The sequence below is a fragment of the Ursus arctos genome, unplaced genomic scaffold (assembly GCF_023065955.2).
Source record: "Ursus arctos isolate Adak ecotype North America unplaced genomic scaffold, UrsArc2.0 scaffold_5, whole genome shotgun sequence".
Classification (NCBI taxonomy): Eukaryota; Metazoa; Chordata; class Mammalia; order Carnivora; family Ursidae; genus Ursus; species Ursus arctos.
The window spans coordinates 63481496-63552931 of NW_026623067.1; the positions used below are offsets into that span (position 1 = coordinate 63481496).

The 71436-nt window shown below is 46.2% G+C and overlaps 1 protein-coding gene and 1 long non-coding RNA gene across 2 annotated transcripts; one reads left to right on the forward strand and one right to left on the reverse strand.

Annotated features, from left to right (window-relative positions):
• Positions 1-18812: 18812 nt before the first annotated feature.
• Positions 18813-59663, forward strand: THBS4 (thrombospondin 4). The gene is made up of 22 exons (XM_026498720.4): positions 18813-19106; positions 23751-23954; positions 35061-35308; positions 37700-37808; positions 38189-38271; positions 38617-38668; positions 38880-39091; positions 40568-40705; positions 42994-43062; positions 44764-44916; positions 47697-47801; positions 48333-48440; positions 48695-48854; positions 50668-50786; positions 51659-51711; positions 54163-54356; positions 55275-55453; positions 56062-56110; positions 56208-56404; positions 57035-57207; positions 58772-58911; positions 59438-59663. Exons 1-22 carry the CDS (start codon positions 19019-19021, stop codon positions 59497-59499), a joined length of 2895 nt encoding a protein of 964 aa, XP_026354505.2. The 5' UTR covers positions 18813-19018; the 3' UTR covers positions 59500-59663.
• LOC130542781 (uncharacterized) lies at positions 54790-58903 on the reverse strand. Its single transcript, XR_008957582.1, has 2 exons — positions 58719-58903; positions 54790-57919 (listed from the first exon to the last, which is right to left on the reverse strand). It is a non-coding gene; the product is annotated as an uncharacterized LOC130542781 (long non-coding RNA).
• Positions 59664-71436: the final 11773 nt, after the last annotated feature.

Here is a 71436-nt window from a genome sequence, read left to right on the forward strand (position 1 = left end):
CTGATTCTAAAAGAATATAATAATTGTTCTGACTCAAATCAGGCACAAATCAGATAGCACTAATATTAATTTACCACTTTCTGCTAAAGGTACTTGGATTTTCAACATAATGGTGTGGAAAGGAAGGAGACCAAGAAAAGCTTAAGTGTTGACACCCCCTCTTTCTGAACAAAGCAGCCAGACCAGTCCCTGTCACCAACTGGACCAGAGATTGGAATCTAAAATTAAAGCCACCACTATCCACTGAACATAAGGAGATGAGCAACCTCTAAAGACGTCTGGTAATAAACTCTTACCAATAACAGAATTGTATTAGATAGCATGGGACTAACCAACCAGCTGATCCTCTTGTGCAGTTGGGCTAAGACAGAGGAGGGGCCAGTGTGCAGTAACAGGAAAATCATAGTGAAACTATAGAGACCAAACAGGGAGTATGGGGGACCGTAAGTCTGACTTCAAAATGGCTGACGGACTCCTAGAAATATTCCTCTCACCTCTCCCTCTCCCCTCTTTCCTGATTCCCATCCTCTCCCACACACCCAGGGCTGGAATTCAGGACACTTCTTAGCTGCATAAAGGCAGGTCCATAGGGATCCTCAAAATGGGCCAAGTTTCTGCCCTCCCCCACCGAAAATATGTTTCATTTCTTGACTCCAGAGGAGTCTTGCCAGGATTCTGCACACTGATATTTTAAGAATAAGTGATATTGCCATGAAGGCCACTACTTTGAGCCCCATCTATGTCCACCTCTGGGATTTAGCCATAGTGAAGTCCATGTGGTAGGAGGTAGTGATGGCTTGCCCTACATGTATTTGTACCAGGCAGTATAGGATAAAGATTAAGAAAGCAGTCTCCAGAATTCCGCAGATCTGGGTTTAAACTTCAGCTTTGCCACGTATTAGCTACATGGCCTTGGAAAAGTCATGTGTCGTCTTTAAGCCTCCATCTCCTCATTTGTAAAATAAGGACATAGGGATAGTATCTGCTTCCCAGGGCCATTGTAAGAATTATGTGGGGTAAAATTAGCTCTTGGCACAGGACCTAGAATGTAGTAAGCACTCAAAAAAATGACAGCTGTAATAGTAGCTACCCCATAAATAAGACTCCTTAGCAGAAATTCACTTTAAGGTAAGAAGAAAGTCAGCTCGACCCAGTTAAAATTAAAAAAAAAAAAAAAACTCAAAAGGAGAGAATCTGAATACAGTTTCATGGTGCCCAGCTCTTAGCTCTGTTTCCTGGCCCACCTTCCCAGCAATTCATCATCAAATTCCGTGAGGAGGTGGGATTATAAGTAAGTTACGAAAAGAGCTGTTTCATTAAAAACTCCTTACGGCGCTGGGTACAAGGCAGTGTTGCTTTGGCACCACCACCAATGCCTACAATATATATATGATCCACCTGACCGGGGGAGAGGTAATCCCTCAAACTTCCCTTCAACATGCTGCACAGCTTTGGAATCTCACAGGATCCAAAGCATCAGAGGTGATACCCAGCAAATGTGACAGATTTTTCCAGCAGACATGATTGTGGTCCCCGAGCTGTTATGATGACAGTTCCTAGTAAGCATCAATATGGCTCCCAGCAGAGGTAATCATGATCTCCAGCAGACATGGCAATGGTCCCTAGCAGACATGGTGGTATCTCTAAAAGAAGCATAATGGGGTTCTGTGGCTGCAGCAGGACCCTGGGAACAGCAACAGTGTGAGGCTGGTTGGGACCAAGTGGTGCTGGGGCCCAAGGCTGTGGCATTGGCCAGTGACTAGGGGAAGACAGGAAGAAAATGGCTGACACCAGGGAGTAGTTGCTAGTATTCAGTCAGGAACATGTGCTGGTATAGCCCAAGGTACAGAAATGTGGGTATGAGGGAAGTGGAGAAGAGACTCTGAGGTGAGCTGGAGTGAAGAAGATAGGCAAGGAGGTATGGCGTATGCTTCTATTATCTGGGAATCCCTGTAAGAGTCAAATGAAGAGCTTCGTTTACAGTCCCCTATTTCAGTGAGGAAGTGGAGTGTGTGCTGCACCAGGAGCCCGGAGCACTAGGTTTTCATCCTAGCCTGCCACTGACTCTCTCTGGAGAAGCACCTTCACCTCTTTGAACCTCAGCTTATCCATGTACAGAAAGAGGGAAGAGAGTCATTCTTAGTAACTGAGACCCTTTCTGTAATGGTTTTATTTCATCACTAGCAGATTCAGATAAAGCCAAGGTCCCTCTAACACTCTTTTCCAGTTGAAATGTGTAACTTCCAAGAACTTGGATATGTCACCATTCTGGTAAGTGATCTTTTCATGGAAATATTACATCCTTTAAAATAATTAACATTCAGTACTCAACCTTAGAACGTTATCCAAATTTAGGTGAGGAGAGATGAAGCAAGGAAATAGGTGTTACCCTATCACACTTTTTCTTTTGGGCATTCAAATACTCAGTTAGGGGATGGGGAAAGTTTTAGTTTCTTTAGCCCGAAGTTGGTGGCAGCAAAGCTAAGTAGGAGTTGACTACGTCAGGTTTGGACTTCCCCGAGGTGATGCAGGTATCCAGGCTGCTTCCTTGCCGCCAAGTCAAATGATGCCCTTCTGGGGTTGGCATGCTTGGCCATAAGTAGGAGAACTTCTATAAAAGGCTACAAGTCCTTGGGGAGATAGGAGGGCACATTCTAAAGGGCTAAAGCTGGCCTCACCTGGGGTCTGGTGGGTAGGCAACCAGCACCTCTATGAGATGTGCTGGGCGAGGTGAGTTCATGTTCTGGAGCTTATCCCTATGCCTTCTGGCACATATCCCCCTCTGAGAAGGAACGTCTGATAATCATGTGTTTCATTGGAACACGACCATCCTCATCATTAGTAAAATGATGGCTGATTGTGGACATTCATGGAGAAGGTCCCTGGGGAGGCCAGGTGTCACAGGGCAGACTGGAAGACAGGCTCCCAAGGGGAGTGTTCCTTTCCATGGTGAAAGGGCCAGAGCCCAGGGTCTGGGATTCAGTCTTAGACATACAGAAACTCTTCTCTTGTCCGCGTGTGAGGGACGCTGGAGAATAATCAGCAGACTGCTAGTGTTGGCATTAAAAGTCAAGGTGTCTTTTAGGAGGTTGACATTCACATCAGTTTGGCAAGTACATTCTTAGACGAACTGCCAAGGAAGCCAATTGAACAGAAAGTTGTCTGGCAAGCAGCAAAGGTGATGTTGAATGGGGTCAGCCTGTAATTAATTACCTGATGTGTCCATTTCCACCATGTGGCCTGCCTGCTTCTTGGACCAGAAGGGTTGTGTTCAGGGCCAGGACAACACTTCTGGTCAGTACTCGTATGTCCACTGCCAACTTTTGCCTCATTGACTCTTCCCTGCCACCCATTCCCAAACTTCAATGTCTGACCGATTCCCTTTCTGACTGACACAGTCTTTCCTCAAATGTGTTAAAATCTTTCGTCAGGACAGGTCGCACTCCAAGATACGGCTGCACACTGGGTTGACCCAATATACGTGCTACGCTGGCAAAAGGCTATTTCCTTTCATCGCCTAATTCTTGGGGTCACCCCATTGTTGCCCTCCTCCCATATAACACCTACACTGTAGTCTTAAATGTCATTTTGTTTTATTTCATTTCACTTTTATTTTCTGTTCTTTTGAATGTCTCCACTGATTTTTTGAGTGGGATTATTCTGAGAACGGACGTTATTTTTAGCATAAATTGAATCAAGTGAGATGAAATCTTATAACAAATTTCACTGCCATAATCAACTTCATCATATCAAGGAGGGCAGCTTCTTTCCCTGTTACAATTTCTCTTTGAGAGATAAAACTATGTTCATAAATAGTGAAATGAAGATACGTATATTATCCCATTTAGAATTACTACTAGCTCTAAAATTGGTCAGTAAAATACTGACAATGTGAGGTCATAAGTTTTTATTGCTCTTTTTCATATGATGTTCCTTGTCTTGTTAGTGTTTTGTAACCACTAGCAGCTACTAAACACCCCAAGCCTAGATACACTGCTTATGATCCCAAACTTAGATGAACAGACTCACAACAGGGTAGATTAATCCATACCTCACTCCCAGTAACAAAGAACACTAAAGAGCAGGTGACATAGTTGCTGCTTTCCAGATTTCAATCCTGTATTTGCTTTAATCTCGTTATTTTTATTTATTGATCCACTCAATTGTATATCTATTTATTCCTACCCGATTTGTTCCCCAAAGCACCTAAGACAGATGACAAGAACACAAGACGAAAGTTAGGATCGGGAAAAATAAAAATCCATGTTAGATCAGGTGAGAGGGAGGAGTTAGCAGGTATATAGGACAGTAGCAGTTCCTGCATAATTACTAAAGTGGAGGTCAGTGTTTGGGCCGGGCTTCCTGGTGGCAAAAGGAAAAATGATAATATAATAGATATGAAATTACCTATTGCCCACATAAAGAAAACCTCCCAAAATAAACGAAGTGCTTTTTTTGGTGTTTGAAGCTGAAAGACATTTCTTACTTACATCTTGATGTAAGAAAGACTCAGTGATACGGATGACACCATCCCACACTATAGTTTGATAACAAACAAACCAAAAGAATTCTGTATTTTTTGAGGGTTTTTTTTCCTTGTTCATTTTCTTCCTTTTATTAGAGCAATACATCTTCTATTCTTCCAGATGTTAGCATAAATATTATAATATTTGATAACATTTAAGCTTAACATTTTTACATGTTCCTGAGAAGTACAAGGACATTATAAGACTGTATCAAATTACTTCCTTCCCAACTTTATAGTTTATAGTACTTTGGTTCTATCTTGCTTTGTAATTCTACAAATTAAACATCGTTGTTGTTTTATACGACCAATGTTGGGATTTAATTTATTTATGTCTTCGCTCACCATTTCTTCTTGCATTTCAGACTTTCAATTTGAGTTCGTTTTCACTGAGTCTGAAGTATATCCGTTAGAATTTCATTTTGTGTGGATTTATACTCAATTTTATTTGTCTTAAAATGTCTTTATTTTGCCCTCATTCTTAGAAGATCTTTTCACTGATTATAGAGTTTGAGATTGATAATTATCCCTTCTCAGCACATTAAAGATAATATTCCTTCTCTTCTGGCTTCCAAAAAGGCTGTTGAAAACAGTGCTGTAATTTTAATTTTTATTCGCTTGAGGTGATTTGTCTTTTATCTTTGGCTGCTCTTAAGAGCCTCTCTTCGACCTCAGTGTTCTGAACTTTTGCTACCATGTGCCTAGGAGTGATTTTTTGTTTATTTATCCTGTTTGGGATTTGCTGGGATTCTGTGGTTTAGTGTCTTTCAACAATTCTGAAAATTCTCAGCCATTATCTCTTTAAATACTGTCACTTTTTCATTCTTTCTAATGTCTCCATCTATAACTTCAATTAGACATATGGACGTTTTCACTCTACCCTCCTTTACTTCTAATTTCTCATATTTCTTTTTAATCTTGTTTCTCTGTGCTATATTCTGTGTAATTTCTTTAGCTTTATCTTCTGCTTCACTAATTATCTCTTAATTTTGTCCAATCTGTTGTTTAATTCATACATTGGTTTTAACTTCAATTTTATTTTTCATTTCTAGATCTATTTCAAATACACCTGGTTTTTTTAATTTAATACTTTTTGTTTGTGTGTTTCTTGCTCTTACTTTCAGGATTCTCTTTTATTTCTTGAAGCATATTAAATGTACTATTTGTATAGTTTGAAAATCTGTCAAAGTGTAATTCTGTTCTCTGTTGTTTCTGTTCGTTCTCACTTATGGTCCTTGTTTCTTTGAGTGTTTTGTAATTTTCTTTTCATTGTGGGCTTATATTCTTTGGAACATTAGCTGTAGGAATTGTTTGAGAACTAGGTTAAAGGTCCTGTCCCCCAGACAGGATTTCCTGTGACTTCAGTTGCCTGGAGGCACTACCAGTTCTCCATTTGAGTTTTTCACACTGTATATTAGTATGAATTTGGGAGTACAGAACAACAAGGAGCAACATCAGCTATGAAGAATTCTTGATGAAAATATTTTACCTGAATCTAGACATGAGAAAAAATTGGTCAAACCCAGAAAAAATTGGTCAAACAGAATATGACTGTTGGCACAAATTTTTTTTTAAAAAGTCATTGTCACACACGCAAAAAAGAAAAGTCGGGATACTCTTCTTAATTAAAACAAAACAAAAAAACCCGTAAAGAAACAGAAGAATCAAATGCAACACATTCACATTAATCAGCTGGTTTTTCTTTCTTAAGTCATAAAACATACTTGGGAGACAAGAATATTAGAATACAAAGTATATATTAAATTATATTATGGGGGCGCCTGGGTGGCACAGCGGTTAAGCGTCTGCCTTCGGCTCAGGGCGTGATCCCGGCGATCTGGGATCAAGCTCCACATCAGGCTCTTCCGCTATGAGCCTGCTTCTTCCTCTCCCACTCCCCCTGCTTGTGTTCCCTCTCTTGCTGGCTGTCTCTATCTCTGTCGAATAAATAAATAAAATCTTAAAAAAAATTATCTTATGGAATTATCATTACTTTTCTGAGGTGAGAGAATGATGCGGTGATTATGTAAGAGGATATCCTTATTCTAGGAGATGCCTCTTCAAGTATTTAAGGGTAGAGTGTCCTGTGCTTGTAACTTCATTTCAGCTGGTTCAAACAAAAACTCCCAGATGGTTATCTACACACACACACACACACACACACACACACACACACACACAGAGGTATAGGAAGACAAATTGGTGATTCTAGGAGAACTATTCATTGCGCCTTTCTCTTGACTTTTTTGTAAGTTTGGAAGCATTCGCACTTTTAAATTTTGTGGGAAAAGGCAAAAACAAACAAAAAACCACATGAGGGACAGCTACAGCTACAAATTTTCTGGAGGAAGACTTTCCCCTCCCCAAGAGCCAAGATGAAGACAGGCAAGTCTCCTTATTCTCCCCTTCGGAACAGAGGGTTTATTTCTAATCTTCTCTTACACTGAGAGTGTAACCCCTTGAGGTCTCAGCTTTATATGGAAGAGGGGGTCCTGTATTAGACTCTTCACCCTAGGAAAGCCTTAGGCTTTTTAAAAATCCCTTCAACCTAGGAAGCTGATAAAACAGAAGTTCAATATCCCAGGGTTTATCAGGTAATCTCAGGGTAAAAGCTGACTTTCCTGCTCATCTACCTCCCAGGATTCACGCTTTACCTTTATATTTGGCTGTTGTGGATTTCTTGCTTTCTTGCAGCTCAGCAATTCATCTAATTTGTAAAATATTTTCCACCCCAGGTGATGAAGTTTTGAGTATAGGTGAGGTTCGGTGGTGTGAGGTCCAGAGCCAATGACCAAGAAAGAATTCTTTTTTTTTTTTAATGATTTTTTATTATATTATGTTAGTCACCATACAGTACATCCCCGGTTTCCGATGTAAGGCTCAATGATTCATTAGTTGCGTATAACACCCAGTGCACCATGCAATACGTGCCCTCCTTACTACCCATCGCCAGCCTATCCCATTCCCCCACCCCCCTCCCCTCTGAAGTCCTCAGTTTGTTTCTCAGAGTCCATAGTCTCTCAGGCTTCATTCCCCCTTCTGATTACCCCCCCTTTCTTTATCCCTTTCTTCCCCTACTGATCATTCTAGTTCTTATGTTCCATAGATGAGAGAAATCATATGATAGTTGTCTTTCTCTGCTTGACTTATTTCACTTAGCATTATCTCCTCCAGTGCCGTCCATGTTGTAGCAAATGTTGAGAACTCGTTTTTTCTGATTGCTGAGTAATATTCCATTGTATATATGGACCACAACTTCTTAATCCAGTCATCTGTTGAAGGGCATCTCGGCTCCTTCCACGATTTAGCTATTGTGGACATTGCTGCTATGAACATTGGGGTGCATATGGCCCTCCAAGAAAGAATTCTTAAGACGTCTCTGATGCAAAAAGGTGATTTTACTAAAGCAAGGGGGACAGGACCCGTGGGCAAAAGGAGCTGGGTTTGTGAGGTGTGGTTGATTATATACTTGGGAGCTGGGGAGGTGAGGGCAAAGGGGGGGTCCAGAAGGACTGTCATATGCTAAAGAAGGCTCTCAGGATAATGGAGACCTGGTCATTGTCAAGCCAAGGGTGTTTTTCCCTCTAATGAGGCACCAAAATGAAGACAGTTGGGAGTTTCCTGGAGGAATGTTACATCCCTCCTATCACACGTCCTTGTCAACGGGCTTTAGGTTTAGAAGAAATTCAGTTTTATTTACATTTTCTTCCACCTCAGCCTCCCTCAATTTTATTAGGGGAGGGTGATGTTAGGGCTTCAGGAAACTGAGCTATGGGTCTCTGGAAGTTAGGCTTTTGATAAGAAAGCTTCTTTCTTGTAATTCACTAGGATATTTGTAAACTGAGGGAGACTCCTGTCCTGCAGGACTGTGATGTCTATTAGTTAACCACTTGCTTTTCCTTTAGGGCAGCCGGGATTGCCTGAGGAATGTCACATACATTGTATGGGGGGAGGAGGTATAGGGTGCCAGCTTCTGCTCTGTCCTCAGCGAGCCTTCTGCTCCCTCAACATAGGGACACCTGGATGGCTCAGTTGGTTAAGCATCTGCCTTCAGCTCAGGTCATGATCCCAGGGGCCTGGGATTGAGTCCTGCATCAGGCTCCCTGCTCAGCAGAGAGCCTGCTTCTCCCTCTGCCTGGTGCTCCCCCTACTTGTGCTCTCTTTCTCTCTCCCTCTCTTTATCTCTCTGACAAATAAAATCTCAAAAAAAAAATATTATCCACCCCAAAATTTTAATTATTTTTACTAGGAAAATCATTAAGGGCCTCTTGTCGTACTGTATTAGTAGAAACAGAAGTCCTCATGCAACAACATTTTAAATGAAAGGTATTGTTTTTCTTTCAATTCCTGTAGAGATTTAAAAAGCAGTTAAAACCATAAGCACATTTTGAAAAAATATGCCTTATGATATCATTATTATAAAGCCCCTGGCCTTAATACATAAATCCAGTATATTTACCTTTCAACTACCCAGTTGAAAATATGGTTGTCTCAACACAAAAAAAGTACTCCATCAAGCCAGTCTTTTCCCCTAAGTTATAAAGCTTTTTTATTCAATTCATTGTAAAGTCATAATTCTACATTCTGTGCCAAAAAAAAAAAAAAATATATATATATATAAAGAGAGGCTGGATCATGAAAGAACACCTTCTCAGTAAGTCATAAACACCTTTCATAACAACAGTGGAAACAGCCTGTTGACAAGAGCAATACATCCCTTTTTTCATGCTTTATGTATTTGCTTATATGAGGAGCAGGCTACTAAAGCCAACATCTCTCACATTTTCTTTTTATCGTAGTGGACTTGGGATGCTCTGGACCCAGCTACTCTGGGATGTCACACTTCCCTTAACACAAGCCTCCAGTTAAGAACCAGGGTGAACCTTTCCCCTAAATGGCTGCGTACACTATCATCAATTTCCTCAGTGGTGTGAACAGCAGCCTCGAGTGATGAAGAGAAACATTTATTAAAGAAAATAGAGAAAGAAAAGAAAAGGAACGTTATTCATTCTGCAACAAGCCAATCTCAGAATCATAGCATTCTGTGATGTTCCACAGTCCCTGATTAGAGTAGAATAATTGTTCTCCAGTGTCAGTAACAGGTTGTGGATGGAGGCTATTTTTATTCTAGGACCTTCCTTGGCCTGAACCAGCCTCCAGACTCTGTTCTCCTGATCTGTATGCTGGCCAACATATCTAGGTGACCCTGCACACGCATAGGGACCCAGGAGCAAGGTGATTCTGTTTCTCTATGTAGTAGCATCACCTGCCCCTTGATGTTGGAGCTCAGTTTTTGTCCAAGGTTACCAGAGCGGCCAAAAGCATTAATTTCGCTTGTAGTCAGGGTAATTAGAGTTTCCTCTTGATCCTGCTGTCCTTTTCTTCTTTTTACAAGAGGGTTGGGTGCCCTTTCCCTAGGAGAATGTGCTCTGCTTGCTTAAAGATTGTCAAGGCAACCTACCGCTTCTCCACTTCCTCTCCTTTAGGCTCAGGATAATAATAGATTAACTAACTCAGTGACAAATGAAAATACCTGAACCTCATCCAAAAAAAAAAAAAAGAAAAGAAAAGAAAAGAAAAAAGAAAAGGAAAGCAAGCAAGAAAGAAAAGATAATAATAAACCAACTGTGTGCCAGGCACTAGGGCAAGTATTTATTCTTTCACCTAAAAAGTGCTACTGGCATCTCCATTCACCTGACAGCAAGTACCGTTAGCATCTCTATCTAGGGTGACACTCCAGCCTCACAGCCAGAGCCAGTGAATGGCTGCCCAAGGGCACACGGCGACGGTGATGGAGTCAGGGGCAAAACCAGGCAGCGTGGCCATGGAGCCTGCTGCAGTCCCAACCAGGACACTACCCCCGCTCGTTTGCACCAACTCTGCTCAGAAATGTTTCAAATTCCCCTGTTTGGGATGTTGGCTGCAGACCTCCAGAGCCAGAGCCGCAGCCTGGGAATAAACCACCACTACTGACCGAAGCCGCAATACGTGGGGCACCGTCCTGTGGCTGCCTCTCATGCAACCCTCAGGGTTGGTGTCATTCGCCTTTCCTGCTGAAGAAACAGAAACACCATTCCTCCCACAACCAGAGCGTCAGAGAATTCCCGAAGCCCTACCCCTACTAAGTGCCTGAGCCCTGTGTGGCTCCTCCAGGCCACGTCCCCGGATTAGACGTGGCATTCCTCCCCAGGTCAGGGTGAGGTCATCATTCGCTGTGCTGCTGGCCACGCCATCTTGGCAATGGTCTTTAAAAAGTGTAAAGAAAGAAAAAGGAACTACCAAAAAACTCAGTTTTTTGGTTTCAGATAATAGAGAATTTTCATATAAAATTAAATGAACAACGAGAAATTCACTCTTAGGGCCTCCCTTCACTTGATCTGCCTAGGCTGCAGGATTTTATGCATTGGTCAGATATTCATTCTCCCTAAGAGTGGAAGGGTGCTGGGCCTGGGGTCAGAGACCTGAGTGTGAGTCCAAGCTCTGGCATTTCCTTGAGGAGGTTGTTCAACCTCCCAGACCTTTAATTTTTAGTCTGTACAGTGGGAATTATAACCATCCTATCTATCACACCTTGTTGCGAAGATCGAGATCAAATATATGAGAGCGACTTAATGAGATATTTAAAATTGATTACTATTATTTTGTGGGGTGCTAAGTCTCTTCCACAGAAAAAAGAGAAAGGTGAGGTGTACGTGTGTGCTGGTGCATATGCACACCCATATGCGTGCACGAACTCGCACGCAAGTACCATGTGTAAGTTATGTTCTGCAGATGAAGGTAAAAAAAAAAATAGTCATAATGTCACAGGAAAAGCCCTGATAGAGTGTGTAAGGCAAGCCCGCTTAACTAGGGGATAGCAGACAGTGTTGAAAGATTGCTGCTGTGACCACGATAAGAGGAACGATAGTTCTCAAAGGGCTGGCACGAAGCGGCGCCTCCACTGGGGACTTCAGGGAGCTGCCTTGGAATCCTCAGCTCCCCCCTCCCAGAGGGCACCGGAAATGAGCTGTCAAGTCAGGGGTTTGGGGGAGGGGGGCAGATGTGGAATGATGAAGAGGAAGGTATTACAAGGGGCATGGACTCTCTGACAGGTATTTTAAAAAGAATCCGTATTTAACACCCCCAGACACAATCATCTTGTCCTTGAGGGGAGCTTTGCTGCCTTCTTCCCTTTCCTTCCCAGGCTGGCTGGCTTTCTTTCTTTCTTTCTTTCTTTCTTTCTTTCTTTCTTTCTTTCTTTCTTCTCTACTTTTGCTCCTTCTGGTTTTTTCTGGCACAGCTTTTACTTTACTGAATTGGTCAGGTCTATTTTCCTTTCCTGCTGGTCAATTTTTAAGTGCAGCAGCCAGAATAATCATCACTAGCAGTTAGATCCATACTCAGAATTACTTCTGTGAAGGGACATGCTGGAACCCCATAAAGGAATCTCTTTCTGAGAATTACTTAAGTCAGAATTTCATTTTTAAAGGACATGTATGATGGAACACATGCAATATACCAATGAAAGTCAATGTCCAAATGGAGTAATAAATATGTTTGCAGTTCACATCTCCCATAAAAGGAATCACATTTTCATTACACATTTTTCAAGTCAGTGACCAACTCCCTCCCATTTCTCCTGAAAGTGATATAAAGCTGGTCCATTTTAACGCCACTGGGAAAATACTATACCTAGAGAGAGGAAGGAGAGGAACAGTAGATTTAATATTGATTAGTTTGTGGTACTAGGCAGCAAGATGTAACTCATGCCCTGTGCCTCTCAACTCCTAGGTCTGAGCAGAAGATTATAGAGTAAGGAATGGGGTATCAGCAACAGGAGTCAATATTTGCTGCTTCTTCCTTCCCACCCCCCCCACCCCCCCTTTTTTTTTTTGGTCTCTGCTTAATAATTAAGCCTAACTTAATGGATAGGATTTTCAGAAAATGTATGCTCTAAAACAGAGCTTGGTAACTTTTTCTGTAGGGGGCCAGGGAGTACAGACTTAAGGCCTTTGCAGACCACAGGCACTCTGTTTCAACTGCTCAACCTTTCAGTCATACAACAAAAGCAGCTGCAGATGAGTGAACATGACTGTGTTCCAATAAAACTTTATTTATAGCTGTAATTTTACATAATTATCACATGTCAGAAATAATACTCTTATTTTTTTCCTATCGTTTGAAAAATATAAAAACTTTTCTTAGCTTGCTGAGCCTACAGAAACACAATGGACCACTGTGGGAAAGTTTGCCAATTCCTGGTCTAGAACTTCTTATATATTAAGAGTATTCTTCCCATTAGACCCATCGTAATTGAAGTTATTTTGTCTTTTTTTTTCCTTCCACTTTTCCCTACATTGGTTACTTTTTTCCCACAGCTTCCTTCCTGCTTTGACTTACCAGCACATCACTTCTCCTCTAGATTTACTTGTTTTTTTGCACGATGAAACTCACAAGAGAATAAAGGCCATTTGCCAAAGACCCCTCCTATAAGCACCCAGCACCATGGTGAGCAGTAACAAAATGGAAGACACAGAGTCTGTGGCTGAACATGTTGACATGGTCAGCTATCCATTGTCTTCTTTCTCTTCCTTCCTGGTACAGTCTACTCCCACAGTAGAAGCTGGACACTGGTCATCTCTTCCCACCCTTCCTGGTAGAAAAGACATGGGTATGTCTGTGATCCACTCCTAGACAATTAAGGCTGAGAAGTCTGTTTGGGTGCTCCTGAGAAAGGTTTTTTTTTCCCACTGGCAAAAGAGAGAAAGAGAGAGGGACAGCAAAAGTGAGAGAGACAAGAGCAGAAGCCTCATCTCCTTGCTTCCTACTTTTGGATGATGTCATGTAAAGAGATGATGTTTGGAGCTGCAGCAGCCATCTTGCAACCATGAGGAAAGTCCAAAAGCTTTTTGTCACATGCAGAATTCCTTCTTATCCTTCATGACCCAAATAAAAAGCCAGCTGTTCTAGGAAGACTTTTCTTCTTTTTTTTTTTTTAAGATTTTATTTATTTATTTGACAGAGATACAGCCAGCGAGAGAGGGAACACAAGCAGGGGGAGTGGGAGAGGAAGAAGCAGGCTCCTAGCAGAGGAGCCTGATGTGGGGCTCAATCCCAGAACGCCAGGATCACGCCCTGAGCCGAAGGCAGATGCTTAATGACTGCGCCACCCAGGCACCCCTAGGAAGACTTTTCTAATTCTAATTACAAGTTACTTTCTCTCAAGTATTTCTTTATTTCTTAAGACACCTGTATATTATAACCCTTATCATACTTTTTATATCATCTGCTTTCCTGAGTAGAACAAGAACCGTGTTTTATTCTTCTTTGTATTCTCTTTGTCTAACACAGTGCTGGGCACATTCTAGAAGACTCTAAGTAAATATTTTCTGAGTGAATTAAGCGATGGACACATAGTAATTATTTGTTGCTTAACTGATCACATTAATGAGAAGAAACTCCCTTTAATTAAGATTTCATACCCAATAGACAAATGTTCTTTCTAACTTAACACTTTTGTCACTGATTGGATAGCAACACCCACATAATTTTAGAATTTGGAGTTGGAAGGGCACCTGGGTAGCTCAGTTGGTTAAGCATCTGCCTTCAGCTGAAGTCATGATCCCAGGGTCCTGGGATCGAGCCCTGTATCTGGCTCCCTGCTCAGAGGAGAGCTTGCTTCTCCCTGCCCCTCACCCCACTGGTTCTCTTTCTCTCTCTTTCTCTCTCTCGCAAATAAGTAAATAAAGTCTTTAAAAAAAGAATTTGGAGTTGGAAAAATTGTATATATCTAGTCCAACTCCTTTATGAACTCATTAAGGCTCATTTGTAATTAGCAGTACCAGTTTTTCTGTTGATAGTTAGTTAACTAAGATCCTTCATATGTTTGTTCCTTTGGTTAGGTTAAACATGTACTGTTTAATTGTTTAAGTCAAGTGATGCTATTTGTTTGCTTACAAACCTTTTTTTCCATAGATAAACTTCAATTCAAAGCAAATTATCCCTAATTCTAAACTCCTTACATTCAAATGAATAGAATTTTAGCACTTAGACATCTGGCACTAAATTTAGTATTGTCTTGGCACAATAATCATTGTTATCACTTGACATTGAAGGAACTACCATGTGGATGGATTAAGGTATTGTTTAATGAAGGAGGGAAGTTACTTTAAGAAGTGCTAGTTGCAGGGTGCTTGGGTGGTACAGTTGGTTAGGCATCCGACTCTTGGTTTTGGCTCAGGTTGTAATCTCAGGGTTGTGGGGTCCAGCCCCCCTGAGTGTGGAGTCTGCTTAAGACTCTCTCTCCCTCTCCCTCTGCCTCTTCTCCACCAACCATCTCCATGTGCACTCTCTCTCTCAAATAAATAAGTAAATCTAAAAAAAAAAAGAAAAGAAAGAAATGCTAGTTGTCAAAACTCTGGACTTCAAGATGGGTAGACATAGTTATTTGTAGTAATGGTCCACACAACTGCATTTTTCTAAGGAATTTTTACACAGTACTTAGTAAAGTATATCAAAGAAGCTTAATGAGAGTTTTTTTTAATAGTCTACTTAGACCCTTAGTGAGAATGAAAATGAGTGATTTTACACATTTGTTTCTTGCTTCACTAATCTTCAGTGCCTAAATTGCTGTCTTTTAAGTTCTGAAAATAAAAACCTTTTTACTTTTAACTGCACGCTAATCAAAAGCCCCCTACTTAATTTACCAGGCCCTTATTTGTGCTAACTAGTTTCTAGAGAAGCTATTATCCTGTCAGTTAATCAAATACCTCCTTTGTTATTAACATGAAACTGCATAGTAGCCCAAAGTCTACATTTTCCAGTGCTGTGGCATAAATGTTATCACACACTAGGGTATAAACCATATTCCCTTTATTTTTTTATTTTTTAAAGATTTTATTTATTTATTTGACAGAGACAGCTAGTGAGAGGGGGAACACAAGCGGGGGGAGTGGGAGAGGAAGAAGCAGGCTCATAGTGGAGGAGCCTGATGTGGGACTCGATCCCAGAACGCCGGGATCACGCCCTGAGCCGAAGGCAGACGCTTAACGACTGAGCCACCCAGGCGCCTCAAACCATATTCCCTTTAAACCATCTTTAAATGTTAATAATTATTTTCCATTTCTACTCCCTTCAAGAATTCAAGCGGAAAACGTAACTAATGACAATCTTATTCAAATATCAATTAACAAATATGTGTTAAACTTCTACTTAGTTGTGTCAAATAGCAGTATGTGATATGAGTCACTTCTCACACTTCTTAGGAACACAAGGAGCAGGAGCAGGATGGGTATCTCCACACCCAGAATGAAATGTGGATGTTGAGATTGATGACAATGCCACACATGCAGCAAAAGGCTTTGAAAAAGTATATCACCTACACAGTGTGGCTTTCTGGCAAGAGTAGGATAGGCTCCCAAGCTGGTGTGAAGATGGCTTGAGAGAGCAGGGAAAGGAGATGGCTTGGAGGGATTTCATGGTGGTTGGGGGTGGGGCTGGGGTGAGGATTCCTGAGCATGGTCTAGGGCTTGCACGGTTCCTCCAGCACCAAAGGAAGGAGCACCTGCGCTTTCTTATCAGCTTGCTCAGATGTGGGCCCACTGGGAAGGAGAATGGTAGAGCTTGAGAGCTGTAAGCAAACATAAAAAATGGAGTTATACTCTGCATAAAACAGTATACCCGGAAGGACACCTGGTCTATCAGTTACCTATTGCTACAATAATATTACATAACAATACTAAAATCTTAATGACATACAAAATAAACTCTTATTGTTCGCATGTCTGGAATCGGCTAGACAGCTCCGCTGATCTGCCTGAATTCATTCACCTGCCTGAAACAGCTGTCAGCTGATCTTACGGGGCCTTGCCCAAGATGACTGGGATGATTGCGGGGTCACAGCTCGGCCCCATGTCTCTCACCCTCCAGCAAGCTAGCACAGCCATACTATCAGGCAAAGGCAGAAGTGAAAGAGTAAGCAAGCCCAACTACACAAATACCTTCTTTTTTTTAAAGATTTTATTTATTTATTTGACAGAGAGAGACAGCCAGTGAGAGAGGGAACACAAGCAGGGGGAGTGGGAGAGGAAGAAGCAGGCTCCTAGCAGAGGAACCTGATGTGGGGCTCGATCCCAGAACGCCGGGATCACGCCCTGAGCCGAAGGCAGACCCTTAACGACTGCGCCACCCAGACGCCCCCACACAAATACTTTTTAAGCTTCTGAATGTGGCATTGTTTCTAAAATCTGTTAGCCAAGGAAATTACATGGCCAAGCCTAGAAGCATAGTGGGAAAGCAAAAGATGAGTAGATGGAGAGCAAAGAACTGGGACAACTTTTGCAACCTGCACAAATGGGTTACTTTCACCATCTCTTAGCCTACTTGACGGTGCTGAGAGAAGGAAAGTCAATTCAATGAGCTACGCGCTAGTATGCGCTACGTACTAGGAACTGCGGCAGCAAAAATAAATGAGGTAGTGCTAAGGAGGTCACAGTCTGATATTGGGGAAAAATTAAATAATACATTATTACAGTACAGTAAAATCCAGTGTAATAAGTGCGACAACAGCTATTTTACTGGGGTGGTACAGAAAAGACACTGGTTAACCCTTTCATCTCCTTTATCATAGATTTCATAGCCAATTTAACAGATCGAATTGTAATCACTGTCATCAAATTTCCTCTTGGTTTTGAAGACATAAAGAAAAAGCTGACTGAGATTCTCTAGTGAATGGCTTCATAAAAATTCAGGCTCTTTAAAAGCAAAATTAGATGATAAGTATGCGAGGCTAGCAGAAAGTCCCTGGGTTCTCTTGTTGATCCATTACACTTAGTAGTCATTCAGTTTCCACCAAAATTTATTGTGTGCATCCCTGGGCAAGCTGTTTTGCTGGGAATTTTCTAAGAATTGAGGTTACCTAGCAAAGATGACTAAAAAATAAGATCTTCCTCCAGATAACTTACAGTTTAGTCTCGCTGACTCTGAAGTTCTGCTTCAACCAGAAGTTGGGAGCCTGCAGCTCCCTCTAACTCAGGCCATTGTTGGGGACACAGTTTGAAGATTTGCAGATCCTTCAATCATCTCATTAGTTTACAGTCACACTGCCAGAAACACATACACTTTGTCTCTACCGTGCACTCTCCTACATAGGTAAACGGTGACCCATTCCACGGAGCAGTGTTAGTGTAATGGGACATTATATGACGCCTAGAACTAAGGCAGACCTCCAATAGAAGGGATATCTTAAGATATCTCCCGAATCTCCAGGTCACTAACTGACCCGCATCATGATTGGTGAGCAGTTATTCTAGTACAGTCTGAAAACAAGATGATGAGTTGATCTTCCAGCTTGTGGCAGATTAAACTTCAAAGTGAAATTCTTTGAGACATGAAGATAAGGATAGAAATGCTTTGCTGGATCTTCTCCAATACTAAACATTTTTCAACAGGGAAACGTTTTGCCATTGTTCTGAAATATTTTTTCTTCTAGTTAATCCACATTATTTCTAGGGGGCTTCACCTAGGAGAAAGACTAATTCCTTATGTTTCTTCCCTCTCTTTCAGTATGTTCCCTACTCCCATACCTTTAAACTGTCACGTGGAATCTTTGGGGAAGACGGAACAGAAGTGGGCAGAGTGTTTGGAAACTAGACTGAAAAGAAATTCTCCATAAAGCACCACCGTCCTATCTGGATCGATTCCTTGGGATGTGTTTTATTTCCATTAGAAACTCAAAACTTTCAAACGTTCACTGTTCATGTCTGAAAACTTGATGGGAAAAAATATCCAACATTTGAGGTACTCAAGAAAAGCTTGAAGAAATAAATCAATTGCTCTCTGGACCATTTTAGGAAGCAGGTGTTCCTGGAGAGCCTTCAGGGTTCCCTCGCAGGGGAACCTACGACAGGTGTTAAAAAGCCTCTCTAAATGCTGTTCTTTGTAGAAAACAAAAGGAATACAGGAGGTGGGGGGACTGATGGTGCCTAACGCTAGCGGGACAGTGTCCCTTTCCTCCTCCTTTCGCTCCCTTCGATTCCTCCTTCTCTTCCCCGTCCTGTGTGCCCATCGCAGCCCCGGCCTCCCGACCCTCCCAAAGCCGGTCCTCGCCCAGCGCAGGTCCCGCTCGGCCGGGTCGGCTTCCCCACCCGGCACTCAGGCCTTCCCCTCCGCCGCCCACGCTCCCCGCTCCGGCCGCCCCCTCTCTTCCCGGCGAACGGCCTTCCCCGCCAAGGGGGCCGCCCCGGCCTGGGCCCTCCCCCGGCCCCGGCCGGCCAGACTATAAAGAGGCGGGCGGCGGCCGCAGAAGCCGCGCTAGCGCACCCAGCTCTGCGCGGCGCCTGGACGCCAGCACCGCCCCCGACGGCAGCCCCGGACGCCGCGCCCGCACACGCCTCGCGCTCCCTTCACCTGCGCCGCCCGCGGGGCCAGACGGACGCACAGCGAGCCGCTGGGGACACCGAGGCACGGCCAAGCTGCCGTCGCTCGCGAACGCCCGCGGCTGCAGAAAGAGCCAACATGCTGGCCCCGCGCGGAGCCGTCTTCCTCCTGCTGCACCTGGCCCTGCAGCCCTGGCTGGGGGCCGGAGCCCAAGCCACCCCCCAGGGTAAGTGGGCTCGCGCCGGGGCGGGGGGCGACGGCCCCCGGGTCCCTCCTTCGCGTTCCGCCTGAACGACAGACAGGAGGAACCAACTCCGTGCGCGCAGCTCGGTCCCTGGCACTTCTCTGTTCCTCTGGGGCCCGAGGCACAGCATTTTGTAATTGGAAGTGGAGATGAGAGTATAGCGTTTTCTGAGTCCATTATCCAGCGATGAGACCAATTCCCTAAACAACAGCTTAGGGGATGCCAAACTTTTCAGTCTATGCGAAGAAGTGGGGTTCATTTCCGAGCTTACCACGTGGCTCTAGACCTCTAACAGGTCCTGTCTGGAGTGGGGTGAAATCCAGGTTCTATTCCCTGCGGCTCTCTGCGGCGGGCCACCCCGTCACCCTTGGAACCCTAAGTTCTCCGGCGCAGCGGGAGTGATGTTCCCCCAGAAAGTCTGAGACCGACATCCCCCAGAAAGGCACAGCATTACTCTATTTGACCCACCATTCGCTGTTTTCTGCTCTTTGTTTGGACCCCAAAGCCTCCTTTGGGAGTTGACGTGATCTCTTGGTTCGTGATACAAATAGAGCAGGAAGGACTGAGAAGTCGGTGCTTCTCTTACAGAGGTAAAAAACCGATAAATACTTTAAAAAGACATTTGAGCAATCTTCAAACCCCTGAGATGGGGTGAAAATAACCGTTGGGCAGAACGCACTTAAGCTTAAACTGATTTTTTTTTTCTTTTTGTAAAGGCCAAAAGGAAGAAATTATTTAAGCGAGAAAAGATCTTAGCGCTCTAACGAGCCATCCAGTGATGACCTTCACCTGTTGATGTATTAGTGACTAATGAAATAAAGCTGGAGGAGTCACACAGGCTGGAGTAAAAGTTACTCCTCACAAAGCCAGAGTGACGAATGCCTGTGAGGGAATTCTCAAATTCCTTCCCCTCCCATTGCAATAATCACCCATTTAAACTTTGCATATCACCAAATAACTCCTTTGATTTTAGACCAGGCAGCCAAAATTGTGGTTTCGGGGGTAATGTTCTGCATTTAGTTTGCCTAGAACGTAATCTATATTCATTGTGACTCCTAGGAAGGTGAACAACAGTGATTCCGTAATTGTATACATTGTGAAATGATCACCACATAAGTCTAGTTAACAGCTGTCCCCCTACGGCATTACAAAAAATTATTTTCCTATAATGAGAACTTTTGAGCTCTTCTCTCTTAGCTTCAAATATACAGTACCGTAGTATTAACGACAGTCAGCACGCGGTACTTTAAATCCCCACAACTTACGTAGTTTATAACTGGAAGTTTGTACCTTTTGACACCCTTCACCCATCCCCCCTCCATCTGTTCTCTATGAGCTTGGGTGGTTGTTGTTGAAGATTCCACATATAAAGTGAGATCACGCAGTGTTTGTCTGTGTCTCACTTATTTCACTTAGCATAATGCCCTCAAGGTCCATCCGTGGTGTCACAAATGGTGAGATTTCATTCCTTTTTACGGCTAAATAATATTCCATTATATACATACACCACATCTTCTTTATCCATTCATTATTAACGGGCGCTTGGGTTGTTTCCATCTCTTGGCAGTTGTAAGTAATGCTGCAGTGGACAGGAACCTGTATTTATCTTTTTGAATTAGTGTTTTTGGGGTTTTGGTTTTGTTTGCTTTTTTATACATGTATAAATACCCAGCAGTGGAATTGCTGTATCATATGTAGTTCGATTTTTAGTTTCTTGATGATCCTCCATACTATTTTCCGTAGTGGCCGCACCCATTTACATTCCCCCCAGCAGCACGCAAGACCTCCCTTTTGCTCCACAGCCTCACCAACACTTGCGATTTCTCTTTGAGACCAGTCATTCTAACAGGTGTGTGGGGACTACTCATATTGCTTTTAATTTGCATTTCTCTGATGGTTACTGATGTCGAACACCTTCTCATGTGCCTGTTGGCCACCTGTATGTCTTCTTTGGATAAACGTCTGTTCAGATCTTCTACCAAAAGTCGGATTGTTTGGTTTTTTTGCTATTGAGTTGTAGGAGTTCTTTATATATTTTGGATGTTAATCCCTTATCACATAGGATTTGTAAGTATTTTCTCTCATTCTGTAGGTGATCTTTTCATTTTGTTGATGGTTTCTTTGGCCGTGCAGAAGCTTTTTTGTTTGACGTAGTCCCACTTGTTTGTTTTTGCTTTTGTTGCCTTTGCTTTTTTCTTTTTTTTTTTTGATGTATTATTGACTAATGAAATAAAGCTGGAAGAGTCACACAGGTTGAAGTAATAGTTGTTACTCCTCGCAAAGCCCGAGTGAAGAATGCCTGTGAGGGAGTTCTCGAATTCCATCCCCTCCCATTGCAGTAAGCACCCATTTAAACTTTGCATTTCACCTGCAAATTGCAGTTTTGAATTTATGCGCATCATAGTTTGTGTTATATGAATTCTTGACATTTGAACACACGACTTCATGGTGTGCTGCAGGTATGGTTCTGCTGCCTCTTAGAGCTGCCTGTTTTATGGGACTTAATCAGGCTATACTACCTAAATTACCTGGTTAATTTCGTTGCTGTAGATTACCAGATTAAGTCAAGTTTCTGATATTCTTTTACTGAGTTAATTAGTCTTACAATCATCAGCTCAACTGAATAATTTGCATATATCCTTTCTCCTCTGAGCTGCTTTGCTGGTCTTATTAGTATGTATTCAATTTTCATACCATGGTGGTTGGGCTAATTGGTAGTAGCAATTTCACCTCTAACACTAGAAGGTTGTGCTTAGATCCTGGCACTATTACTAAAATGTAATAACATTAATAGAAAATTGTTGTGTCTCATTTCCTTTTCAAAACACTCTCCAAACTCATTACTAACTAATCCCAACTCTGCCTCTTGAGAGAGAAGCCAATGGATTAGATGAACCTTGCAGATTGAAATAGAGTAAATTTAGCTAGAGCTAAATTATGAACATAATCATACATCAAGAATCAGGGATAGTAAGAGTTTAGTTTTGAATTCAATTCACATACCTTAAACTAAAATCTGAAGATGGCTTGCTCTGGATGGAACTTCTAGACATATTGTCTGATTGCCCTTTGCTCTTACTGGTGGAAATGTAAGGCTTCCAATTCTTTGGAAGGACTTTTGGGGGACTGTGGAGTGCTAGAAGGAACATAATAGATTTTCTACTTTCCAATACTTCTAGTATCAAATTCATTATTTTGTAAGACCCTAAGTACGTGGGAAAGAAACAATACAGATCCAGTATAAAGACAAAGTGCCTTTTAAAGAGTAGACATTCTTGAGTAACTAGGTTTTTGCCCGTTTGTTATATAACTTTTATTTTTTTCCTACTGTAAAAGCAACACCTGTTCATTGTAAAAATAAAAATTGGATAAGCAAAAGAAACGTAAATAAATGTATAATTATACAACTCAGAGATAGCTACTGTTCATGTCAGCATTCTATTGTGTTGTCTTGCAAATCTTCTCATTTGCAGGGGCGCCTGGGTGGCTCAGTCGGTTAAACATCTGCCTTTGGCTCAGGCCATGATCCCAGGGTTCTGGGATCGAATCCCACATGGGGCTTCTTGCTCAGTGAAGAGTCTGCTTCTCCCTCTGCCTGCTGCTCCCCCTGCTTGTGTGCTCTTTCTCACTCTCTCTGACAAATAAATAAAATCTTCTTAAAAATTTAAAAAAATTCCTGTGGGCTGTGGAATTGTTCAAACAATATTTGTATAAACCAACAGAAATACTAAGTAACTTCTAGTGAGTATTACCCATTTGGCCTTTGCCTTTAAAATAACTCTGGATGTACATTCTTACAGCTTGCATAAAAATTACAAAGTTTGAAAGTACTGCTGGCTTAATCAAAAGCACTTTATATAAATAGAAAAGTGGATTCTAGTTTTCGTAGACCACCTCTATCAGTCAGGTTACAGTTAAGAAAGAGAAACCTCATTTTGTTTTCATATCAGGATTTTTTAAAGTAAGCCCTGCACCCAACATGGGCCTTGAACTCATAACACCAAGATCAAGAGTTGCATACTGTGCAGACAGAGCCAGCCAGGTGCCCCTGCACCAGGATTTTTAACAGAGAGCTAGTGGAGAACTGTAAATACATAAAGGGAACACTTGGGTCTCACAGGCAGCAAATCCTCTTGCCGACACACTGTGTCCCACCACACCCGTGCTTTCTGTTGCATTCCCTGTATCGTTTCTCACCAGGAGAGTAGGACCAGAGCTCTGGTCCGCCGGTGCACGAGGGGCCCTAAGGCAGATACCCACTGCTTAGGGACATAGGAGAAACAGTGACTTGTGGCTGTCACCTGTCCCCTTTGTACTCTAAGCCAGTAGTGCTTTTCCTAGTGGGCATTTTCAGAGCCACTTCTTTGGCCAAATGCAATTTAGGGTTTGCAAATTTAGTCTTTTCTTGAGGGCCATGACCTAGTGAGGAAAATTGTGTTGTACTTTTTCGGGTTCAACTGTCCAGCCACTATAAGAGTGATAAGAACGGGTGACTTTAGCCATGTGGAACATGGTAGCAGTGTTAGTTGACATTACTTACAGCTTACTGTCACACTGCGCCCTCTCAAAGAAATGTTTGTCTCAAACGTCTTTCACTGATTATCCCCTTTTCCCTGTTCTCCCCAGTCTTTGACCTTCTCCCATCCTCCAGCCAGAGGCCGAACCCAGCTGCTCTGCAGCCGATCCTGACAGACCCCACCCTGAATGAGGTCTACGTGATCTCCACCTTCAAGCTGCACACTAAAAGTTCAGCCACCATCTTTGGCCTTTACTCTTCAACGGACAACAGCAAATATTTTGAATTCACCGTGATGGGACGCTTGAACAAAGGTAAGCACATTTGCAGAAATCATTTTCTTAAGACTCTTTTCCTATTCCAGCTTTTGGGGTCTACTTGCCTTAAGATGGTTCCGTCCTACAGTTTAAGCCTCCTTCACCATTCATTTCAGTTATTGTACCTTGACCTGTATGGGGAGGGCGAGTTGTTACATAGCGCGAGAACGAAGACTTGCTTATGGCCAAAATGCCCATCCTTGTGTTATTCCGGATCCAGTTTGGAAAGGGACAGGACCCAGGACCATGAGGCCACCGTCTCAGTTCGGGCTCTTATAACAAATACCGCAGACCGGGTGGCTCACACAACAGACATTTATTTCTCACAGTAGTGGAGGCTGAGAAGTCCAAGATCAAGGTGCCAGCAGATTTTGTTTCTGGAGAAAGCCTGGGTGCCGTCACCCTCCTGCTCTGTCCTCACATGGCCTTTCCTCAGCGTGTGTGAGTGGAGAGAGGGAGCTCTCCGTCTTCCTTTCCTTATAAGGATACTAACGCCATCGTGAGGGTCCCACCCTCATGACCTAATTTAAACCTAATTACTTCCCCAAAACCCACTTCCTTCTACCACCACATGGAAGGCTGGGGCTTCAACATACGAATTTGGAGGGAGGGAGGGACACAAACATGCAGCCTGTGGCAGCCACCCACACCATTCTTGCCTCCCGTTGGAGGCACGGCTTAGCAGACCTCCCTCCCAGCCCCCGCAAGCCCTCTCCTGGACTTGATGGGGAGAATCTCCCTGGGTCAGTAGAACTGAATGAGCAGGTCTCTTTTCCACCTGCTTTGTGCCAGTTTACACAGGTCTGACACCTGGTAGTTTGCTTTGCTGTCCAGTGTGTCACAGTCAGAATGAGGTACTACAAATACTAAGAAATGGCTCGCAAAGAAAAAGGTCACGATTTTTTCATCTCCTTCCCCTCCACCCATGCCCTGAGGACAGCACCTGTTCCTGCTTATTGAGGAATGTGACAGATACGTGTTTCTGCTACCGTATGCTTTTAATAAAAGAGAGAAAGGAGGACTGGTCCTTCTGGCTAGGTTTCATTTTTATTTCAGTTTGCTTTACTCGTAGTGCTTGAGACTATCAGATTCCAATTGTGATTGAACACTTAAATTTTCAGATATTAGGAGCTGGAAGAAATTCCCCATTCTTAGCTTTCAGAAGACTCCAGAGGTGAAAGCAGGAAGGAATGGGATTTTAACCCCTTCGATGTCGAGTTCCAACCTCCCCCTTCCCGCCTCCCTCCCCACTCACATGCGTGCTCTCTCTACCTCGGGCCTCTCGGGTGCTGTGGTGAGGTCTCCAGTAGTGCAGGGAGCCTTGGGACATGGCTCAGCAGACGGTCTAACCTTCCCTGCCCCCTTTGCCCCATCCGCAGCCCTGATGGGAGGTAACCTCACCTATTTCTCTGCCTTGAATCGGCCCCATTTGCCTCCCATCCCTGAAAGAACTGCTCACGCCCTACTAAGCAGGTTATTCAGTTTGTGGTCTATAAAAACCACCCTTCTTCATCCAAAAATCAGTAGCTTCTCATGGAACTGTGTATTTTAGAAGAAGATTTTTGTTTAGCTCACCCAGCTGAGTGGCCAAAGGGCCCTCTGTAGAGTGAAGCACTCTGCGTCTAGCTGTTCGCCCTCACTGACTCTCCCCCTCCATTTTGAAACTGGCCGGTGTGTGTGAGCCCACTGTGGAAAATCCGTGTTGCCTGGAGACATAAGGCGGCAACTTCCCGGAACCGATTCTTTCTTTTGGCTCTGTCTGGGCAGAGGTAACGCTGGTGGAGAGGTCGCAGTGTTTGTGTGTTTCCTTTGGACAGCCACCAGTCGTGTGACTGAGCTGTAAACTCCGGCTCATCTCCGTGTTGATGAACACCTCTCCACCCTCCAAGCTGTTTGAGAAGATAACTAGCTCTTAGAATTCTTTTTACAAATATTTTCTAACAGAATCCAGAAATGAAAATTCTCAGAAAACAAAGAGCAATTTATACCAGAGTTTGGAGAGTTGAATATTCTGACATAGAGAAGTTTCATGGGAGCAATAGGAAAAAAAGACAGAGATTTGCCAACACTGGTGAATCTGAAGGTTCTGGGAAGGAACAGCAGCCCATTCTGACATGAACAAGAAGGAGAACTCACTGGGTCCATTAGCTCCCTGGAAAAGGCAGGGCATGTGTTGACTCCCTGTTGGGGCATTTGGTGGCAGCCATGCACGCCTGACATAATTTGAGGGGGTTGGGGGACCATCCTCTTCCCCGGGGGTGAGCCCCAGTCATTATCTATGGCCCTTGATGAGCTCCTAAAATCAGTGGATTCCGTGAAGACTGTGGAGCCCAAGTCTGCTGCCGAGCTCTCTGCTCCTGCCCTCCCGCTCCCAAGCCGTCCTTCCCGTGGCCGCCTCATCACTGTTTATAAGCATAACTTGGCACAGTTATGCCTGACAGCAGACGTATTTAGTGGCTTCCCATTTGAAACTGAATAAGGTACACATGTCCTTGCTAGGCAGTCAGGATTTTCTGCTGCATGACCCCCAACCCGCCTTTGCAATTTATCCCTCCTTCCAAGCCTCCACGTAGCCTACGCTGGAGCTGGATGGACTCGTTACCATTCCCTGGGCCCACCCATGCCGTCTGTCCTCCTCCATCCTTCACGCTTGCGCTCTGCTCCCCACTGGTACACTTCCTGCACCGTCTAGAGTTGCCAGATCCTACAGGTGCAAGACCCAGCTCCTATTCCTTCTGACATCTTTTATTATAGGACTTCGCCCTTCTGTAGAAGGTACTAATCTTAGTTTGCCTTGTATGAATTACCTCTGGGTCTTCTCTCCAGTAGGCTGTAGGCTCCCGCAAAGCAGGCACGGAGCCTCCCTTACCTCACGGCTGTGTCTGTTGCAGCGCCTAGCACAGGGCTCGTTCATAGGGGTAGCTCATGAGCAAATTGAATAAATGGAGGCTGAGAAGAGTAGCCTTGTTTGTTGAAGAAGAGCTGCAGTACTGCGTAAATTCTGGAAGTGCGCGAAGTCCGGCACACAGTGGATCTGGCTCAAATTCATTAATGAATTAGTGAATTTTGAAGACCATTAGGATGAGGTTATAAAGGAAATACAGTATTTCTGGGGTAAATGATCTACCAGGTTGTTAGTAATACAGGTGGTACAATCTTGATAGAAATAAGCATTCTACAGAAACCACCTGGCTGGACAGAAGATCTGGTTGATGCTTTTCTTGTATCTAGCATAGGGCACCTTTCCAGTTCGTATTTTGAGTTTGAGTCACAGTTAAACAATCTTAACAGCTGTGTCCCCATGAATGTGTCTCTAAATTGCTTAGCTCTGGTTTACTGTCTCTACAGCGGGGGTGATAATAGCTACCTCACAGGTTGATTGCAAGAACTGAATTATATAAAGTGTGTATATATATATTTTAGACTGCGAAGCTCAATAAAAATTTGAGGTTCTTTCATAAGCTTCTATAAACTAGGTAGAAATAAAGAAGAGGGAGGGAAGATCTCTGCTTTTTCGGCAACTGTCTTCTGAAGATGATTTGGTGAACTCTTGGCTTACCTTGATAAGGCCTTCACCTTTCAGAAAAAGCAAACAAAGGGTGCCTGGGTGGTGCAGTTGGGTAAGCGTCTGCCTTGGGCTCGGGTCATGATCCCAGGGTCCTGGGATCGAATCCTACATTGGGCTCCCTGCTCAGCAAGGAGTCTGTTTCTCCCTCTCCCTCTCTCATGCTCTCTCTTTCTCTCTCATGCTCTCTTTCTCTCTCTCTCTCACACACACATAAATAAAAATCTTAAAAAGAGAGAGAGAAAACAAGAAGAATGGCTTCTTTAGTCTTAATTGGATTGCCACAGAGGAACAACTTGGTGCTGAGTAATGAAGGGAGCCCCAAGAATTTGCAGTAATGACTGCAGACAGTCAAGCTCCTTAGCCTAAGGATAGGACGTGTCAAATAGTTAGAGTAATGGTTCACAGAGAAGCCTGTGGGCTAAAGAGAAACACAGCATGAGAAAGAATAATTTCAAAATTAGAATTCTGAACCCAGTACTGAAGGTGGAAAATGAGGTGCATCGGACATTAATATTTATGGAGCCCTTATCATGTACCAGTGCTGAAGGCTCAACACACATTTTCTTTTTTAATCTTCACAGTATTCTTGTGAGGTGCCCTTGAATTAGCTCAATTTTAAAGTGGTCATATACAGAAAATGGAAAGAATTTTAGTGAACTTTAGGACAATCTCCTGGAGGGCTCTATTATCCTTGTGTTCGGGGATTACTAGGAAAGAAAGCTGGGATTATCTGAAGGTAAATGGGTTCACTAAAAAGAAGTCATGCTGAACTTTTTTTAAAGTAACAATTCTAAGCTGAGAGATCAAAAAGATGCTGTGAGCATAATGTATGTTGACATCAGAAAATAATTTTATGAAGTCACTCATTATTCCTTTCTGGGTACTATAAAAAAGAAGGAGCTAGGTAAGTAGTACTGTGAGGGGTTGGTAAGCTGTTTTATAGCAAAGCATCTAGAGCTTTTGTCAAGGCTCTATCTTGGGCATTGAACGTATCAGTGACTTAGGTGAAGACATAAATAGTATTTTATCATGTTTGCAAAGATCACATAGCTGGAAAAGACAGTCAAACACATTGGATGCCATCAAGATTAACAAGGTCCTACCAGTCTGACACATAGGCTGCAATCAGGTGAAATTTAATGGGAATAAATATAAATCCATCATCTAGGTGTGAAAAGTACGTTGCCAAAGTGCAGGGTAAGGGATACATATCCTAAGAGTTCTGGTCAACAACATTGAGAACCCAGTAGTGTGGAGCACAGAGCCTGCTGTTTAGTAGCTCTTCAGAAATGTTTGCTGAATGAATGGATGAAAAGATACGGTGATATAACAGTTTTTTAAAATCTTAAATTTTAGGCTTCATTAATGCATTCATGTGGCCAGATTAAGGGAGCTAATGAGTCCCACCTTTTTGTTAACTGTCCAGGCCACATCTAGAATGTTGTGTCTCATCCTGGACACATTTCACAGGGACACGCTTAAGTCCAAAATTACCTTAAGGACACTCACCAGAACTATAGGCCTCTATACCCCATTTTTTATGACATCACAAATCACAATGTTAAGGGATCTGGAGAAATAAAGGAACCAGGTAGAAGACATGAGAGAGATGAAGGTTGCTTTAAAATATTTGAAGAATAGCATTTAGATGAAGGGTAAGACTAAATCTGTCTACAGCTCTGAAGAGTACAGTTAGGACCCATTGGTGGAAGTCAGAGGGAACAGATATTGGCTCCATATTTGGAAAATCTTAGAGAGCAATCCAAAAGTGAAATGGGTTTCTCTGCAAAGTAATTAGTTCCTTGTTCCTGGAAATGTGCTGGTAGAAGCTGTACTTTTAGTGACAGGGTTTGTGAAGTGAGGTATTGAGCTCAGATTCTGTGGTTCTGCTAAGGCCAGCGAGGTCCCATGGGCGCCTAAGGAATTGCTTTGCGACTCTCTCCTACAGCCCGACCTTGGGATTCTGTGCACGCTCACAGCTTCGTCATCAACCAGATAGTTGAGGCCATGATGAATCTCATAACTTCTCAAAATATAAAGCGTTCTGCAGATGTTTAACGTAACTGCTACACTTTCCTTCACTGGATGGTTTCTTTGCAGGGGGCGTGTGGGGGCGGGCGGGTGGGTATACGTCTACTATGTATACTTTAGTTTGTTCAAACGGCTCTAAGATTTCAGAACCTCCAGACTGCATCCATCACACCTGGGAGTCACCCAGAGTACTTTCAGGAAAAGCCGTTTGATGATTTACCTTTTACATGCCTTTCCAAAGCGCTGAAGTTACAAAGACCCAGTGTATAGGGCATAAAGATAAATAAGCAAAGGCAAACAAGAACATCCATCACTAGAGACATTAATGGCAAGGAGGCTTTTTTTAAATGTACAATTATTTAAAAAGAAGAGGAAAGGTTGACAGCAGTGGCTTTCATCATATATTTAGAAGTGCCAAAGAGCAAAGCCATTTGCCAAGCAAAGCAGAAAGCCCCGGACTACCTTCGCGCGTTGGCTGCCTGCAGGCCAGGTCACCCTGAACTCTTTTGCCCAAGCAGACAAAATACGATCCTTTCCAGTCCTTGAAAGCTGACACCTGCTTCATTGCTTTGACATTCAGTACATCATAATATTTTTGACCACCAAGTCCACTTTTTAAACAGCACCTTTTGAAAATTCCTTTCCGAGAAAGCAGTATTGCAAATCTTCCTTGCTTGGGTTTGCTCCTTTGTCTCCCGCCAGTCGCGGAGACGGCCTTTAATCAGGCGAGGCTCTGTGGTTCTGCTGTCGGCCTGGTATCCGGCCATGGAAATGGAGCCGCAAAATCCGACCTCAAATTGTCTACTGTACAAAGACGTGAAGTTTAGAAGGAAAAGATTTGTAAAAATCAATGGAAACGCCCCTGTACATTGTTTAAGAGCTTGTGGGTAAAAAAAAAAAAAAAAAAAAAAAAAAAAAGTGGATACAGGACTACTCTATTTTATCTCTTTTTTATTCAATAAGTGGTTATATTTGGTGTTGTCAGATGTATAGTATATGAGAAAAATAATAAATAGAATCCTAGTCCCAAGTGCTTATGCTCTGATAGAGAAGATAAGGATAAACACACATAGATATACTCAAATCTGCAGTTGTGTAGCCGTTTATTTTCTTAATGACCACCACTGAAAAAAATGAGACCAAAAGGGCAATTATTATTAGCTCCATTTAATAGTTTAAGAAATGGACACTTGGCAAAATGAACAGGTGAGGGTCACATACCTATTAGGTATCTGGGCCATGACTGGACTCTGCGTCCTGGGAAGGTTGAGCTAGAAAAGTCCAGAGCAAGTGTTATGGGAACAGGAAGGAGAACAATTGCCAGGCTTCGGGAAGAAGGAAGACTTCAGGGAGGAGGGTGCCTTGGAGCTGGGTGTTGGCTTCAGACGTGCAGCAGTGATGGATCAGGAAGGGGAGGGATGGAGAAGAGAACATTCCACACAGAGGGAAGGATGAGGGAAGCCAGAGAAAGCTAGAGAAAGGTGAAAACCTAAGACATGTTGTTTGGCTTGGCTGGGCATCAGCACGGAGGGGAATGAAGGCCGGGGGAGGGGGGCAGCTAGTCCTGGGGCCAGGAGGTTAGGCGTGACTTAGGAGCCGCTGGGGAGCTCTTGAAAGATTCCACTTGCTTGCTGGTGCGTGGCTTTGAGGAGGAGGCAGTGACTTCGTCAGAAGAGTCCTGTAAGGAGCTCAAGCTCTCAAGTCCTGTCAGTCCAGAGAAACGGCAGCCAGAAAGCTTCAGTAGGAAGGTGAGTCAGGAATCTGGGGCCACACCCAGCGATAGAACAGAGTAGAGGCGGGAGACGTCCCGTGGAGACCCGCGACCTTCGGTTGTAGTCAGATGTGCACCGGGTCTTTGCACTGGCCCTGTGAGAGGCAGGCTGATAGCACCAACAAGCAGGCTTCAGCGGGTGGTGAGTGAAGAGGGCCTACGAGAACTCGGCAAGCCGCAGCTGAAGAGACAGATGCGTCCAGTGACTGGTTTCCCCGAGTGTGGTGCTCCTGGAGGTGGTGATGGGCCGAGGTGCGGTGGACGCAGGAGAAGACCGCTCCTTCCAGCGTCAGGCGGCTGGCTCTGCACTCCTGCTGGACGAGGAAATGATGGTCGTACTAGCTCTGTTTTGCTCTCTCTGCTGCGTGCGTGCGTGCGTGCGTGCGTGCATGTGTGTGTGCGTGCGTGCATGTGTGTGTGCGTGCGTGCGTGTGTTGGGCTAAGATAGGGCTAGGTGAGCACTGGGAAAGGAGACCAGAGAGAGGAAAGCGGCCACGTCTGTTCTCTCCTGTTCCATTTTCGCTGTCTCTGGAGAAGGTCAGGGGAGCTTCCACCCAGCAGGCTGCAGGCTCCTGGAGCCAGAGCTGTAGACTGTTTCTGGACTCACTATGACGGATGTGAAAACATTGAGTTTCCTGAGCAGGTGCCTGTCTGCCCTCTGGGGTAGCCTTACCGCTCTGAAGGTAAAATAAGTATTGAAGCACTGAAGTAAGGAGTTTGCAATAAAACAGCAAAATGAAAAATGGAAGCCGTAAGAGAAATGAGAATTACTGGATCAGATATGAAGAATGGTAAATGTCAAAGCACTTGATAATTTTTCTGCTAACAGACATTGTGAAGATGGAAGTTTCCATAATTCTTCTTTTCCTCCCCCCCCCCCCCGCTATTGTCACAAGATCTAGGAGCAGGAGGAATGTGTCGTCTCAGTATTGCGTTGCAACAGAAAGCAAGGCAGAGTCTAGAAGGCCCGTAAGTGACAGCATGACCACAAGCGGAGGTTCTGTCCTGGCAATAGATGGTGAATTGCCATTCTCCTAACTTTTTAATCTACATATGAAGCGCTTCCAATGCAATCACTTTATTATTCAGTGAAAGTTCCTGCGCACGGTGTTGACTGTGCCCCTGCTATGGGTGAAGTACTCCACCGGGTACTGGTTATAAAATTAAACCTAGCGATTCCGTTATGAAAATAAATCATGGTCCACATGCCCTGGAAGGCCTGTTAAAAAGCAGGCAAGATGCCCATGAAAATAGGTTTCCTTTGAATTCCACAGAACCAACACTTTGGGGAAGAAAACCAAGGCCATTTGTTTTAAGCCACGGTGGGTGTCCTCTTCAGCTGTTAATATGAGGAGGCTAGATTGTGGCTGGAAAGAGAATTAGGAGGTGTTGACTATACGTGTCTATGACCTAATTGAAGTTCGGTGGTCCCAGTGGGATTTTCATTGGCCTGTAAAAACTACAGGTATTTGTAAAACTGTTCAAAACAATAAATAAGAGTTTTAAAAAGTTGAATTAGTGGGCCACCTGGGTGGCTCAGTCGGTTAAGCGTCCAGCTCTTGGTTTTGGCTCAGGTCGTGGTTTCAGGGTGGTGGGATCAAGCCCCACGTCTGCTTTTCCCTCTCCTTCTGCTCCCGCCTCCCTTCTCTCTCACTCTCTCAAATGAATGAGATCTTTAAAAAGTTGAATTCGTGCATATGTTCTGGTCAATTTTACCCCTTTGAGAACCATATATGCCTCCAATCTCCAGCTAAGCAGTTATTATTTAACTTCTCAACAATGGTAAATAAAGGGGTAAAAATTCTGTGGTATCCCATATTTAAAATACCTCAAGAATTTCTGCTCCTGTGGCTTTTCTTCCTTCCCATTCTTTCTTTTCATACACATTTATTTACGTCTCAACAGTACTTTACTTCAGAAAACGCAGTGTTGTCCTATAGTCACACAAAGGCCTTCTAGCCAGTCTGTCTTGCCAGGTCTTACCAATTCTTTGCTCTTGGTAAGCAAGCGGTAGTGACCGCATAAGCATAAAAGATCTCCTTACTCCTCCTGGCATCTCTCTACATACAGAACCTAAAGCCATCTGGCCCTCTCCAGCCTTGGTCAAATGGAAAAGCAGACCTAGTCAGACTGGAGAAGCAGTGGGAATAGCAACCTAGAAAGTATAATGTATTTGGAGGAAGTCTTCAAATGGACTCTGAAGTTTCACAGTAGTGGTTATTTTCTCTGGCAGTGCCGCAGCCTGAGCAGGCTGCTTACTCCGGGACGCAGTACCAAGTCGGCATCTACTCTCCACAGAAACGGTACCCGAGGAAAGAGAGTCCACGTTCCTTGCTACAAATCGTACAACTTGATAGAAGCACAGTTTGCGTATATGTGTGTAATTCGTTTCTTTTTTGTATCATATAAGCAATGCACGTTTCTTGTGCAAAACTTAGACAATGAGGATGAGCAAGAGGAAAAACACGTCATCCATGCAGCCAGCAATGACATAGTCATGTTGACGTATTTCCTCCTAATTTTATGTTTATTTTTTCTGTATGAAATTACACCATGATTCAACCCTTTTTTCCCCACAGCAAAATACCGGGAACGTTTTTGTGTTTGTAGTATGCACCTATTCCATGGTATTCCATCTCATGATTACATCATGATTTAAGTAGCCAGCCCACCCTCTCTTACTCCAATACAGGGTGGGCCACATGTTTCTTATGTATTTCTGAAGTGATGCGTCTGGTAGTGAACTTGGGTTTGGCAACGGGACCTATGAATGGATCTGGAGGTGTTCTTGGTAGGCTCACTAAGCCCTTGGAAGCACTTCACTTTGGTCTTTATAGCAAACCTCACCCGTTGGGCTTTACTCCCAAAGGCCCAGCAGCCAGGAACAGATTTCAGCTCAGGGCTCACTAAATTCAAGACAATAATGGAATGAAACCAGACAGAAAACCAGAATCCTAAAATGTGTGTGAGTTTTTATTTAACAGAAAGTGAACATGCTTGAGCCGAAACAAGATAAGTGAGTAGATAGCTACCTGCGTAGAAAAAGAAAAAACAAAGAGAAAATGAGGTCGTGGATCCTCTTCTAGTCCTTCTTTTGCAACCACGAGTATCTCTGGTTCTCTAACTGAGCATTGTTAAACTGCAGAAAGGTTGCTGAGGGCCGGTATGGCAGATTCTCGCCCTTGCAGGATATGCCGACAGAGGCCTAGCCACACGTCACGTGCTTTTAGCCACGGAGTAAGCCATGCTCAGATTCTAGCCCTGCCACTGACGACGTCCTCCAGCAAGTGCCTTCCCTCACCTGACCTTCACGTGTGTCATCCGGAGTTACTCCAATTTGCTAGTGTTGCAACGAATAGAGATTAAACGCTGAAAGCAGCCCAGGGCAGCCCCGCGCCCCCCAGGGTGGTGCTCAGTACCTGTTTGGTAAATCAAGGTAGGTGTCGAGGAGCTTCCTTGGATTGCAGACTCTCGATGAGTTCTGCTTGCTCATCGTACTTATCACCGTCTGAAATAGCGTATTTTCAGATTTACTACTTACGGTCTTCATGCGCACAGAGCATCCTCAGTAACGGTGGGCTACCAGTGCCTAGAACAACGCCTGGCACTCAGGATGTGGAAGATGTCCGGTTCCGGCTGGCTTGCATTCTTCCCTGTAACCCAGCCGTGGGACCTGGAGGCTGTCGGGCAGCGACTCGCTCCCCCCGACTCTCCGGTCTGTGCTTGGTTGCAGCCATCCTCCGTTACCTGAAGAGCGACGGGAAGATTCACTTGGTGGTTTTCAACAACTTGCAGCTGGCTGACGGCAGGCGGCACAGGGTCCTCCTGAGACTGAGCAACTTGCAGCGAGGGGCTGGCTCCGTGGAGCTCTATGTGGACTGCGCCCAGGTGGACTCTGTGCACAATCTCCCCAGAGCCTTTTCCCGCTCCTCCCAGAGTCCCGAGCCCGTCGAATTGAGGACTTTCCAGAGGAAGGCACAGGTAGGAACCCACAAACCGTTCTCCAAAGTGGAAAGATGGGCTGCCAGGCTCAGGGGATGCAGAGGAATAGGCCGAGGGCAGGAAGGGGTCTGGCCGCGTACTTAGAATCACCTGGCGCTTAAACTCTGCTGGAGGCCCCCCCGCAGGAGAAACTGAATCGAATGTATAGAAGTGGTGGCAAGGCGCAGGCGTTCCACGCAAACGAGGAAGCATGGATCACTGCATCGAAAACTGAGGATGTACTGTATGGTGACTAACATAACATAATAAATTATTATTAAAACAATAAAAAATAAATAAAAATGCCGATTCTAGTGGGAAGCTAAAATTGAAAGCTGCTGCTTTAGTGCTAAGTGAAGACTTTTGGGACATAATTGTGGAGTTGGAAAGGATTAGCAAAAATCGAACAGTCTTCGGGGGGTGCCTGGCTGGCTCAGTTGGTAGAGCGTGTGAGTCTTGATCGTGGGGTCGTGAGTTTGAGTCCCACATGGGGCATGGAGATGACTTAAACGTAAAACAAAAACAAAATCTTAGAGCGATAGGATGATCTATTTTTAATCTTTCTATAATGATATTATTTAACAAAAGTGATAAAGAATGATTGGAAACTGCCAAGGGCTTAGGAACAACATTTTTCGCAGGTCTCATTAGAGCATCCCTAACAAAAAGGACCTTATTGCCAACTTAGTTCCACGAGGCCTTAAAGGTTCCGTCACCTCTGTCGTCTGTTTTATGCCATGTTGATGGTATTTTTTTTTTTATTATATCATGGTACCTACCATAGAAACTGCCACATGTATTTCTTTTAAAATTCTGTGTTAGGGAATAGTTTGTTTCCTAGCATTCTTTGTCCTTTCCATTAATTTTAACTGTAACTGGTCATAGTTCCTCAATTTTATCTGATGTGGAAGTCAGTGCCAAAATCAGTAACTGTAGTCATCTGTTATGGCCCATAATATTATTTTCTGAGCCTCAAGCCTCACTTTGCATTTCTGTTTTATTATTTTATTATATGTGCTTTGGTTACAAGCTGCTCTGAGCCCTTTGTACTAAGAGGCTGGGTGTAAATAATAATATCTATTACAACTAGGAATGCTGAGGAGTTTTACATAATATAAAATAATACAAAATAATATAAAAACTATGAATCTGATACTAGAATTTTGTGCTTGGAAAACAGGAAGCGTCTTCAAGCAGAAATTGCAAGAAAGCTAAAATCCAAGGATTTCGTTTTGTTTTTGCAGAAAAAGAAAGATGTTTGTATACTTAGTATAGATTTACGTAGGAAAAAAAACAGTGACTAGAGACATATACAGAACTTTATTTCTGAATCCCCAAAGTAGCCCAAATAATCAGAATGATAGAAATTGCATCACTGTCATTTCAGAAATTGGTGTCTACTACCCAATAAGTCACTTTGTAAAAGCCAGGAGTCAGCCACAACAGGTCACCAGAAACTATGCTTACTGGAATTTTTTTCAAAAGTTCTAAGTCCTTTGACCATCAGAGACTACAGTGCTCTATCTTCATAGTCACCTCATTAATTCAGTGAATTAACAAATAGGTATATTCTAGGCATTAGGGAAAAGCATAGCGGGCAAAATAGTCATGGCCCTGTCTCCATAGGGCTCATAGCCTGATGTCCGAAACAATATCCGTTATATAACACGTGTTGCATATGTCATAACTTAGCTAAAATGAAAAGTAGAATTCCTCTGAAAATCCTTAGCATCCTCATTTTTAAAATAAGGATGATGACTTTACATTAGCAATTAACAAAAACTTTTCTGTCATGAGTATATAATGGTACAATTGAAAGTTATAAAATAAAGGCGTGAGGAAATTGATCTTGTGACTAACACAGAATGATTGATATCAACACATAATGTAAAACTATGATTCCAGCTACCTAATAACCATAGAATGTACTGTTTATTCATTCTCCTAGCCCAAGACGATCAGAGACTTCGCTAAAACCTAGAGCTAAGACATGCTAAAAACAATAGTGTTTAAAATTGAGATCAGTATCTTATTTATTACGGTCTAAACTCCATAAATAAATTCCAGACAATTCTGAACAGGCTCCTGCCACAAAATAACTTGTTTACCATGAAACGCAAAGCCTTTCCTCTCCTCAGATCCCCCTTGATGAACCCTCAGGCCAAGCTGGATGCTAACATGTTCCTAGGCTATTGGCTACTTCCACATTTGCTTCCATCAAAAGGATGGGGCTGGCAGTTTTAGGAAAAATCAAACCCACAAAATTATGTAAGATGTCAGAGTCCAAGGATACCGGGCTATTTAGTCTGTTAGGAAAATTGTGTGAATATGCAAGCACGTTGGCTTTTGGGCAGTGTCAGCAATGTGTGGTATGAATGTGATTTCTTCCAGGACTACTTGGAAGAGCTGAAGCTGGTGGTGAGAGGCTCGCTGTTCCAGGTGGCCAGCCTGCAAGACTGCTTCCTGCAGCAGAGTGAGCCCCTGGCCACCACAAGCACAGGTGTGGGCTCTTGGGCAGTCGGCACACCTCCATCCATCCAGATAAAGCCTCAGCCCCCGAGGGCACTGGGTCCCATCACTGAAAGGTGGACTTCGGCAGAGCACCCCAATAGGATGTGTCTACAGAAATCAGGCTCTTGTACCAAAGTCCAGGACAAGAAATATCTCCATTGCACTTTTATTTTTATAACTCGGAATTTGGGCTAACAGCCAGCAGCATCGTTATCGTGTTTTAGGTGAATTAGACGAATTACCCCCAAGTTAAATTCCTGTACCCTAGGTATTTGTCATGATGGTTCTCCGGGAAATCATTTGTTTTTGAGCCGCCGTAGGAGCGTCTGTTAGTGGCTGAATGCTCCTTGCCTTTTGCTGTTGCTACAGGAGACTTTAATCGGCAGTTCTTGGGGCAAATGACACAACTGAACCAGCTACTGGGAGAGGTGAAGGATCTTCTGAGACAGCAGGTAACGACGAGGACACCGCATCAGAAAACCCCAGTCCTGCCAGAGAGCTCATCGTACGAGCTCGTGGGGCTGCAGGGGCTGCAGAGGCGGGGAGACGGGCCAGGAGGCAGACCTCAGGTGGCCCCATGTGCCCACCACCCTGGGGGTCTGTTAGGAGGGCTCTGGAGATGGGGGACAGAGGTGGGATAAACACCACGGCTCCGAGCAGAGAGGGTGCCGTCGAGGGCTACCTTTGCACCCCCCTGAGAAGTGTTTACTTAGATTGCTACACGTGAATTCTTTCATTCCTGGATTATGTATCAGATCCTCCTTTTCCATCTTGTTTTTCCCTTCCCATTTCTAAAGGTCAAGGAAACGACATTTTTGCGAAACACTGTAGCGGAGTGCCAGGCTTGCGGTAAGTGCTGTTCCAGTAACTGCTTCGTTCTGAGTTGGACGGGCAGGTGAGGATGGACGAAGGGCCTGGGGGGACGCTACTTGGACCGTGGTTTCTGGGCGACTGGCAGAGTTGGAGGGAAGGGGGAGCTCGTTGGGAAACCAGGTTTCATTTTGTATCAGCTGTGTTTCTCTGGTGGTCACTAAGTCTATGGACTGTTGTTTTTCTCTAGGTCCACTCAGCTTTCAGTCTCCAACCGCAAACACACTGGTGCCCCCGGCACCCCCAGCACCCGCGACATCCCCGATGCCTCCCGTGCGCCGCTGTGATTCCAACTCCTGCTTCCGCGGCGTCCGGTGTACGGACACCAGAGACGGCTTCCAGTGTGGGCCCTGCCCTGACGGCTACACCGGAAACGGGATCACCTGTTCTGATATCGACGAGGTAAGAGTTCAACTCGATGGGGTAGGGGATCCCTAAGTATCTTGGACACCCTGTAGCCAGGTGGATGACTAAGGGGTGACTCGGGGTGTCCTCCAGGTGACATAAAAACTACACCGTCATGAGCCCTTAGAGAGCACAAGTGACCACGAGCAGGGGCACGAAGGAGGCACACAGTGCTGTGGCTGCGTTCGTTATATCCCCCGTCTCTGTCTCCAGCTGTCGCCTGGGCCGTGCTGCTACCGTGCTGACATTTGTACTCCAACACCGATTTATTTCTCCGATGCAGTCAGCATTAGTTTTGATTTTTCTACCCTTCTACGTATGTGGGAGGGGGAAGATCTGTGTTAGGGTATATTTCAGGGCTTGCAACTAATTTCTTCAGCCTTCCTAAATTGGAAATGCAGAGGGGGATCTTAAACCCACAAGACCCGTGGAGGAGGTCCTATAACCCGTAAGTATCAAAGTTCTGAAGGAAGACACATACGGCGAACACAGGTTGTTCGGCCGGCTTGCAAAGCCTCTGCAGGAGGCTGGTTCAAGGGCATGGTTAGCCCGTCCTTAGTCCGGTCCCAAAGCAGTGTTCACATAGGTAGCAAGACGACCACCAGAATATGCCTTTCCCTTCCCCCCAGGCCAGAGGAGGGCTAGAAGGAGAAAGAAGGGGGCAAGGTGCGAGCAAGGAGTTTAGGTGTGCGTGCGTATGCACACACAGACACACCCACAGCTCCTGCAGGCTCATGGTAGCACTCAGCTAATTACTTCCTCGGGTAGTAAGCAATTAAGATGGTCTGTAGTAAACCCTCTATTGGAGAACCATCGTGCATGTTTCACAGAACTGCATCTGGATTCTATCTGTGAGCTGGAATTTTCCTCCTTTTGAAAGTGCAGGAAATGGTCATGTTTTTTACATTAGTTGAAGTGGTTAAAAAAAAAAAAAAAAAAAAAAAAAGAACCAGTCTCCTAGGCTCCGAGAGCTTTGGAAAGCCACGGACTTGATAGGGCATAAAGGCAGGCCCAGACCCTGACAGACCACGTCTTACCAGAAACACAAGTACCCTGGCTGAGTCTTCTCTGGACCTCTTCATTTGCGAAGGTGGTTCAGTAGTGTGTTTGGAGTCCTCTAACAGCCAGGTGACAAGCAGTCCAGGAGCACTGTCCTGTCATGGTGATTTTTAAATTACAAGGTAGAATACCAGGGAATTGACACTGGGAGGTAGACTGGTGGTCATGAAGGACCTTCTCACTCGGCTGTGCCGTCATTCTGTGATAGAGCAAACCCCACCAAAAGGCGACTGTGTGTGTCTGGGATTCTGTGGGTAACTATAAAACGAGAAGCTTTTCTTTCCTTTTACCATTTTGGTCACCGACAAATGGAGAGTTGAGTAAACAAGCACGTCTGAATAGATGAATGAAAGTTTGTGTTTTCCCTGTGTGGCTTAAGACTTTGGTTTTGTTTTGTTTTCTTTTCCTTTCCAGTGCAAATACCATCCCTGCTACCCAGGCGTGCGCTGTGTGAACTTGGCTCCCGGCTTCCGGTGCGAGGCCTGCCCCGTGGGCTTCACCGGCCCCATAGTACAGGGTGTCGGCATCAGTTTTGCCAAGTCAAACAAGCAGGTGGGCTGAAGTGATGGTCTATTTATTTTTTAAATCTGAATTACCAACCAAAAAACTTTGGTTTGCGCCCACCTCTTTCATTATAACTACTCTTTGAACAGCCAATGCCACGCGGAACGTCACGGTGCCCCGAGGGCAAATGAGGACGCTTTCCGACTCATTTCTGAGCATATATGTTCATAATGTCTAGTAGGGAGGAAGCTGTTAAATCAGGATAACAGGGTATCGCTAGGAAAACAGTGAGTGGGGTAACCCTCAGTATGTGGTGTGATTTCAGGCCTCTTCTGTGAGCCACTGAACGTTTTGTCCTGCAGAATAACTTGAGAATCAGGGAAACAAATAAAAGCTTTGAAAAATTCGGTCACTTTTATAGAGTCACTGTTGCTGATAAGAAGCTGTTTCAGAGATGAGAGGATTTCAAGAGTAGAAGTAATGCCCTGAGGAACCCGCCCTTCTTCCTATGTAAGCTATAAATCGCCATAAAGCACTCAAGCACTTTGTGACAGTCTCATTTCCAAATGTACTACTATATCCTGGCCATTATTTAACTGACTGACTGTGAAACTCTTTTGATGCTTTCAGCCCTTAAAAATGGTTGGTCTATAAATATATTTTACTACCTTAGGGAAAGTATTAGGTTTGAAGAAGGGCAGGGGTTCATGATTTTCTAGCCACCTATGGAAGGATTCTAGAGGGCATCCTTTTTTAGACTAGAAAAAAGGGCAAGCTGGACACACAGGAGTGACAAGAAGCTATTAGAGTAATGACCCAGAGTTTTTCTCTCTCTCCTCTAAAGACAAAACCTCCAAGACGAAACCAAGGAAAAGAGACAGAGGAAATAACTGGTGCTTTATGTGAGCTAGTCAGATTTCCAGAAGTGTGGTGGGCTGAACTGAAGTAGAAGGGAGCCACCTTGCCACAGCTCAACAAATTCATGCTCACAGGAGGTGGGGGCTGGGTGTCCCCTGGGAGTGGGGATCTGGGGTTTGAGCACCTATGCGGACCTTGAGAAAGACCCAACACCCCTTCCTAAAGACCTGAGCCTCAAAGAGCTACCCTACCCATGAGGAGGAGATAAGAAAACTGCTAGCCCCCACTAGTGACAAGGAAGCTGGATGTCCTCTCTGGGACATGGTTGACAAAAAGGAAAGCTGCCCACAACAAATCAGAGCCCCAGGTCCCTACCGCACACTGTCAGCAGCTCCACATCTGCCTTACTCGTGTAATGTGGGAGTACAGGCCGGAACAGTAATGAAGAACTAGCCCTGGAGCAGTAAAACCCCCAGGGCCCTGGCTAATGCCAACACCATACCACCTGGGAAGAGTCTGAAACTCCCTGCCAGTGAAACATGGGAAAACGGAGCCACCAAAGATAGGTTCACAAACAGAAATGGTGATTTGCTTAAGAAGCCATCATGAGGAAACATGATGCCTATAGAACAATTCGAAGGGATAAAGAGAAAAAGGAAGGAATAGATACCATAACTAAAAAATAGGACAACATGAGAAAAAAAAAAGGGCAACTCTGAAAAATAGCCAAGTTAAATTTATTCACTGAAAAATGTCATCGTTGACATTTGAAACTCAGTGGGTGAGGGGGGCGTCTGAGTGCCTCCATCGGGTAAGCATCCGACTCTTGATCTCAGCTCAGGTCTTCATCTCAGGGTCGTGAGGTCAAGTTCCGGGTTGGGCTCCACACGGGGCGTGGAGCCCGCTTAAAACCAACCAACAGACAAACCCACAAAACTCAACAGACGGGCAAGACAGCTGTCAGAGAACGTAGAGAATGGAGGTGGATGTAGGGAAGTCATCCGGAATGCAGCACAGAGAAAGATGTGGAAAATATGAACAAGAAGGAGGTTAAGGGTCAAAAGAAGAGATGAATGAGAAAGTCTAATATTGGTTTAATAGTGGTTCCAAAGAATTGAAAGAGTAGGAGCAGGAGGAAGCTGAGAATTCTCCAGAATTGAAGAAAGCTAGAAATCTTCAGATAGAAGTCCATGGAGTACCAAGCAGGATAGAGAAGAATCTTCCTGAGTAAAAAGGTTGTAGCACAGATTAACCATACCAGCTGTGTTTTCTGAACAACTTGAAATACCAGGTTGGCAACTATCACTTAAAATTAGTTGGAGTACAGATCCGTACAAATGCAAGGAGGTGGCGGAAGAGACGCTCCTGTTAGCATCGTACCTGAAATTCCATGCCTTCACACAAAGCTAGCAAAACAAAGCAGAATTTGTTTGCACTTCTTCTTAAACTGAGTATGTCTTTACACTTCTCTGCCCTAGGTCTGCACCGACATTGATGAGTGTCGAAACGGAGCATGTGTTCTCAATTCTATCTGTATTAACACTTTGGTAAGCATTTTTTATGGATGATGTTATCAAAGCAGATCAGTTATTCAAACAAGTGTATGTTTATGAATCATAACCCCAAAACACACATAGAACAGATGGGCACAATATATTTGATTGGCAAATGAAGATAAAAGTTTATGTTGAAAAAGAGTTTTTTCATGTAAGAGTAATTTGATAAGTAATTTTTATATAAGAAAAATTTTATAAGTGGCAGACCTTAACCAAAATTGCCATGTTGGGCTTTCAGAAAAATATTTATTGAATAAAACATCGTTCTTGTATTTTAAAAATGTGAAGAGCTTCTGAGTGTATCTGGTTCAGAAGATGCATTTTATTGGTGATGACACAATCCCCAAATAGTATTCATGATTTGTAGAAGTCTTTTCAAAAGTCATTTGTATTAAAATGCTTAGCCTTTGAGGGGGCCTAAAATGTATATATTTAGATATGGTTTCGTATCCCAGTAAACTGTCCACAAGAGAGCCACTGATTCCATTTTGGAACGGCGGCTTCCAACTTGACGTCCCTGGGAAAGTTATTCCGCCTCTAGGTTCCTAGTTGCCTTGAATGTAAAAACATTTTATAAATAACAAGTCACGTATTTGAATCCTCACAATCACTTTGTCAATAGGCACAGTGATTCCCATTTTACAGTTGAAGACACTGGGCTACGGAAAAGTGATGGGGCCCGGGCCACGCATCTCCTAAGGCTTCCAGTCTGGCCGCAGAGCCCGTGTTCTCGTTCACACAGTCTGCTGCCTCGAAGTCGGTGGGGATTGTTGCTTCTTTGCTTCTCCCCAGGGCTGTCTTACCTAGGGTGCAGGTATAGATTTGGGAGACACTGACATAAAGGGAATCACTAAAGCCACCCTCGGGGAAGGAAACTAGACAGTGGAACTTTCTAGAAAGTAGAACTGCAGAGAACCTCAAGAAGGGGCAGAGGTGAAAGAGCAGGAGCAGAGAAAAGGCAAGAAGTGGCCCCACGGAGCAGTCCAGTGAGGCTCATAGACCAAGAAGGACCACTGAAGGACACCCTTATGATGTGGCAAGTAGGAGTTTGTCAGTGACCCAGATCGTTGAACTGTAGGTTTCACACGGTGTCTTTCATGCGATGTAAATTTGATCTCAGTCAAGCTGTTTAAAGAAACCATGAAGTCGTGGCTGGCCTGGTGGTGCCGTTGCCGTGGCGCTGAGAGCTCATTTGCCAGGCCACCTCCATGGCTGCCTCGCTCACCGAGAATACTTGGGGCAGGGCCACTGACATTTCTCTGTGCACCTGTTCTCTGTCACTCAGTTGTAAAAAAGCCAAAGGAATGGTTTAAAAAAAGCCCTTTTTTCCCCCTAACCTGCTTTTCAATCACACCACCTCCCTTGTCCCCAGAATAAATTCTCACTCCACCTCCCAGAGCTTCCCCGGCACCATCAGGCCTTTCCCCCCTTTGTCCTCACACTGGAGCTGGCAGGCCAGTGACAGTGGTTTGTTCTAGCCTCATGTCTGCGCAGCTCGCTGCAGCTTCCAGGCTGGCGGTGTCTTCCTCCGGGTTCCCACAATTTTATGAGATGGACACGTACGTGGAGAGGCAGGCACGGGGGTCACGTCGTCTCGGCATCGTCGGGTACATAGGAAAGTGAACACGATCGCGGGAGCTTTGCCCGCAGTTTTGAGCCGCTGGCTCACCGTCCGATCTTTGCTCCCTGCAGGGATCTTACCGCTGTGGGCCCTGCAAACCAGGGTACACGGGTGATCAGACGAGGGGATGCAAAACCGAAAGAAGCTGCAGAAACCCTGAGCTGAATCCTTGCAGCGTGAACGCGCAGTGCATCGAAGAGAGGCAGGGTGACGTGACGTGTGTGGTGAGTTGCTCGTCACCCGCCTCACCATGTTTTCCTCTTCCGTTTTAAATACCTCCCATCCTCCGGTTCTCCTTGCTTCCCGGTGAAAAGGACTCAAAAGTGAAAACATTCCCAAGGAGATAAATGCAGAGTGTGATAGGAACAGGGCTCACTGAGCTCCTGGGGAGCAGCCTCAAGTCCCTCTCACAGCAGCTGCCTTCTCTCTCCCTCTTGGCCGGGGTCGACACCATGTCCGCGGGCACATCCGCGGGGGAGCCCCCCCTCCCAGGCACCCTCTGCGAAGGGCCAAGAAGTGGGCAGCAAGAAGGGAAGGCGCCTCCTTCCCTCCCTTCCGCGTGTAGCTTTGGACCCACGGCTGTGTGCAGTGAGGTGGTTCAGCTGTCAGACACGCCCAGAGAGCCCGTGTCCCCTGGTGAGCAGGAGGGGGCCGGCGGCACTACTCCGAGTCCACCCGCACCTGGATTCCGGAATGGCTCAGGGGGTGCTCACTGTTCTTCGTCTCTGTGTCCCAACCCGGAGCCAATCTGGGGAGGCGGCGGCTGGCAAGAGCGCGGGACGGTCACAGGCTGACCCCGGTCTCATGCCAGGCAGTGTGTGGTGGGCCAGAGGTGAAGAAGAAGGCCCAGGCCTGCCATCCACTCCCAAATCCCGGGCTCTGGGGTGCTCAGGGCCTGGAGATGCTGAGACAGCAGCCACTTCAGCTGCTCGTCTTCTCCTTCCTTCCTTCGCAGTGAGCCAGGCCCTGGCAGGTGGCCCTTCCGATCCTGGGATTTGCGGGTTCACAGTGATCACCTGATCCTTCTTTCTACCTCAAACTTAGACTTCTTTAACGTTACGCTTGCAAAATTTTCTACAGTGAGCATATCGCTTTTCAAATAGGGAAAACGAGAAGAATCAGAAAGAAGTTAAATTTAATAGCGTCCGTTCTCTCTAGCAGCACAGATAGTCCGTGACAAGGTCCTGATGAAGGAGCAAGCTAGGTCGGAGGGGAAAACCCCACGACTTTCCTAATTCCTGTTGCCTGGGCATGTTTATTACCATTGAGAGGCAAGGGTAAATCTATGTGTAAATCCTGATTTTGTGTGAACAAATTAATGACTTCCCTGGGATGGTGGGTGATGGGGCTCTTAATATGTTTTTGAATTTGTAATAAGGCACAACGACAGATGGGAAAGGATTAATATACTTGGTGTGACTACTAAAATAATTTAATCTGCCAGAAAATGGCTCATTAAAAATGTATTTGTTCCTAGAGGAAATTTTTTCTTCATTAAAATGAGTCAAGAACCATACCCCATGGCTGAGCTTTCCAGGCCTTCTGAAGGCCCGCCGAAGCAATTGAGCGGAAATAGGGGCCCGTAAGGGAGGGGCGTCTTTGGCCTCCTGCCTTCTAAATCTCTGGTTGCAGGAGAGCCTGGGTGATTGAGAGCAGGCAGGCTGCCGCTTAGGAAGTCACTGGTCTTCAATCACCTTATTTTGATTAGCAAGGCCAGGAAATTTAACGTTTATTCATGGAGAGTTTCTTTTCCCTTGGCCCTGCTTCTGTTCCTCAGACTTTCTGCCCCCTCCCTGCCTTTCTGGTTCCCTCCTCTTTTCCAGGTCCTCTTCCTCTGTGTTCCTGCTGTCCTACTTGCCCCCTCTGCAGGTGTCTATCCTGCTCCTGGGCTGAGCTTCCAGGTCCCACCTCATGCCCAGGGCACCACGTAGGGAAGCATTTCTCTTCTCTCTGATTTGCCGGTGACCCTTGCTTGAGAGCCTAGTTGTCTCTGGTACAATGGGAAAACAACGACCTTGCAGGGTCATTGTGCCGATTGGAGACAATGGTAATACAGTCTGATATAGAATAACTGTTAATGCCTATTATGCTGGCAGTGAAGTCCATGGCTGGTGGTGGCAGGATACTTGGGTAGACTTTTCCAGGGACGAAGAGAACTTGCAGACCCAACCGTGCACCTGGGGGAATCTTTCTCTGTTGAAAGGGCATGAATAGAGGTAAAGCACCCTGGAAGGTTATTCTTTTGGTGGGAACGGATCTAGAAGACTGTTAAATTCAGAGCTAGGACTGTAGTGGAAGAATGATAAGGAAAATGTTAAAAAGCCACACACGTTCGTTTCTGCTGAGAGGACATTAGATAGTCACACGGAGAACATTGCAACAGTAACTCAAAATTACAACGACCCTTTGAAGCAAGCTTTCCACACCGAGAAACCAGTACGGGCGCAGAAGGACAAATGTCCTAGACTTCCTTGTTTTAGCATTGTATGCAGTAGAAAAGTGTTTTACAAACCAGACACCCACCAGTAAAGGACTGGTTGAATTCGTGGAGGCACACGTGTACCACTTTACGTAGGACGCACCTGTGACCATCAGAAAGAATGGCCTGGCTCTACGTGAGGGGTATGGAAAGAGCTCCAAGGTATGATGCTGTGTTCTCAATTGTGTCAAAAGACAAAAGAAGAAAAAGAATGTATTTGCCTGTCTGTGCGTGGCGTATTTCTTAAAGGATACAGAAGAATGGATTGCCTGAGCCAAGGGACCAGGAATGGGAAGGAGTTTCCACTCTGTCCCTTTGTACCTTTTGATTCATTAGACTAATCAAAAAATAATAGTTTTAAAATCCTGTCAACGCTGTGTCGCTCTGGGCCCTCCCTCTGGGGACATGCACACGGGAGCAAGGATTCAGAGGTTCAGAGCGGAGGCCCCTGTCAGTCGCCCCCTCCCCGCCCCCCCCCCGACCAGGCTCAGCTCCCCAAGTGCGTGCTGGGCTTTGCCTTCACAGTGCGGCGTCGGCTGGGCTGGCGACGGCTATATCTGCGGGAGGGACGTGGACATCGACAGTTACCCCGACGAAGAACTGCCGTGCTCTGCCAGGAACTGCAAGAAGGTAAGAAGGGCACACGGGGGAAAAACTACACCCACCGTGGCTTTCCAGAGCCCTGTGTTCTCTGGGGGAGAGATTCTGTGGGCTCCATGGAAAATGGCATTTTTCAAGCAGCTGTATCTCACACGTTGCAAAACAGCCATCCACGATGAAGTCAGGCGGCTGCCATCAGACTTGAGATCGGAAATCCTTTCTGACCTAAGACAGAGGTAGATGGGGGCGGGGGAAATAGGGAGAAGTGGATAAAAGGGTACAGACTTTCAGTGATAAGATGAATAAGGTCTGAGGATCTCATGTACAACATGGTGACTTTGGCTGATAACACAGTACAATCTAATTGAAATTCACTGAAAGGGCAGAACTTTAATGTTTGCAGAAAAAAAAAAAGGTCAACATGTGAGGAGCTGGACGTGTTAACGGTGGGAATCCGTGACACGTACGCTTCAAATATATTCGTTTTGTCAATTATGCGTTACTAAAATTGAAAAAGAGTCCGACATGGATGCCTCTCTGAGCTCTGTTGCTTCTCCCTAGGACAACTGCAAGTACGTGCCAAACTCTGGCCAGGAGGATGCAGACAGAGACGGCATTGGGGACGCCTGTGACGAGGATGCCGACGGAGATGGGATCGTCAATGAACAGGTGCTTGCTCTGCCGGGAGGGCCTGGGAGGTGCCACGTCCCAGGGATGGTGGAAGAGAGCCCGTGAAGTTACCTGTTATATGAGTCACCCCGAGTGTTCGTTTCCATGCCTGCGATGCCGTGGCATTGTGACTTTACCCTGAGCGCTGATGGGGCATGCGCGTGCGGGTGGAGGCTGGCTGGCGCCCACCCAGGGCCAGCAACCGAGGAGGGTAAGTAGAGTCTGAGTAGACGTTTGGTCTTCCGATGCTTTAGGATAACTGTGTCCTGACTCACAACGTGGACCAAAGGAACAGCGACAAAGATATCTTTGGGGACGCCTGTGATAACTGCCGGAATGTCCTGAATAATGACCAGAAAGACACCGATGGGGATGGAAAAGGAGATGCCTGTGATGACGACATGGACGGAGACGGTCAGCTTGTCTCGCTTTGCTTTTATTTGGGACTCATTTGTCCTTTTGCCCTTTTTGTCTGTTAGGAGCAGAAATGGAACTGCTACCTCGGAAGGCCTCCCACACTTGAGTGGTTCTCCTCGGCCTATGTCTGGCCCACCTGTTTCTTTTTTTCTTTTCTTTTTTTTTTTTTTTTTAAAGACAAGGAGGTGGGGACAGGGAGAGGGGGAGAGAGAATCTTAAACAGGTTCCACACCCAGTACAGAGCCGGACTTGGGGCTTGGTCTCACAAGCCTGAGATCATGACCTGAGCCAAAAATCAAGAGTCAGACACTTAACCAACTGAGCCACCCAGGGGCCCCTGGCCCACCTGTTTCCATGGAAGGAGACTCCATAACCCACTCCCCTATTTAATAACACTGGGTGTTTCTGGACCTCTACGTCACAGCCAGAAACTTTGTAAGAATTACTTCAAGCAGTGTCTTGTCAGGGCTGTGTCTTTGTAGGGCCTCTGTCTTCCCAGAAAGAGTGTATCTTTGCCCACCACCCAAACCAGCCTCTTTTCCATGCCTAAGAGTCCTGGAAGCGGAGAGCAGAATGAGGGGCCTCGACAGGGTCGCAGGCTGCGGCCGGGTTTGGCTCCTCCTGCGGGGGATTGGGCGTCTCCTGGGAGACGTGTGCATGCCCTGCCTATTCTGGAAGGAGGCTGGAGGCAGGACAGCTGCACTGCCCAGCGCCTGGCACCACTGACGGGGCCTTCGAGTGGGCGCTGTGTGAATGGCACCCCCCGGAGCACAGCTTGAGCGCTGGAGCCTCTCGGGGTGTGAAGAAGGACATGTTTGGGGTTTTTTTAAGATTTATTTATTTATTTGAAAGAGAGAGAGAGAGTGAGGGGGTGGCAAGGGGGAGACGGAGAGAGAGAATCTCAAGCAAGTCCCCACTGAGCTTCACATGGGGCTTGATCTCAAGACCCTGAAATCATGACCTGAGCCGAAATCAAGAGTCAGCCACTTTACCAATTGAGCCACCCGGGACCCCTGAAGGACATTTGTTTCTGTATCGCTTTCATAACACATACATGACTATCCTCAAAGTATAGACTGGATCTGATAGTTCCTGAGAAACATCTCATATCACAAGAGCCTTGAAGGAAAATCTTTCCAGAAATGTACCCCCTCCCCTCCACCCAGCCACCCACCACACACACACACACACACACACACACACACACACACACCCACACACACACCCCACTCCTATCTTCTACAAGCCTGACTGATGGCCAGATCCAGTGGTATGCTGGCAAACCAGCTCAAGGAAACAAACAAGCCCCAAGTTGTAGCATTTGCCAGTTTCGGTGATAGAAATAGCACTCCCGCCATGACTGATGGCAAGCTGCTGGTATGAGAGGACATGATGAGACAAAAGCTGAGAGGGGACGGGCACGGTGGGCCAGGCTCAGCACGCCCCTGCCCCCGCCCTCCAGTCCCAGTCTTTGTTCACACCCCCACAAGGTCCCTCTCTCGGGTCAGCCCACCTCGCCCTCATGACCTCCTCATCTGGTTGCAGTGATAGCCCTTGACGTCTTGGACAGCTTAAAACTCCGTGGAGAAAGGCCTCAGGTCACCATTCATTTGTAAGTCTCCCAGAATCCATCCTTTGAGATTGCGTGCAGATAACTGCCGAGAAAGGTTGTGGCTCTGGGACGATGGCCCGGGTACAAGTCACTCCCCGCGTACCTGGGTACAGGCCTGGTCTCTTAGCACCCAGAAGTCTGTGTTCTAAGCCTCTCTGCGATGTTCACCTGACTCGGGGAAGTGTTCCTTTCTTGTAGGAATAAAAAACATTCTGGACAACTGCCCAAAAGTTCCCAATCGTGACCAATGGGACAAGGATGGGGATGGCGTGGGGGATGTCTGTGACAGTTGTCCTGATGTCAGCAACCCTAACCAGGTGAGTAGCATTCGGGGGATTCGGACTCTAGGCTGAGCTTCCGTGTGCACGAAGTCTTTATGACAAGTGTCTTAGAGACGCCGGCTCAGCTCCCTGCTGTTGCCGTGTGCCTCCTGGAGCAGAGGTGGCCGCACTGCACACTTAGGCCTGGAGCTTCTGGGAAGACAGCTCCGGGGGCTTGAGGCCGTCTGGGTGGATCGCACAGGCTGCACATTGGCTGTGAGGTGAGGAGCAGGAGTTTAATGTTGCCCAAAACCAGTTGTTTTTGCTGAGACGAACATGCAACGTGGCGGCTAACCACTGGGAGCCTTGTGTCCTTTTAGCCCCCAAACCCTACACGGCCTGTGCACGGACGCTTCAGATGCTGTTCAGTCAGCGACGGGTTGTTTCCCTCTCACTCCTCCTTCCTGTCTGGATAATTGGATGGGATGTGTCATGTATTTTTAAAGCCCTGTGAGAGGGGCGTCATTGTTGCCCTCTGTGACTCACTCCCATTCTGGCCCAATTCCAACATGCAGAGGCAAAGCAAAATCAGTTTGCCTCGTCCCCAGGCCTTTGGCTGGCTCCCCTCCGACCCGTGCCAGAGTTCCACGTCTCCACCTGCCACCATCCTGCCCCGGCGCCCTCTCCAGTCAGCTCATCTGGTGTGTAGGCAGCCCAGCCATGTGGTTTGATATTTTGGAAGGCTTTTTTGACAATTCAGCATTGTGCCTACACCAATATGGTGTTGTCCTTTTGCAGTTCTGCACCAACCCAATTCCAGAGAAATAATTCCTGAGATGCAGTGATGATGGGCCAGGTCTGCCTTCTCTAGAACATTCTGTGCGTGAAGGCCCAGGGATAAATAATAACATGTTCTGTTCTCTTTGCAGTCTGATGTGGATAACGATCTGGTCGGGGACTCCTGTGACACCAATCAGGACAGGTATGGCACATTTTCCCAGCTGCGTTAGGGCCATATGAAAAATCCAGAGACCATTTTAGCTCTCAGCGCTTTCTGCTGCTACCTTGCTTCGGGATCTCTCTGAATAGATTGAGCTACTGGTGGGACAGTAGCCCTGCCTCTGGTCAGGGTCATCACGTCCTTGAAAGTTCTCTGTAGCCAGGTGACAGGGTCCAGAGGGGCCAGGAGGCGCTCTAGCAAGTGAGAGTCTATTACTGGAGAGGCGGCGGAGCCTCGTGCTTCCGAGCTGGGGTCTGGGTGACGCAGCTGGACACACGTCCCAGCTCCTTCGCTTACAGACTAATCGTGAGCGGGTCACCAGACTCTGCCTCAGAAGCCTCACTGGAAAAACGGAGAGGACAAGGGCATCCAGCTCACAGGTCTGCCGTGAGGACTGCGTGAATTGACAGAGTGCACATGAGTTTCCCTGACGCAGAGAGAGGCACTCCATAGCTTTAGCTCTTGTATTACTATATTCCTTCAGCTCCGGAAAGCTTCACCATGATCCCAAAACAAAGCTGTCAGTTTGCTGAGGGATCACTGTGATTTCAGTGTCCTTGGAATTCTTTCATTCTGTGCCCGTTATTTGGTGGTATTGTTCTGGGCAAATGAGTTTTGTCAACCCTCCTAGCCCCCCATGGAGGGAGTCCTGTGTTAACCCGGGGCGGATCAGCTGCTGTGGGAACGTCACCAGGAACGTAGACAAGTGCACCCCCCCCCCCCCCCCCGCCCGGAGGCGCCTGTGGTCCGAGGCTCGGTCCCCTTTCATCTGCAGCAGGAACGCTTAGGCAGTGGGACGGGGCTGCGCGAGGGAAGGGACTCGGGGAGGCAGACAGGAGGAAACAGGGCCTCCCTTCCCAACCTCCTCTCTCAGGTTGCCCTCCAGACCGTGGTTCCTGAGCCGCACCCTGTGCGAGGACAGCTCCTAGAAAGCCCCATCTCAGTCCCTGTGCTCAGTGTCCTTGAGGCCTGAGCCCACGCGAGCCAAGTGAACTTCAGTGTACTTCTCGATTGCATTCTCAAGTTCTTGCTCTGCAAAGCAGAGAGAATGCAATGTACCTTGCAGGTTCGGGTAAAATGAAAGAGAACGTAGGTAAGGCTCCGGCGGAAGGCTGGCCCTCAGGTGACCGGCAGCCAACCGGCTGTGATAGTGTTACCACAGCATGAGGAGAGGCAAAGCAGCAAGAGCGTCTGACCTAGGAGGTCGCCATTTCGGCGGGGAAGGTGGGACGGGTACCTTGAAACCCCCTAAGTGGCGGACATCAAGAATGTTCCCTGTTGCGGGTCCTCTTGCGCTGACTGCCATCCAAGGAATCTCTGAAATACCCAGCCCTGTCAGCCTCTAGATATTCGCCTAAAATACATGACTCATTCTGCTCCATTTTAATTCCCACAAACTTGAACCTTGGGGAGGAGGACAGGAACTGCTTGTTTTGCATAAAAATGTTCAAGGCTGTATAGAATGGCTGCGAATGGAAATAGCTCCATCTTGGGATTTAGAAACCAGCCCTGCTGCAGGCACAGGCATGGCGCTGTTGGAGCCGTGCCGTCCTCTGCTTGGCCAGGTGGGACCCCTCTGGTCTGAAAGGCATGGACTGGTCTCTGACTTCCCTCCCCCGTCCTACCCCTGCCTGGGACAGGCCATGGGAGGAGGGTGGAAGGTGCATCCACTCAGATTCAGAGCAGTCATGGGAGGCCTCTGTCAACTCAGGGAGACCTCTGGGGACAGGGCAGTCTCCTCCTTGGGCGGCCACTAGGCCTGGAAAAAGACTTGTCACGTGGGCAGAGAATGAGGGTTCTGAGAAGTGCTTGAGAGCAGGAGTGAGCCCAGACTCCAAGCTACCCTCTCGGAAAGGGGCGGCCCTCTTCTCTCTGCCGTTCTCCCTGCGGCATTCACATCTGATCCTTCTTGGGTCTGCTGGCCAGGGAATGGGAGGAGGACTAGGAAACACTGCAGGGCTTCCCAGCAGCCAGCACGTAGAGATGCTTTATCATATATTCAGATGTAATATGCGAAGTTCTCATCACGTAAGCATTTAATCTTTGTAACAACCCTATGAGGTAGGCTCTGTTATGCCCATTTTACAGATGAGGACGCTGAGCCTGGATTCACACTGAACAGCCGGGCTCCACTGCCCTTCACACTTTGTTCCCTTTGTACGTTCTCTGGGTGGTGGTGGTAGTGGTGGCGACCGTAGTCCCTGGGGTCTGATAGGAGCATCTGATCACAAAATCACCTTTTATCTTCTTGAGTAGTATGATCTATTTGTTTCAACAAGATGAGGAAGTAGGAAAATGGTCTGTGAGGCCCAGAGGGCAGCCTTGTCTGAAGACATATGGGTTTGACAAGACAAGCCCCCAAACCCCAGCTCTGTTTCTTACCCCTGTTCTCTGCTCACCAGTGCCACACATCACCTCTTCTTTCTCCCACAGTGATGGAGATGGGCACCAGGACAGCACAGACAACTGCCCCACAGTCATTAACAGTGCCCAGCTGGACACTGATAAGGATGGGATTGGTGACGAGTGTGATGACGACGATGACAACGATGGCATCCCAGACCTGGTGCCCCCTGGACCGGACAACTGCCGGCTGGTCCCCAACCCAGCCCAGGAGGATAGCAACAGTAAGTGAGCTCAGCCTAGGGCTGTGTGGGACCCCCAAACTCCCTTCGGCCAGGCATACTGTGGCACGTCTCTCCCAGGGCTTCTCTGAGCAGCCACAGCTTGTGTGGACAGCAGACGGCTGGTAGACCCCGTTCTCTTACTCTGCAGAGAAGAGCTGCTTTGCAGCTTCTGAGCAGCCCTGGGATGAGGTCACACGGGACAGGAAGCAGCCATACGCTCCCGCTCCAGGAGCTTGGGCAACTGCGCCAGCATCTTGCTTGCTCCTTTTCACCAGGAGTCACAGAAAAGGAGCAGGACAGAGAGAAGGGAACAGCAGCAATGGCTTAGATGGGCTCACAGACTCAGAGGGCTGCGGGGACCAGGCCAATAAGCCTGCACAAAGCCAGAAATGAGACAGTTGGCGAGGGCATGTCCATCCACAGCCATGCAGTATTTAATTCAAATATTTTAATACCATGTCAGCTGAACAAAACCTACGAGCCAGATTCAGCCTAAGGATCATCAGAAATTATGGTCTTAGGGACAGTCTGATGACAACAATTTCCTTGTTTTTTGTATGGACTAGAGACAGTGCTACAGACATTTGCTTATGTAAGGTCAGCCTCAAGATCCACCATTTGGTGAACCCCAGTGTCCTCAGAGAACATGCAGGGTTTCTTCTTCCACTCTGTCCCCAGGAAATTCTTTTGGTCACATACAGTGGGGTTCACCAAGCCACCATGAAGACTCCAGGGCGGGGCCCAGGGCCACCTCAGACGTGGCTGATTCTGGGCTTCTCTGCCCACGTGGGTTGAAAAGTTGGCCCTGGAGGTGGGGCATGGGCTCCCTCAGCTCCTTGCCCAGCCCTGTCTGTGTCAAGGAGCAGCGGTGCATGCGGCCCGGAGCCAGCTCCTCTCCTCCTCCCCCACCCCACTCAGGCGACGGCGTGGGAGACATCTGCGAGACAGACTTTGACCAGGACCAGGTCATCGATCGGATCGACGTCTGCCCGGAGAATGCAGAGGTCACCCTGACTGACTTCAGAGCCTACCAGACTGTGGTCCTGGACCCTGAAGGAGACGCCCAGATCGATCCCAACTGGGTGGTCCTGAACCAGGTACGTGCCCCGTGGTTGGCAGCAGCTCGGCTCTGCCTGTCCGCACCGGCCCTTCTGGGAGAAGCAGGTAACCGCGAGAGGGTGCGGCGTCCCGCACTGCACGGACTGCTCACCGTAGCCCTGTGACAGACACTGCCGCTAGGCCCCGGTGTACCCATCAGCGGGAAATGATGGCTCATGGGAGCACGGCAGGGAGCGGCTGAGAATGCTGGGGTGGGGACCCAGGCAGTCTGACCCCAGAGCCACGCTCCTGCTCTCTCCAGCGGGCCGCCTTCCACACGTCCTCCTTGCTGTGAAACTACAGCAGGCAGGCACGGAGAGGCTTCGATTTTTTAGCGTCACCCAGCAAGTCACAGTCATTAGAAGTTGAAGCAGATTCAACAGACCCTTCATTACAGTTCTGGCAAAATTATTTCTATTCAGCCTTTTCTCCCCCCACAGTATGTGCGCTCCTGGAGCGCCCAGCAAGGTAGAGAGTTGCTCAGATACCACCATCTGTGCGTGGGGGTCGGAGCTCGCTGAGCACTCCCCAGTGCCGCTGGAGGCTCCGGGCTGCCTGGAGCTTGCCCACCCTCTACGATGGCCCTGAACTTTAACTTTCTCTGCAGGGCATGGAGATCGTGCAGACCATGAACAGCGATCCCGGCCTGGCAGTGGGTAGGTCCAGGGCCTCCGCACCACGTGGGTGGAATGCAGTCCCGGCGGCTGCTCACGTGGCCGGTCTGCTTCTCTGATCTGCTTCGGATCCCTCCAGGGTACACGGCATTCAACGGAGTGGACTTTGAAGGGACCTTCCACGTGAACACCCAGACGGACGATGACTACGCCGGCTTCATCTTCGGTTACCAGGACAGCTCCAGCTTCTACGTGGTCATGTGGAAGCAGACAGAGCAGACATACTGGCAAGCCACGCCGTTCCGGGCTGTCGCCGAACCCGGCATCCAGCTTAAGGTAGCCACAGTGCTCAGCCACTCCTCTCCCCTTCGAGCCTTTCACCCTCCTTTTAAGTAAGCCCTGTTCTCCCATAGGGCAGTTAGTTCGTCTATGGAATTGAGGTTATTTGTGTTGAGTTCAGGGCAGGGAACACCAGAGCCCACCCTGGGCCTTGCCTTCATTCCTGCGTACCAGCCACATCCTAACCTCGGGGTGACCGACGGGGAGACTGTCAGCTCAAGTGGGGATCAAGAGTTGGGGGAGCTCTGGGGGCATGTTAGCAGGTGCACCACACCCGAAAGTGGCTCATCTGTTCCCACGCTGGGGCCAGTTCCGTCTAGGAAGGCTGAGATGCTGCCTCTGTCACTCCTGCTCTGGGAAAAGGCAGACTTCTGAGCACTCTTCAGACAGATGTGGGGAGTACTGGATTTACAGCAGGAAAAACATGGAGTTGATGGGGTATCAGCCAGTGCTGATGACTCAGGGATTAAGGGTCACCTCAGTAAAAAGGGCATTTAAGTGTTTATGCTTTTGTCCAGATCTAAGGCAGCCACATTGTAACCATGAAGTCACCACCCCTAGGGACCCAGGAAGCAGGAAGGGTGGGCTGTGCCTTCTGTTCTAAAACCTTGCCTATATTCTTTCCAGGCCGTTAAGTCTAAGACCGGTCCCGGGGAGCATCTCCGCAACTCCCTGTGGCACACTGGGGACACCAGCGACCAGGTGCGGCTGCTCTGGAAGGACTCAAGGAACGTGGGCTGGAAGGACAAGGTGTCCTACCGCTGGTTCCTGCAGCACAGGCCCCAGGTGGGCTACATCAGGTACGTGCAGGACCTATCTCCTCACCTTGCACGGGAAGCCAAGCTCACCCTCATTCTGCATCACAGGGCCTTGGCTGCCCTCAGCAGTCTGGACCCAGGATGGCCTCCAAGGGCACGCCGGGACTTCCGAGACATCAGGCTCTGGCTCCCAGTAAAGAAGCGGGAAGGAGACACCCAAGCTCAGACTAACCACCTGGACATTAAGGACAAGCTGGGGGTAGAGGGACCTTCTGCAAAGGGGGGGGGGGGGGGAGCCTGTCTCAGCAGGGGAGGATGGTGAGCCCCTCTCTGCCATGCTGGCCAGTGTGAGGGGAGGAGTGGCTCAGCCACACCTGCCCTGGACGGCGCTTACTCATGACCAGTCCACAGCGCACTGCAGGGAGTCGCTCACCGGCTCTTCCCTGCTGGATTCGAAACGCCATGAAGGCGGTGTCTGGATCTCAGTTGACCTTGGTCTCCTCACTGCCAGGCCTTCCCCCTGTAGCGCACTGAGGAAGGAGTACCCATTGCAATCTCCTGACCAGGGCGGGAAGCCAGCCTAGTGGGGAAAAAATCATGACACTAACTCATGTTCTGTTCTCCTGTGAGACATGGAGTCCAGTGTACTGTTTGCCGCACAGTAAGACGATCGTGTTCTCAGCCCTGTGAAGCACAAGGCCTCCTTTTCTCTCCCAGAATGAAATCATAGAAAATACGATCTGATCCCTAACACCTATAATAGAGAAACAAGAATAATTTGTAACAAAATCACATAAACACTTAGCACCACACTACAACACACCATGAAATAGAAGCAGTGACATTCTAATGTGGATTGTTCTGCGGGTGACTTAATTTCTAAAAGGGAGAACAATTCTTTTTAAGCAAAACAAAGTACTCCATAATTTCAGTATATATTAAAACAGCGCAAAAAATACTTGATGTTCACAAGTAAAAGGAAGTTAGGGTCTAGGTCCAGATAATTATAAATGGGCTTTTCACCTACCCAAGTGTCTGGAGGACACTCCAAAAGCATATAGGGTGCAAGACGAGTTTTTCTTGTTCTCTCCAAGGCCTTGTAAGCCATTCAGCCTCCCTGGCTTCTGTCATAAAATGCCAGAGGAACAGCCAGAAATGTCCCCACAAATTTCTAAAACCCTTCTTTAGGGAGTGCTACTGCTCCCGACAGAGACCACTACTCTGAGATTCCACCAGATTCTATCGTTCAGACCAGAGGAAAAGCAGTGGTTTTTAAGCATGGTGTCCAGACAAGGTAACCCAAAGGACAGTGAGGTCACCAAGTCTCTTGGTCCTGGGTCGTACTGTGTTTTCTCTTTAACTCCTCAGCAGGCACCTTCGAGTTTGACTCTGCCCAAATCACGTTGGGCCTTTGGGGGAGAGAGTATGGGAGGGCATGAGCAGCCAGCCCCGACTGCATGGAGCCCCCCGTCTAGTAGGGAAGGGGCAGCAGCTGGAGCACAGTCCAGGCCTGTGAAAAATGGATTATGGAACAGCAAAGAAGTGGGTTGTACCTTGACCTGGGTTTGAGTTTCTTGGTGACCGGCTTGGGCTGTGTCATCTGCAGAGTGCGATTTTATGAAGGCTCCGACTTGGTGGCCGACTCCGGGGTCACCATAGACACCACCATGCGTGGAGGCCGGCTCGGTGTGTTCTGCTTCTCCCAAGAAAACATCATTTGGTCCAACCTCAAGTATCGCTGCAATGGTAACGCACATTCTTGTTACTACTATACAATATTATTACTAGAATTAAATAATACCACCTTATTTTTATTGCACATTTTCCTCCCAGAAGCCCAAAGCTCATGCCCCATCTTCATTAAAATGTAACAGCCTCTGTGTAACTAAAGTAAATGGTAGAGCTTTTTTTTTCCTATTTGATAGATAAATTGAGACCCACAGAATTTAACTGCTTGGCTTAGGATTTGGGGGTTCAGTGAGAAATTCCGTCAGATTTAATTTACAGGCAGCCTTTATTTTCTCATGGCTCAAACATAATCACACTCAAAATCCATTCTGCCTGCTAATTTCCTTCAGGCCTGTCAATGAGCACTCCTGGGCTTTAAGCCAACAATTTACAAAGCAGCCTGAGGTAGAAAATGGCTGCGGAGTCATCTTGGGCCTGTTGCTCGGGCTGACAGTGACCCCTACAGGATGCTTGCACAGCACGAGCTGCACCAGGATTCCGGTGGAAGGAGCCTTCCTAACCCCCTGCCTGTTCTTGTTTGCAGACACCATCCCAGAGGACTTCCAAGAGTTTCAAACCCAGAACTTCGATCGCCTGGATAATTAAACCAAGGAAGCAATCCGTAACTGCTTTTCCAAACACTAAAGCCATCTATTTTTTAACTTCCTACAGCTTTTTTTTTTATATACACTGTGGCTTTCTTGTACCAATCCAGATATATCAAACTTTTTATATGAATGTGACAATAAAGGAGAGAGAATTTCTAAAAACCATGTTACTCAGACATTGCTTACGTGTGGCCCAGGCTTTGATGGGCTGTGTACTGTTCTTGGAGGGACGCATGTTGAACTTGCAGGGGGATCTTTTTGGCTCGGACGGGCTCAGTCAGGAGATTATTGAGCAAGTGTGTGAGTCAGGAAGGCCCAGGCCAGAGGTCTCCTCTTTGGTCCCTCCCGCTTAGCTTCACAGAGAAGGCGGCCAGGTGCCAGGCTCACCTCAGCAGCCTCCCTCTTCTGGGGAAGTAGCCTCAAAAACACATGCTCGGGGGAACCTTCCCCAAGCTGACTTCTCATGACCAATCCTGGAGCAAACCTGTCCAGTCCTTTCTAGCCCTCTCCCCCACTCCACACGCACCTTCCGCACCGCTGTTCTGCTTATTTATAGATCTGGCTCCCCCTAGTGGAAGGTAAGCTTATTGAGCTAAGGGACCCTGTCTTACCATCCGTATCCCCCATGCCCAGCATCGTACCTAGAACAGAGTAAGTATCTAGTGCGTGTTTGCTGGCTGGCGGGCTGGCTGCCTCTTAAGTAACACGGACAATAGTGTAGATGGATCACACGAGCCCTCTTACAACTCAAACAGCTCCTCACAACACAGGCTCGAACTAGGGTGGTGTCCGTGACACCACAGCAGAGCAGGGCAGAGATTGCCTCCTCTCTACGCTAGCTTTTTTTACCATCCCATCTGTAAGGTAAAGATCCTGGCTAGTTTTTATAAATTCCCTAAGAATTCTGTTTCAAAGACTATTGCTGAGTAGTAAAATATTCTCCTATCCCAAAATTCCTGGAGGTCTCTTAAATTGATTCTAAATAAAGGAGAGACACAGTCACCAGTTTGATTTCAGTAGGCAGAAAATACAATGGCACAGGCGTGACAAATACGAGATATGGAGGGTTTGGAGGTATCCATCTACACACGTCAAGCCCAGAGACAGATGTTGCCTCGTAACGTAGCACATTTGATCTCCCACATCAGGGTTTTCAAGGAGTGGACGCAACTCAGGCCTGTCTACCAACCGCTCCCTCTGCTGACACGGTCTAGTCTCCCAGGGGGATCCCGCTCCAGGAGCTGCCTTCCGAGGATTTCTGCACCATCTTGCTGTCACGGGCTTTTTCCAATTTGTGGTTCTACATCTACAAATCTTCCCCAATTCCAAAAAACCCTCAGAAGGACAAATTCACTTGGTTAGAGACTGTCCTCTTTCAATCTTACCCCTTTGCGTCACTTTTTGTATCTCACTCAAAGGTTGTTATTTCCCGGGCCCTTAGGGACTCTAGGAGCTCCTCCATCCACCGTATCAACAGTACGGTCAGGTCAGACCTTTAGAGCCATTTTAATGCCCTTCTACTGAGTCTCTGGCAATTTCCTAGGCAGTCTGTGATGAAAACCACAGATCCACTTCTTGAGAGACTTCATTCTCATCCTCAAAGCACACAGCAGATCCTGGACAGGAAATACACTAATCTCTGAGGGGAAGGTGTGTTGATAAGATCTGGATGCGAATCTGAGGTGAATTCTTACAGTATCTCGATCTGACTTTCAATGATCCTGGTTTCCTTATCAAAACCATCCTGTGGCTCCCCTGTTCTCTCCTTCACTGCTTCCTGAGGCCGGTGGAAAGAGGAGGGAGCCTTCCTGTGCCCTGCCCACCCCCAAGTCTCCCTGCTATTAGCTGTGCCATTGCTCTGAGAAAGCAATATATCCACAAGAAAGTTTCCTTAATCGATACTTTCGTGTCTATAACCATGCTAGTGCCATCAGCCTACTGGAGATCAAGAATCTAATTGCATCCCTTAGGGAGCTTATTACATTGTTGGGAAGACAAAGTCATCACATACAGAGAGCAAACAGATCCAGTGATGTGCTGAAGCCAGCGCTTACCAGCTCGTGAAAGCCAACCACTAAGTTTTGAGGAATTTTTTGAGCTAGTTGTCAAGCTGTTGATAGTTTGAAATTAGCCATTGTGGAAATATTTACGCCACAGAAATTGGCAAACACTACAGAGCAGAGCACTAGAGAGCTGACTGTGAAACATTTACCAACACACAACTGGGTGGGTACACTATCTTGTCTTACTTCTAGTCATCCCTCCTCAATATCGTGGGAACTGGTATAGAAAGTTTGAAACTTTCAGAAAACTTCTTGTTTAAATGGAGAATTACTGGGGCAACTGGGTGGCTCAGTTGGTCAAGTGCCCAACTCTTGATTTCAGCTCAGGCCATGATCTCAGGGTCTTGAAATCGAGCCCCACGACAGGCTCCGAGCTCAGCAGGGAGTCTTCTTCCACTCTCCCTCTGCCCCTCTCACTCTGTCTAAAAAAAAATCTTTTTTTAAAAAAAATGGAGAAGTACCAGAAAAAGTGTACAGAAAAAGCTTCTTGACATTGGTCTTGGCAATGATTTTTTAAATACGATGTCAAGAGCACAAACAGCAAAAGTGAAAGTCAGCAGTGGAACTACATCAATCTCAAAACTTCTGCACAGGAAAAGAAACTAAATGAAAAAACCTATAGAATGAGAGAAAAATTTTGCAAACCGTACATCAGATAAGGGGTTAATATTCAATATATACAAAGAATCATACTACTCAATAAAAAAAAGTCTGATTTTAAAATGGACAGAACTAAACGTTTTTCCAAAGAGGACATCAAAATGGCCAACAGGCACACAGAAAGATAGGCAACATCACCGAGCATCAGGGAAATGCTAATCAAAGCCATAAAGAGCTATCACCTCACACCTGTTAGAATGGCTGTCATCAAGACAAGAAACAACAAAGGCTGGTGAGGAGCCGGTGAAAAGGGAACACTTTCACACTGTTGGTGAGAAAGTAAATTGGTCCAATCATTATGAAAACCATTATCGAGGTTCCTCAAAAAATTAAAAATAGATCTACCATACCACCCAGCAATTCCACTCCTGGGCATATGCCCAAAGGAAAGGAGAACAGGACTTCAACTAGATACCTGTGACCCCATGTTTATCGCAGCATTGTTCACAACGGCCAAGATATAGAAACAACCTGAATGCCCACCAGTGGATGAAAGGATAAAAAAGATGTGGTAAATATACATGATGGAATGTTGTTCAGCCACGAGAAAGGAGGATATCCTGCCATTTGCGACAACATGAGGGACCTTGAGCACAACATTCTAAGTGAGATAAGTCAGAGAAAGGTAAGTACTTACGTATGATATCACTTATATATGGCACCTAAAAAGGTCAAACTCCTAAAAAACAGAGTAAAACGGTGCTTACCAGAGGGTGGGGGTAGGCAGGATAAGACCGATGGTGTGTAAGAGTACAGACTTGTAGTGAATAGTCAATCAGTCCCGGAGAGCTGAAGTGTAGTACAGTGAATACAGACAATACTGTGCTACAGTCATCAATCTACTGGAGACTAAAACGTAACTATCCCAACTGCTAAAAGGAAAGAATAATTATATAACATGGTAGAGGTGCTAAATATCACTATGATGGCAATCATATTACAATATATAAATGTACCAATTAACAAGTCGTAATGCTTCAATTTACACATTACATGTCAAACAGATTCAATTAAAAAAAGGGGGAGAAGTGGAAGAAGTTCTGAGAATCAGGGAACACTTGGGAAAGTCTAGCCAGATACCAGCAACACACTACGGGAGTGGACTAGCCGGTGTGGGACCCTCTCCCCCAAAGTGAAATCTGGGACTTTTAAATGTTTATATCCAACCCTACGGCAGAAACTCGAGTTTCTATGCATTCTATTCATGTTAGTAAGGTCTTCATTTGAATCTTACTAGGAGTCGGAGCGGCCCTCACTCACTCACCAACTAGGATAAATTCATTCTATTGCCTATCTTCCTCCTGACTGTTCATGAGATCAAGGGTCCTGAGGGAGGGGTGACTGGGAAAAAGAAGAGACATGTCGCCATGGGGAAAGACCATACTAGGGTAGACTCCCACAGGATGTGGGGAGACTTCCTGGGGCAGGAGGAGGGCACTGGTGCTGTGGGGAGAAGGCCCAGGAACATGGAAGCAGGGGCAGAGAGGGGATGGAGCACATTTTGCCTCCATCCAACCAGAAGGAAGCTCTTCCTCCTCTTCTCCCAGGTTATTATTCCTATATCTGGGAATTATTACAGGTGACTACCCTTAGGTTAATTTTAATGTGGGGCTATCGAGTGAAAGAGAATGAGAAAAATAAAAGAATCCAGTTACCCATTATTTAAGTATCTATAAGCATTTCTTATGGCCCAGACTAGAAAGATACCTTGGAGTATATTGATACAACAAAAAAGAATCTGGTCTGGAAGAAACTAGAGAACTAGTTCATTAACGATATGAATCAAGAAGAGTGAAGCACAAGGTACCCTTGTTAAAGGCCATACACTTAGGGTCCCTAAAATCACTGGGTTTATGAGCACTCAGCCTTCCTTTCAGAGTTACGAACAAAATCCCCCCCCAGTGTCCACAGCTCCAGAACGGACATCCTTGCCCAAATCTTTGGTTAATAACCTCAGTTCACTGAGAAGTTTACCCTAAATTTTTTAAGTATAATTGCCTTAGTGGGTCAGGGTTTTTTCTCCTGAGAAAACTTAAAATTAAGTACAGAGATGCTAAACCTACCATCTTATATTGTTGTGTAGGGTTTAGGAATTATCTTTGAATATATGGTATTTTTTTTAGATTGATTGATTTATTATAGAGAGCGTGAGAGTGAGCAAGTGCATGGGGGAGGAGGGCAGAGGGAGAGAATCTCAAGCAGACTCCCCGCTGAGCGTGGGAGGGGGAGAGGGGCTCCATCTCTCGACCCATGAGATCATGACCTGAGCTGAAACCAGGAGTCTGACACTTAACCGACTAAGCCACCCAAGTGCCCCTGAATATGTGATATTTAAAGTACTTGAGGGGTGCCCGGCTGGCTCAGTTGGAAGAGCGTGCGACTCTTGATCTCAGGGTTGTAAGTTTGAGCCCCATGCTGGGTACAGAGATTACTCAAATAAGCTTTTTAAAAAATAAAAAATAGCAGCCATCAAAAAGAAAAAGAAATCTTGCCATTTGCAACGACGTGGATGGAACTAGAGGGTATTATGCTAAGCGAAATAAGTCAGTCAGAGAAAGACAATTATCATATGATCTCACTGATATGTAGAATTTAAAAAACAAGGCAGAGGATCATAGGGGAAGAGAGGAAAAAATGAAACAAGACGAAACCACAGAGGGAGACAAACCATAAGAGACTCTTCTTAATCATAAGAAACAAACTGAGGGTTGCTGGAGGGGAGGGGGGGGTAACTGGGAGATGGACATTGGGGAGGGTATGTGTTATAATGAGCACTGGGTGTTATATAAGACTAATGAATCAGAGACCTGTACCCTTGAAACAAATAATACATTTTATGTTAATTGAATTTAAATTAAAAAGGGGAAAAATTTTTAAATACAAATAAATTACTTGAAATGTTTTAAAGAATTTGGCATATTAGAGAATCTAATAAATTGAACTTGTGGTTCAATTAAAAATGTATAGTTGTGTATTTGACTTTAGACTTCTGGTTTTAAGTTAAATGGTATGAAAGAATTTGGTTGACTATATAAGAGTGAGGTAGTTAAGATAAGTTAAATCCACAATTTATAAATTTGTTATATTTACAAGAGTTACTTGAGTACCTATATAGGTTTGGTCAAATGACCAAAAAATTAAATTTATAAATGAAATATAAACATACTAAGTTTATAGTCTACTATAAATACAGTATTTTAGATGCTATAAATTAATATATTTAATTTATAAATGCAATTGAAATTGCTTGTGGAAATTTAAGTTTGCAAATGAGACTAAACAATCAAAAACTTAAAAGTGATGATACATTTTGCAATAGAGTAATAAGTACATTTGTGTACTTATAGAGTATGGAAGAGTAATAAAATTTCTAAGTAGAACGTATAAACTTAAGGCTTTGCCATCTGTATCTGTAATCAATCAAACACTAATTTAAAAAATTAAAGTAACCAGGGGCGCCTGGGTGGCACAGTGGTTGGGCGTCTGCCTTCAGCTCAGGGCGTGATCCCGGCGTTGTGGGATCGAGCCCCACATCAAGCTCCTCTGCTATGAGCCTGCTTCTTCCTCTCCCACTCCCCCTGCTTGTGTTCCCTCTCTCACTGGCTGTCTCTATCTCTGTCAAATAAATAAATAAAATCTTTAAAAAAAAAAAAAAAAAAATTAAAGTAACCATAAATTGTGCTTTCTGTGTACAAGCACTGCCCTCGTAAGAAAACAACAAAACCAACAAAAAACAGCCCAGTGCTAGTCTGGGTAAATACAGCCTCCACTCCGGGTTGGCAGAGACCGTCGTTCTAGACTGCAGGCCATGTCTACTAGGGGGCTGTCTCCGTACAGGGGGTGAGAGAACGTTGGTGCGGCTCCCCGCGGCTCCGGGTGCCTCACCAGGCAGCGGGCTGCGGCGTCTCCCAAAGGCCCGGCGGCCCTGCTCTAGCCATCAGAGCCTCACGGGCTGGCCACTTGGCCCGGGGAATGTGCCAGGCTGGACTTGGGCCAGCCTTGGCTGGGGATGTGGCGAGGAGCACCTCTCTTTCCTCCCTGCCCCCGTGTTAAACCCTAGAAGGATGCCTAAATGCACGTACTTACCCCGAGGGCTGCGGCTGCCGGAGGCCTGTAGAAGGAAAGCCCCCTCTTCCGGCCAGACGCCTGACTGAGAAGTAACCCAGGTCTACTCCTGAGCCTCTCACAAAAGAATGAAAAGTATTTTCTTCACATGGCCTGCCTCCTCAGCTCTGCAGTAGCCATGAACCCAGACCCTGAACTCAGGTTTGTGAGAAAAACAACTTTAATTCCCAAATTCCAGCTTGTTTTTATTTTGAAAGCTCATTCTGCCGGATGCTAGAGAAACACGACTCCGGTGTTTCTTGGGGTTTCCATTCTTCTCCCAGACTCAAGACTCCAGGATACCTTCTCAGCACCAAAGTGTGAGGGGCTGGGGAGTATCTGTCTGCACGGATTCCTCCAACATAACCATGGTCAGCACCCACCCTCCATTTTCTGAAGCAAAAAGGCCGCAAGTAGGGCCCCCAAACCTGTATGAACCTATGCAGCCATTTCTTTACTGGCCCTCACGTGTGGGGCTGCAGAGAGCCTTCCAGGCGTCCCCTCCCTGCTTCTCCCTCTCCCTCTAGTGTGAGATAATCTCTCCCTAGTCTGAGGAGGAAAGCCTCATCTTCCCCCTTGCTTTTGGTTGACACATTCTGTCTGTTCCCAGTCTTCCTTTACTCCCGCCCCCAAAGTTCTCCTAAAGGCTTAGCTTGCAGGCTGGCTCTGACTCACACACGCCACATGCCCTTTGAGGTAATAAGCTCAGAGTCCAGCCCCTGCCTGAATGGGAGAATTGGGGAACAGGGAAATAGGAAAGGAAGATGGCGTCAGTGTGTTAAGGAGCCGCCCCACCACAGTCTGAATGACCTCAAATGCTGATGATCTAAGGTGTAGGATCCGCTCTGGGTTTCTGGGGCCTACGTAAAAAAAAGGAAAGAAATAGCCACCAAGAATACTGTTGGGAAAAGTCAGACTTACAGAATGAAATCAGAATTGCTCAAAAGGCAGAGCGGGGAGTGGCAGAAGAAGAAGAAAAAGGGATCCCCCAAGGCTGGAGGAGCAGAGGGGTGGTGGGGTCCGGAGTGGCCTTGTCTGCCCCACTCCTACACGGTGTGAGAGAGGGCAAGAAGCCTCTCGTGGGGCACCTGTTCCTGACTGTGGGCTGGACAGCCGGCCACACCCTGGAGCAGTGCCCAGAGAGCCAAGCTCACGAGGGCAGGCAGGCCCATCATGAGGAGCCCCAATGCGGCCACCCTGGAAAGAACCACCACCTCCTCTCCCCCCGTAAGCCCAGGGAACCTCAGGGACGGGGTTGAGGAAGGAGTCCCAGTAAGAACTGACAATGCAGGCTGGCGGAGTGAGAGGGCCGGGGACCTGAGCAAGAGCAGGGAGTGGGGCTCGCTCACCCCTAATAGACAGGACCTGACAAAAGCAAAGTTGAGGAAGAAAGACATGAGGGGCAGGGCCAAAGAAACCTGCACTCGGGGGAGGGATGGGGGCCATACGGAGAACCAGAACCACCTCCAGGCCCCACACTCCCAATTCCAGTAGGTGTTTCTGGTGATACTGTCCCTCCAGCCTCGTCAGACTGAAGCAAGCAGCCTTGGACCCACATGAAGAAATAGGGAGCCTACCAAGCATAGTCACTATTCTAGAACTCCCACGCGTGTGTTGTGTCTATAAGAAGAAATGGGATAGAATCAAAGTTAAGAAAGTATCAAGGGAAAAAAAAAAAGAAAGAAAGAAAAAGTATCAAGGAAACCAATCAACACTTTAAACTGATTCAGCAGAATATTAGCTAAGAGAAGTATGGGTGATTAAATGATGTAAACGGAAAAAAACAAAATGGAAATCAAACAGCCCTGGCTTTACCTCCTAATTCACATCACCAAGGCTGGACCCCAACTCAGTTTCTTGAGCCACCACAAATTGACCTGGATTACTCAGCCCCTACTATTTGGATTTGTTCCTAAAATTAAAAGATGCCTCTGTTTAGACCACGCCACGTTCTCCACCTAGAAATTCCACAAACAGCCCCTGGGCTGAGTACTGCATGTGGGTGGGGGGACCCAGATCTCAACCCCACCCTCAAGGGGCAGCTCTCAGAAGTCACAGCTTTGGTTCAAAGTACCCTGAAGAAAGGATTCTTTTCAAACCTTTATCCAAGCTATGACCTAGCGTGCAAGTCTCCCCTTCACTAAGTCTACCTTGCTGAGTAAGAACAGGTTTGTGCGTTGTAAAACACAACAGGAAATCACTGTCGGGAACGTCAGTCTCGACGAAAAAGAGTTGTCCAACTAAGTGTGAACATGTCTTACCATATTTGGAGGGTTTTTCTTCAAAACAGCTGTTCTTCTATTGCTTTTTTGATAGCACCCAGTAGGGGGAAAAAAACAGTAGGAGACATCTAATGTCTAAGAAAAATTTATAGAAGGAAAATTCTCATTGAAAATGTTCTCCAGGGGTACCTGGGTGGCTCAGTCGGTGAAGTGCCTGCCCTCGGCTGGGGTCGTGATCCCAGGGGTCCTGGGATAGGACCCCTCATTGGGCTCCCTGCTCAGATGGGACCTGGCTTCTCCCTCTGTCCCTCCCCTCCCCCTGCTTGTTCTCTCTCTGTCTTTCATTCAAATAAATAAATAAAATCTTTAAAAAAAGAAAAGAAAAAGTAAATGTTCGCCATTAGTTTATTTTTAGTGCATTATCCTCACAAGAAGCCCATCTCACTCCCACCAGACTTCTGGGGATCAGGGGTGAAGAACTAACGTCTCGAGAGTCCCTTCCAGCCCTGTGGTTTCTGTGAGCTGCTGGAGGACGGGTACTGCGCACTATTTATCTCCGCACCCTACCCGCGGCCCCTCAGTCAAGTATTTGTTGAATTGGAAAAGCCAGTTGCCTCAACCAAGCCCCAAAGCGAGAGGCTTCAACTTCTTGTCTTTCTCCATAGAATTCACGAGGGGGCAGCAATCCTCCAAAAATAGGCCTAGTCTTAGCAAGCTGCTCTTTTCTGGCTGAAAAACAACTGCTGAAGTTCATTAAAAATAAAGCAACAACTACAATTTATGAAATACTTTACTCCCACCATCGGCACTGCTAACAGTCCAGTACTTAAGAACTCTTATTACCAAAACAGTCCACTAAAATAAAAACCAACAACCACACGTGACACAAAGGAAATCTGAATTATTGCATATTAGGTTCTAAATAAATACAGAAGCCTCGTTTTCTTTGTTTCCTTTCCAGAACTGCCTAGAGAAGGCTTTCCCTGTCCCTCAGCCTAAATTCACATGACAACCTTCTAAGCCGAGCAAAGAGCCTGCACCCGTCCATTCGTCACCCACTCCTCAATCCGACACCCACCGAGCTACTGCTGTGTGCCGGGCACTGTGCTAGACCCCGTGGGACACAAAAAGGGAGATAAATCCAGCTGGCTTTAGTCCGGGTCTCCGTGTGAGTGAAAGCCACTTTCACTCTAACACTGAGAAGAGCAAAACAATAACCTGTTCTAGGACCACACGAAATCTAAAGCAACTCTGGATTCCCTTGCTCTCCGACTCTGCCCGTAAAGCATTTGTCTGCTGAAAGAGGCCCTGCTTCCCTAGTCCTGAGAGTTTTCAGCTAGGCCAAAAAGAGCCTTGTCCTAAATGTCCCACCAGAAGAGTGACTTTCCAGGGAACAGAGGGCAGCTTCCAAGGCAGGGACAGGTGGCTTGACAAAAGTCAATTCAGCCAAAAACTGTGTGACCTGCAGTGTCCTCATTGTTCTTGGGGTTTTTTGTTTGGTTGGTTAACTTATGCAACCATTCAGAACTTAGAAGAATTTGCAGTCCAAGATGGCAATGTAGAAGACCCTGAACTCAGCTCCTCCACAGACACACCGAATCTACCCCATTCATAGAGCAATTCCTCCTGAGGAAGGACTGAGGGCTCTCTCAGCGGCTTCCGCACGAGTGACAGAGACCTCACAGACAATGTCAACAGATAGAGACACAGTGACAAGGGGAACCCCCCTCCCCAATGCTGTAAACTGTCCTGGGGAGGGATGGTACCCCGAGATCATGAGCGCATTTATCAGCCTTGGGGCACAGAAACAAACCTAGAGTTTAAAAGGTCAATTAGAGGGGCGCCTGGGTGGCACAGTGGTTGAGCGTCTGCCTTCGGCTCAGGGCGTGATCCCAGCGTTATGGGATCGAGTCCCACATCAGGCTCCTCCGCTAGAAGCCTGCTTCTTCCTCTCCCACTCCCCCTGCTTGTGTTCCCTCTCTCGCTGGCTGTCTCTATCTCTGTCGAATAAATAAATTAAAAAATCTTAAAAAAAAAAAAAAAAAAAGGTCAATTAGAAAGGAGCCTTGGTGGCTCAGTAGGTTGTGTCTGACTCTTGATTTCAGCTCAGGTCATGATCTCAGGGTCATGAGATCAAGCCCTGTGTCAGGCTCCACAGTGAGTACGGAGCTGGCTTGAGACTCTCTCTCCATCTCCCTCTGCTCCTAGCTCCCTGCTTTCTCTCAATAAATAAATAAATAAATAAATAAATAAATAAATAAATAAAATAAAAATATAAAAAATTAAAAAATATAAAAAATAAAAAAATAAAAAATAAAATAAATAAAATAAAATATAAATAAAATAAAATAATTAAAAGGGCAACTAGGATATAAAGGAACCAACCCTAGAACCCTGCCAGACTGTGGGGGAGCTGCTGGAATGCTCTCAGGGTTAGAAGGACTCGTGAGCACCAGCGTTTATGTCCCCCCACCACAATCCACCTTGATAGTGTGGACAGGAATAGGGTCTGCACCATAGCTGGCCTGCCACTTGAGTGAGTCCCAGGCCCCTAGCCCATACCATCCCCAGACATCCCATACAGGCGGCCCTGGCATGGGACACACTGAGATATCCCTGGTCAGTGCTCACTACAGCTCCAGCCATTTCACCAAGGTGACACAGGTGCAAAGCACCTGGAACACTCCAGGCCCACATTACTTTGGCTCCGGACAACTGGCCAGGGCTCCCCCCAAAAAATGCAACCCAGGGCCCCCTGGGACATACAGACCTTGGCTCCAGCCACCCTAACAGGTCACCACCTACACAAAAGCCCCGGAATTCTCTGGCCTGTGCCCACCTCAGCTCCACCGATAGTGCCTGAATGTTCCCTGCACAAGATAAACC

Coding starts and splice junctions, on each gene's coding strand:
- THBS4 (XM_026498720.4), top strand. CDS start 19,019: ATGCTGGCCCCGCGCGGAGCCGTCTTCCTCCTGCTGCACCTGGCCCTG. Junction 37,809..38,188: donor CCTGGCCACCACAAGCACAG/GTGTGGGCTCTT, acceptor CTGTTGCTACAG/GAGACTTTAATCGGCAGTTC. Junction 38,669..38,879: donor AGCGGAGTGCCAGGCTTGCG/GTAAGTGCTGTT, acceptor GTTTTTCTCTAG/GTCCACTCAGCTTTCAGTCT.